This window comes from Nelumbo lutea, chromosome 1 (assembly GCF_056320005.1).
Source record: "Nelumbo lutea isolate HS-2025 chromosome 1, American lotus-T2T, whole genome shotgun sequence".
NCBI classification, from domain to species: domain Eukaryota; kingdom Viridiplantae; phylum Streptophyta; class Magnoliopsida; order Proteales; family Nelumbonaceae; genus Nelumbo; species Nelumbo lutea.
The window spans coordinates 128,146,654-128,207,601 of NC_142684.1; the positions used below are offsets into that span (position 1 = coordinate 128,146,654).

A 60,948-nucleotide genomic window follows, 5' to 3' on the forward strand; every position below is an offset into this window, starting at 1 on the left:
TTATTTTGAGAATTTTTTTTGAGGCCTCAATAGTTTTAATGCAATGCAACACCTCCACACATTTTTTCTATTTTAGACTTCTCTTCTGATATTGCAGATCTGCAACGTTCAGATCCGAGTTCATCATAACTCAAACCTGAACTTATGCAATCATGAGGTGAATTGGGAGCCATCATCACCCCAACTCACCCTATTATCCATCTGCACACCCCAAAATAATTGGATAGTAAAGAAGGGCATTTAAGACCATAACTCAAATCTATATAGCAATGGAACTCAGATCTGAGTTCAGTTATCACTTCGGTTGTTACAGATCTACAACAGTTCAGATCTGAGGATGAACTCAGACCTGAACTGATGCAATTTTGAGGGGAATTGAGTATCATCACCACCCTAATTCACCCTAGGGGACTTATGGTGTTCTCCCAAAAGCACTTTGGTAGCAGCATCTGAAGAAATTTAGATCTGAACTAATTCAAATCCGAATTGCAATTGAGGACTGAACCAAAACTTTGAATTTTTCATGAACTGTTTTCTCTGCTCTATGCACTTATAACCAAGCTCGTGTATCTGAGGAGATGCATGCTTGAATTAAAAATTTGTGATACCTCAGATATCTAATGAAAAGCAGAGCTTCTTAAGTGTTGTTTCTAGTAAGTTCAGACCTAGCAGGGCTGCTACCTGCTACAGCAAGGCTGAATCAGGGCAGGTTTGAGAACAAGTTTGTATTACAGTTAACATTACTAAATTGGCATTGTGAATGGTCCTAGGCTGATTTTTGAAAATTTTTGAGTTAGATAGCTCTGATTTCAGCTGTGCATGAATAGAAAGTCTAGCAGAACTGAATGGGTGTGTGCAGCCGTGTGTACTACATTCCAATAAGTGTATACTTCATCAAGGTCTACATTGATGGAGCCATGTTTCTTCTCTTGATACTTGATTGCTCCATCCTTAGTTTCGGTTTTAATGTAGCTTATGTAAATCAAATTTCTCTTCTTGTTTTGGTTCTAAAAAAAAATTATAATTCTCAAAATGAGTTCAGGTCTGAATTGCATTCATCAAATCAGACCTGCACTCATCCAAAAAGATTTTGGTTACATTGCTGTACTTTGTTTTAGTATTCTTCCTTTTTAAAAAGAAAAAAATAGAAAAAGAAAAGAAAAAGAAAACAATGAAAGAATAGCATGTGAGCTTTCAAATCTGTAACTCAGATTTGAAGTTCAGATTTGAGTTCAGCCAGTTGCAGTTCTGCATTCTGCTAGGTTCAGATCTGAGTTCAGATGAACTCATACCTGAACCTACTCAATTTTGATGTGAATTCGGGTAGTGACAGCACCCAATTCACAATTTAATGCATCAGGCTTGCCTCATTGATGAAAATTTAATCCATGAATGGTAAAATCATATCTGAAGTGCATGAGAATCTAAGGCAGTATAAGTACATGATATTTTTGTGAACTTGATGTTTTGTTATCTTTTAAATCACTTGCATCCAATCTGAATTGGCTGTGGATTGATGTTTGGATTGGATTAGGACTGATGTTTGTGAGGCCTGAAAGGTCCAAAAAGAGCTTCATATTTTTGATGTACTGGCATTCAGATTTGAATCAAGGTTGCTTACAGTATAAAGTTGCAGATCTGATTTCAGGTTTCTACAATTACTTAATATGAGCCACACAGGCTTGGATGTCCATTTCTAAATTTAAAGTTTTTATTGGCCAGCTCTGATTTCTAATAAAGTTGTAAACCTGAAATGCAGGTAGTCTGATATGAGTTCTGATATGAAATATCTACGAACTGAGTTTTGTTCTATCTGGATTACAATAGTTAACAATGCCAAACATTGCAAACCTGATTTCGGGTCTTAGCAATTATTTGATATGCATGAGTTATACAAGTTTGGTCTTCAATTGTAGGGCTTAAAATCCTTAAACCAAGTCTAACTTAGGACTTGTTTCAGTTTATTTCAGGTCCTCTTAATATATTTTTCAGATCAGATCTGATATCAACCCTAATTCAAATTAGATCTAATCCCAAACCTAATTGATGTATCCTTGAGTGCAACATTTTTTTTTCAGATCCACTGTCCTAGCATCAAGTAGTTGCTGTATATGATTGAATAAATAGCTGTGTATTTGATTTCAGCTGTTATAAAAATTTACAATGACCATTGATTTCAGTATCAGTGGCTACTGTAATTTCAGATCTAAACTCAGATCCAAAAGTGGTTGTTCTTAGTAGGTAAGTTTGCAGATCTGATTTCAGGTCTCTACAATCAATTGAGGCATACAAGACATTTAAGTTGGGACTTGAAAGAGAAGTCTTAAGCTCTTGGGATTAGACTTATTTTAGACCTAACTGCAATAGATTTTTAGACCTACTTATTGATATTAGGTTTGAAATTTTTGTAAGTGACTGTTCTCAAAAGTTAAGTTTTCAGATCTGATTTTTTTTTTTATGGTTAGAACCTGAAGAGCAACCTAAAGATCATAAATTCAGCAATGATTGTAGATCTATTTACAGTAGATTTTAGATTTGTTTACTTATGTTCATTTAAGTTTAGAATAGTGTGTAATAAACTCCATTGCTGATTTAGCTAGCTCTCTTTTCCATTGAACATCTACTTCACACTAATGTTGGTTTAGTTTCAGTAATGGAGCTATGTCTTTCTAGTTTGCAAATTTATTAGTGTGGATCAGATCTGCATACATTCACTTACATTGTTGAAATTCTAATGCAGATCTGAGCACACAACAACAAAAAAAAAAAAAAATCAAATAACTTTGGTAGTGTGCTTATTTCAAGAACTCTTAGACTTCTAGGCTAGTTTCAATCTTGTAAATCACTTGTTTATTACTTGCATATCGGACTCCAAGAGATATTTATATTGGCTTTTGATCTTGTTTTTGATTTTTTTTGTTAGATAGATTTCAAACTTCTTGGCCTTGTAAGTTTCTGTTGTGTATTACAGATTGGCTAAATTATTTACATTGTTTGGAATTGTGTATAGTAGTCTTTTTATTGTTTGGCTTAGATTATTAGTTAGAATAAAGCTTCTGATCTCTCCTTCTAGTTTGAAGTGATTTCTAGGAGAAGAGGCCTCCCACCAAAAGAACCATTGCAAAATTTGAAAACAATCTTCAGGGAGTCCTCTATACACCATTCTCTTTCCTTGGTATTACTCTTGTTGGTTTTATTGTGACTCCCTAACACTAGGAACATTGAGGACAATGTTCATCTTAAGTGCGGGGGAGTGAGCCTGAGGCTAGGGTATGGGGGATGAAATCATGCGCCTCATTCACCCCAACACACATATGCAGGCAATGACATAACAAAAAAAAAGACTGGAACCCCTCAAGTTCATTATTATTTATTTGATGATTTTTAAGAAGGAATTCAATGAGTTGAGGGAGACTGATGTACTTGTTAAGTTTTTATTCTTGTGAATGACCCAATTTGATATATGCATGAGAAAAGGGGAGTTGAATATGCTTTTCAGCATGACTAGCCCTAACTATCTTCATGTGTATGGAAGTGATGAACCTACAATTTATCTATATTTTATGAGGTTTTTGCATGAAATTTTATGATGGTTTAATTAAATTTTGCCCTATTTTAGCTTGATTGCAAGAAAGATTTCAGGGGGAGCCAAATCAATAAAAAGAAGGCAAAAGCAAGAAAAGAAAACCCAAAATTTACCAATTTCAGTCCGGCCCAACCATGAGAGCAAGAGAATTTCATTCGGCCCAAGAAGAGCAAGTGAAACTCTTTGGAAAATCTAAGGGAAGAAGCCTAGCAAGAAGGAAATTTCGGCCCAGCCCATTTTTAGCCCAAATAACAGCCTAGAGTGTAGCCCACATGAGCTCAAAAGCAAGCTAAGTTGTAGCCCAAATAGCAGCCCAAAGGGAGCTAGGGGCGGCAACTTCTAGGAGTTTCTTGAAGAGAAGGAGGGAGCACTCTAGAAGGTTCATGAGGGGTGTAATACACCCCATTCTAGAGGCTTCAAGAAGGGGCAAGAGCCCCCTTGAAAAACTATATAAGGAGGCCTCTAGGAGGGGAGAAAGTTGTTCAATTGCTTGAGAGGAAGGCTCTCCCACTCTTAGAGGTTCGGCCACCTTGAGAGAAGAGAAGAGAAGAAGGCTAGGCGCAAGGAAGAAGAAGAAGAAGGGTTGAAGGAAGTTCAAGACAAGCAAGCTAGAAGAAGAAGGTGAGTTCGAATTGAGGGTTTGTGATTCAAAGATCTTTTGTAATAAATCATTTGTAGTTTCATTCTCTTTTGATTTGAATTCAGTTTCTTAGTTATATGTTTTTTCTTCTTTCTCCTTGTTTCCATTCTTCCTTGATGTATTTCAGTTTGTAAAATTTCAGTTCAGCAATCTAATTCTTTTTGATTCATTCAAATGGTCATGCATTGTACTTGAAGTTTCTTGAATAAGGGTGTGATTGTAGAGTAATTCGGCCAACTAACCTTCAAAACTCAGATCTGAATTCTCAGATCTGAGATTGCAAGATCTGAATTGCTTGAAAGAGAATTCAGATCTGCAATTTTCAGATTGGGCGAATTAATCTACAGCTTGGAATTCCTAGAGTGCTTGAGAGAGACTCTAGGAATTCAGATCTACTATTCAAGAACTGAATTGAGTGCAAGGTTAGAGATAACTTGCACAATTCAGTTGGTGATCAATTCAGATTTGAATTGATGCCTTAGAAGTGTTTGAAGAAATGCATGCATGGGGATTAGATTCTTGCTAGAGATAGAAGAACCGTCACTCATGCATAGGATGAACATGCGCTTGAGAGAGGCTGTTCATGACCTTGGGGTTTCACCAAACCAAGGCTCAATCATGATTCATTCGAATGATCCAAATTGATAGATTGCTAAATTCTGAGATTGACATTTACTGCTTATTCTTCTAACCTGACTTGAAGGCAATTGGACCAATGATTTAGATAGATTTTAATTTAGGATTTCTTAGCTTTCATTAGAGTTTTGATTTATTTGTTGATCAGATAAGAAGTGCTCAATTTAGTATTGGTAATTGTTTCCTAAATCCTCGTGGGAACGATACTTCACTCTCTACTTTATTACTTGAACGGCTAGTGCACTTGCTAGTGTCACAATGAGCAACACATCAGGAAGCCCTTGATTTCATGGTTAATGGTTAAGAGAGCTAGTGCACATCTGAAGTGCTGATTCTTGAGGTTCAATAATTGCAAAGAAGGACAAAAGCCCAAATTGACTCCGCTATTTTGAGCTGAATAGTAAAACTAGTAGCTCAGAACATGAGTCCTATTTACCAACCTCAAGTAAGTGACCAGTGTGAGATGGAGCATAAGATGCACTCACACAAAAAGAGAGAGAGAGAGAGAGAGAGAGAGAGAGAGAGAGAAGTGTGTGAGATGGAGCATAAAATGCACTCACACCAGAAAAAAGAAGAAGAAAAGGGTGAGATGGAGCATAAGATGCACTCACCCTTAGAAATAGGTAATTGTGGTGACAACTGAGGTTCAAAGGGGAACTCTAAAGTTGAACTCTCATTAAGATTTAGTTATAGATGTGAAACTTAGTGAAATTTGATTATTAACTTTGACATTTAAGGAGCTGATTTATATATAAATTAGGAGTGAAGGCTAGACTATGATGAAATTCATATTCTCCTTTCCTTGGATCTTATACATATGTTAAATGGTAATTTACAAGAATAAGAGCTGAGCACTTACAAAAGTTCCCCGACTACTCAATGCATTTCTATCTTAAAAAGTTTACCAAGTAAATGGTGAAAACAAAAGGGGGGAATGTTCAGTTTATGGCTGATGTCTTTGCTTGAGGACAAGCAAAAGCTTAAGTGTGGGGGTATTTGATGAACCTATAATTTATCTATAATTTTTGAGGACTTTAGCATGGATTTTTATGTCAGTTTTATTAATTTTTGCCTTAATTTAGCTTAATGCTAAGAATAAGTTTCAGGGATAATTAATCCAAGAAAATGAAGAAAAAAGGCAAGAAAAGAATGTTCAAAAAGACCAATTTCAGCCCAGCCCGACTGTGAAAGCAAGAGAGAGCAGTTCGGCCCAAGAAGAGCAAGTGGATTCCTTGAGAAAACCTAAGAAAAGAAAGCCTAGCTAAGAGTAGAATTCAGCCCAGCAAAGAAAGCCCATTCTCAGCCCAAAAGAGCAGCTCAAAGTATAGCTATCATGTGCTAAGAGATAGCCTAAGTGCAGCCCAAATAGTAGACCTTAGGAGGCTTTCAAGAGAGCTCTAGAAAGTTTAAGAAAGGGGTGTAATACGCCCCATTCTAGAGGCTTCAAGAAAGGGCAAGAGCCCCCTTGAAAAACTATATAAGGAGGCCTCTAGGAGGGGGGAGAGGTGCTTAATTGCTTGAGAGGAAGGCTCTCCCACTCTTAGAGGTTCGGAAACCTTGAGAGAAGAGAAGAGAAGAGAAGAAGGCTAGGCACAAGGAAGAAGAAGAAGAAGGGCTGAAGGACCTTCAAGTCAAGCAAGTAAGAAGAAGAAGGTGAGTTCAAAATTGGGGGTTTGTGATTCAGAGATCTTTTGTAATAACTCAATTGTAATTTCATTCTCCTTTAATTTGAATTTAGTTTCTTTGTTATATTTTCTTTCCTCTTTCTCCTTCTTCCATTCTTTCTTGATGTATTTCAACTTGTAAAATTTCAGTTCAGCAATCAAATTCTTTTTGATTCATTCGAATGGTTGTGAATTGTAGTTGAAGTTTCTTGAATAGGGGTTAAATTGTAGATTAATTCGGCCAATTAACCTTCAAAACTCAAATATGAATTCTCAGATCTAAGATTGCAAGATCTGAATTGCTTGAAAGAGAATTCAGATCTGCAAATTTCAGATTGGCCGAATGGATTTAAAGCTTGGAATTCCTAGAGTTCTTGAGAGAGACTTTAGGAATTCAGATCTACTATTCAAGAACTGAATTGAGTGCAAGGTTAGAGATAACTTGTATAATTCAGATTTGAATTGATGCCTTAGAAGTGTTTGAAGAAATTCATGCATGGGGATTAGATTCTTGCTAGAGATAGAAGACCGTCACTCATGCATAGGATGAACATGCGCTTGAGAGATGTTCATGACCTTGGGGTTTCACCAAACCAATGCTCAATTATGATTTATTCAAATGAACCAATTTGATAGATTGCTAAATTTTGAGATTGACACTTACTGCTTACTCTTCTAACCTGATTTGAAGGTAATTGGGCCAATGATTTAGATAGATTTTAGTTTAGGATTTTTAGCTTTCATTAAAGTTTTGATTTATTTGTTAATCAGATAATTAGTACTCAATTCAGTATTGATACTTGTTACCTAAATCCTCGTGGGAACGATACTCTATTCACTACTTTACTACTTGAACGGCTAGTGCACTTGCTAGTGTCACAATGAGCCACACCAAATTTTACCATGACATCCAATTTTTCTTACAAGAAAACTACTAGACAAACTCGAAAGAGATCTTTCTTTCAAAAGGTAAAGTAATAAATTTATTGAATCAGAAAGAACTCAGTACAATAGAAAAGCAAGCCATAGGCAACTGCTCAGATTACAGGACATGCTACAAATCCCAAATGGATATCGATCTAAATAATTTAGGAACATTCAACTCTTTAAAATCAGGTGTAATAGACACTCACGAAATCAGCTTGCTGACCGCCTGCTACACTATCTCCTCAGTGCTCTTAGCTTTGTTGCTGAAGATTCATCTATTCCTTTCAGACCAAATTACCCACATCACTGCCGCAACAATAGTTCTCCAAATTAAACCTCCTTTTTTCTTCAAACCTTGGAGATTCTAGCAAAGCATCAGGTCTTTCACCAAATTTGGCATGATGAAGACCAGCTGCACCTAAGAAATGGTACCCGACTCTCGAAGAAATAGGACAATGTAAGCACAGATAGTTTGTGGACTCAGGCAATAAGCCACACAACCCACACATTAGAGAAGGGAGCTGAATACCCTTCTGTCCAGGTTGAGTCTTGAGAGACATTTTTTCAGCACCATAGTCCAAACAAGGATTATAGACTTCGTGGGAGCACAAGAATTCCATACTTGCTGGTAGGGGAGCTCAGTAACCCCCGTACTGCTAAGCTTCAAAGTAAGGGATTTGACTGAGAAACAACCATCCTTACTCCAGGACCAACTCCATTCATCTTCACCTGCAATGTCTATCGTCTGCTCCTGTACAATCTGCAGAAGCTGCATCACACCTTCTATTTCCCAATCAAATAACTCTCTTATGAATTGAGGACTCCAGATCACTGAATTGTTAGAAATCACATAAGCCTCTGCCACTGATATTTCTTGATTAATTGTACATTGGAACAGAAGGGGAAATGCCTCAGCTAAAGGTCTATCCATGCACCAGGGATCTTTCCAGAATTTCAGCCTATTCCCTCGTACATCACAGGAAGAGATTTTAGAATCCCTTTCCAAACCAAACAACCCCATGTTGGGTATGGATCCAGAGACTTCCAATTTCCCCAATCCACACCTAATTTTGTTGCAATTAGGGACCTCCACCAAGAAGATCTTTTTGTAGCAAATCTCCAACACCATTTACTCAATAAAGCCAAATTAACCACCTTTAATCTTCTAAGACCTAAACCACCAACAGCCTTAGGAAGACAAACTTGATCCCAATTCACAAGGTGCACCTTCTTCTCTTCTTCCCACCCTCTCCAGAGAAAATCTCTTTGTATCTTCTCAAGTTTCTTTACAATTTTAGATGGCATAGGAAACATGGATATGAAGTAGGTAGGGAGGTTGGCAAGGGTACTCTTGATAAAGGTCACTCTCCCTCCTATAGACAGATATTTTGCCTTCCAGGAGGCCAATTTTTTCCCAACTCTTTCAATTACTGGATCCCAAATAGTAGAAGAATAACATTTTCCACCTAGTGGGAGGCCAAGGTACTTATCCGAAAGATAATCCACCTGGCAGGCCATCAACCTAGCAAAAGAATCCAGATTAGGAATGGGGCCCACTGAGGTTATCTTATTTTTATGAAGTTTAACTTTTAAGGCTTGATACTACTTTGAACCAGCAAAGAATACCAAGTAGAACATCCACTTGGTCAGAAGAGGCATCAAGGAAACAAAGAGTATCGTCAACAAACTGCAATAGATTGATTTTTTCCGCTTCTGGAGCAATTGCAAAACCATCCAACAAACCATTAGCTGTTGTCTTTAAGGAGAATTGGGTCAAGAGTTCTGGTATATAGATAAAGAGCAGAGGAGAGAGTGGGTGCCCCTGTCTAAGACCCCTCGAACTATCAAAAAACCCCACTGACTGGCCATTGATCAACATAGAGAATTTAAGAGAAGAAACACATACTTTTATCCAATTTCTCCATTTTTGTCCAAAGTTCATTTTCTCCAGCACCTGATCCAGACACCTCCAGTTTACATGGTCATATGCTTTTTCTATATCCAGCTTTACAACCAGACCTGGAGATCATTTGTGGAAAAATCTTATGTGATAAAAAATTTAACATTTATTATCTTCAAGGATGATATTCTTTCCTAAAGCAATGATCAATTTTGGTTTTGACTAACATGAAGGTAAGGAATATGGAGCATATGAGAAGATAATGGTGATTTAATGCAAAGTTAGAAAATCCATGGAGTGATGGAGATGGATAGCTATAACCACAATACCACGTATGGATGTAAGGGGGTGTGATGGTAATAAGGCCTCAACCATCTACATTTCTACCAAAACAGGGTCAAATGTGGCCTGAGGAATCCCTAAATTCTGGAAGATTTTAATGGATTGATATGGGGTTTTAGTGAGATGTTAGGAGAACATATGGTATGGAGATAACATTCAGATCCATAGTGTCAAAGCCACGTTTTGTATTATGATTTTTTTTTTGAAAAGAGGTAAGGTAATTTTATTAAAGATGAGGTAATACAAGAGGATCCCCCAAAAAACCAAATTTTATTAAAGATGAGGTAATAACCACATACTGTATTACAGGGGCGCTACTCTCAGTCTCTCAAAGAATTAATCAAACTAAGACCAAGGGTTCTATGGAATTTGTAATGTTCTTCTGAATAGATAACATAAAATGTTCAGATTATTTTTAGTTTAATTTATTCATGTTATATAACATCTGAATTCAGTAAGAGTTCAATATGAATCTAATGGATAGTAAGCAGCCCACCCCTAGACAACTTCTTTGGCTTTCTAAAGAACATATACTAAAATAAAATTCATAACAACTCATTCTTTGTGGAAATCTAAGACTTATAGTCCAAGAATTAAAAAAAAAAGACTTTGTTTCTAGGTTGACAATAGTAACTTTGCTAGCCCAAAAAGAGTAGCAAAGTGCAACATCAAGCCTACCTAAGAGGTAGAACTAGGCCACCAAGAAGAACAGACCACATACAAAGATGACAATATATATATTGGAAGAATAAGTACCAAGAGAATCCAAGACAACATCAGGGGCTCCCTTGCACAATTACAAAAAACAAAAAGTTATTCTAACATGTTAGACACCACCAAGAAAATCCCCCTTCCCATAACCAAATAAAGCACCCTTCTCACCACCAACCCATCATCACCCCCGGGTGATAATGAAAGAAATGGTAGGATCCATCGTATGGACGTCAAAAAGGTTGCGGAATGGGTGGGAAAATTTAAAAAATTTCCTGTCTTTTCTTCCAATTGGGAATCACATTCCCTTATTTTAGAATAAAAATTCAATGATCCTACTTGAACCAAACCAAATCAGATTTGAACCAAAAGACAAGGGAAGGATTATACATGATCCAGAGAAACAGTATCTCCCAAAGTTGGTGTTCACGCCCAAAGAAGATCCCAAGATCAGCTCCCACTGAAGATGACACAGTGATGTTGGAGCTGAACCAGCAGTGTTCGTCCCAAGAACCAGGCTCTTTTGAAGAACTTGACGGAAGACTGTGAGCACTACAAGAACAATCAAGAACCTTTCTTGATCTTCTCGAATTGGCAGAAAAGGGTGGCGACTGCTGGAGGAGAATGCTAGAGAAGAAGGTGGCGAACTGCTATTTTCTTCTCTAGGGTTACCAGAGATTCTCTCTCAAGAATGCAGAGTTGTCTCTTGAAAACTCCTAGGGTTCAAATTCAAGTAATTTGAATTAGGGTTTTCCTCCTCTTTCTTAATGATTAAGAAAACCTCCTAAGCATATAAGGAGTTGCTCTTATTCAAATCTGTATTTGGATTAGGACTCTTCTTAATCTTATCTGCAGATTAGATAAGCTTTTGGGCTTAACCTAATCTCAGATCCACCCCCTTAAGTGACTAATCAAATCAGCCCAGATCGAAATGGGCTTTAGGCCCATTATGTAATAAGTGCTCAATAGTCTTCCAAACTGCTGCCTAGTTGGGCTTCTTTGTGTGGCATGGGACCCAAGCATTGATCTACACACCAGCCACATGGGTTCGGCCCAACCTTTGTTACAAGACCTAGCCGAATTCCTTGGGCCAAACCATCTTATAAAAACCCAGGGACTGTGGGCAGATGCAAGATTAGCCCATCAAGTGTTATCCTAAATGGCCTTACACTCAACCTCTCAACCCATAATGATCATGCCCTATCCGACAAGAGATGACCTCTCCCTCGACTGCAAGGAACAGTGCTACACTCTCTATTCACATGGATCTCGGGAATTAAAACCATTTGCAAACAATTTGAAAACATACATATCTATATATCATATATATATAAATTTTGCAAAACAAAATTCCAATGATTGAAATCAACTGCCGGCAGTTTGGTTTCCATCAGAGAGAGTGCATCCCCAATCATTACCTTTGTCCGACAAAGGGGTCGATCCGTCACTATGATCACCCACTCAGATGAATTCTCAGACTGTCCCAACATACCTAGGTTTTGACCCCCACTAAGGGTCTCATTGATTGGCATATCAAAGACAACCCAATCCGATACCTAGTGCAGTACCATAATTGGTTCTAGGGGTCAGGTGTAACTTTTCAGTCTTTCCCATCAATCTCCAAGGTCTAGGGCAATACTGGAAATCTGGTCCGGTTCAAGGGTTCAAGTAATCCTACACTACATGTGCCTTGGGTCTCACCCTGGCGGCTGAGACAAGCCACCCCAACAGTTGGTAGCACACCAGTGTCAGCTTTGGCAGGATAAATCTCCCCAGACTCATCCAACAGCTGTGAACATTTAAAACTAACACAAGTCTCATTAAGTGTCCAGTTTTAGGGTCTTACACAGAAGTATACCACACAACATGAATCAAACATGTACTTTATTTATTTACATTAAATATCAAAAGTACATCAAAACATATTGAAGCTAAGGGCATACAACAACTCCCATTTGCACTTAGGTCCAATCTGGTACAAGTTGGAGTCCCATACTTTCCATGTGTTTCTCAAACACCTTCTGTGTGAGTGGCTTAGTTAATGGGTCTGCCACATTATCCGTTGATGCTTCCTTTTAAATCAGGACGTCCCCTCTACCAACGATCTTCCGTAGTACATGGTATTTCCTCTCGATGTGCTTTGATTTTGAGTGGGCCCGAGGCTCCTTAGCCTAGGCGATCACTCCATTGTTATCACACAACAACGGAATGGGTGATGTGTTGGATGAAACCACTCCTAATTCGTGAATGAACTTCTTCATCCACACAACTTCCTTGGTAGCTTCACATGCGGCAATGTACTCGGCTTCGGTTGTGGAGTCTGCCGTGGACCTCTGTTTGCTGCTTTTCCTGCAAACATCACACGATCCTATTGTGAAAACATATCTAGATGTAGACTTTCTATCATCTGGATTCGACTGGAAATCGGTATCAGTATACCCCAGAACTTGTAGTGAACTACCATCGAATACCAGACAAAACTCTTTTGTCCTTCGAAGGTATTTGAGTATGCTCTTCACAGCAGTCCAATGCTCCTGCCCTGGGATGGCCTAGAACTTGCTTACGACACTCACCGCCTGAGCAATGTCAGGGCGAGTGCACAACATGACATACATGATGCTCCCTATGGCTGAGGCACAGGGAACATCTTTCATGCCCTCACTCGCCTCAGAAGTCTTGGGAGACATCTTCTTGGAGAGAGTGATTCTGTGCCTGAAAGGAACGTTTCCTTTCTTTGAGTTCTCCATGCTGTACCTTTTGACAATTTTGTCAATGTAAGCAGCCTGGGATAATCCAATTATCCACTTCGACCTATCTCTATAGAGTCGAAGACCTACTATATAGGAAGCTTCTCCAAGATCTTTCATGGAGAATTGTTGCGAAAGCCATATCTTGACCGAAGTCAACAATCCTACATCATTCCCAATGAGTAGGATATCGTCCACATATAACACCAAGAAGGTGACCTTATCCCCATTGGACTTCCTGTAAACACAGAGCTCATCCAGATTCTACTAAAAGTCAAACGATTTGACGGTAGAGTCAAAATGGATGTTCCAATTCTTAGAAGCTTGCTTAAGTTCATATATGGATCTATTAAGTTTATATACCATGTGTTCTTGGTCAGCAGCAATGAAACCTTGCGGCTGTTGCACGTAAATATCTTCATTAAGATCTCCATTCAGGAACACGGTTTTGACATCAATTTTCCAAATCTCGTAGTCATGGTATGCTGCTACAGCTAGCAGGATCCTAATGGATTTAAGCATGGCCATAGGAGAAAAGGTTTCCTCATAATCGATGCCTTCTTTTTGAGTATACCCTTTCGCCTCCAAACGAGCTTTGTATGTCTCAATCTTGCCATCGGGGCCCTTCTTCCTCTTATAGATCCATTTGCAACCAATTGCTTTTACCCTAGAGGGCGGATCTATTAGAGTCCAAACTCAATTGGCCTCCATCGAGTCCATCTTAGCTTTCATGGCCTCCACCCACTTCTAAGAATCTATGTCCAACATAGCTTCCTCGTAAGTCACGGGATCCTCCTCACTAGTCAAGGCTTTCACCAGGTAACTATCTTGGTCATAACCATAACGAACTAGTGGCTTGGATACTTGGGTGGATCTTCTAGGTTGGTCACTACCTAGAACTTGTGGAACATCTCCTACTACTCCTGAGCTCACCTCATCAAGAACTATTTCCTGATGATGGGTGTCCAAGATGTAATCAGTTTCTAAGAACTGGGAATTTCAAATGCAAAACACTTTTTGCTCACTTGGGTGATAGAAAAGATATCCCATTGAATCCTTTGGGTAGCCTACAAATAAGCAACGACTGGTCTTGAATTCCAACTTGTCCGCACTCGTTCTCTAAATGTGCACAGCACAACTACAAATCATCAAGTGTCTGACACTTGGTTTCTTTCCGGTCCATAGTTCGTATGGAGTTTTTAGAACCGATTTGGTTGGAACACGATTCAATACGTAAATTGCGGTCTCTAACACATATCCCCAAAATGATGCGGGTAATTCCAAATGTGTGAGAAGTGATCGGACCATGTCTAACAATGTCCTATTCCTCATCTCTGAAACACCGTTAAGTTGGGGTCTCAATCTTGCCATCGGGGCCCTTCTTCCTCTTATAGATCCATTTGCAACCAATTGCTTTTACCCCAGAGGGCGGATCTATTAGAGTTCAAACTCAATTGGCCTCCATCGAGTCCATCTCAGCTCTCATGGCCTCCACCCACTTCTAGGAATCTATGTCCAACATAGCTTCCTCGTAAGTCACGGGATCCTCCTCACTAGTCAAGGCTTTCACCAGGTAACTATCTTGGTCATAACCATAACGAACTAGTGGCTTGGATACCTGGGTGGATCTTCTAGGTTGGTCACTACCTAGAACTTGTGGAACATCTCCTACTACTCCTGAGCTCTCCTCATCAAGAATTATTTCCTGACAATGGGTGTCCAAGATGTAATCAGTTTCTAAGAACTGAGAATTCCGACTGCAAAACACTTTTTGCTCACTTGGGTGATAGAAAAGATAACCCATTGAATCCTTTGGGTAGGCTACAAATAAGCAACGACTGGTCTTGAATTCCAACTTGTCCGCACTCGTTATCTAAATGTGCACAGGACAACCCCAAATCTTCAAGTGTCTGGCGCTTGGTTTCTTTCCGGTCCATAGTTCGTATGGAGTTTTCAGAACCGATTTGGTTGGAACACGATTCAGTACGTAAATTGTGGTCTCTAACACATATCCCCAAAATGATGCGGGTAATTCCAAACGTGTGAGAAGTGACCGGACCATGTCTAACAATGTCCTATTCCTCCTCTCTGAAACACCGTTAAGTTGGGGTCTCAATCTTGCCATCGGGGCCCTTCTTCCTCTTATAGATCCATTTGCAACCAATTGCTTTTACCCTAGAGGGCAGATTTATTAGAGTCCAGACTCAATTGGCCTCCATTGAGTCCATCTCAGCTCTCATGGCCTCCACCCACTTCTAGGAATCTATGTCCAACATAGCTTCCTCATAAGTCACAGGATCCTCCTCACTAGTCAAGGCTTCCACCAGGTAACTATCTTGGTCATAACCATAACGAACTAGTGGCTTGGATACCTGGGTGGATCTTCTAGGTTGGTCACTACCTAGAACTTGTGGAACATCTCCTACTACTCCTGAGCTCTCCTCATCAAGAACTATTTCCTGACGATGGGTGTTCAGGATGTAATCAGTTTCTAAGAACTGGGAATTTCGATTGCAAAACACTATCTGCTCACTTGGGTGATAGAAAAGATAACCCACTGAATTCTTTGGGTAGCCCACAAATAAGCAACAATTGGTCTTGAGTTCCAACTTGTCCGCACTCGTTATCTAAATGTGCAGAGGACAACCCCAAATCTTTAAGTGTCTGACACTTGGTTTCTTTCCGGTCTATAGTTCGTATGGAGTTTTCAGAACCGATTTGGTTGGAACACGATTCAGTACGTAAATTGCGGTCTCTAACACATATCCCCAAAATGATGCGGGTGATTCCAAACGTGTGAGAAGTGACCGGACCATGTCTAACAATGTCCTATTCCTCCTCTCTGAAACACCGTTAAGTTGGGGTCTCAATCTTGCCATCGGGGCCCTTCTTCCTCTTATAGATCCATTTGCAACCAATTGCTTTTACCCCGGAGGGCGGATCTATTAGAGTCCAGACTCAATTGGCCTCCATCGAGTCCATCTCAGCTCTCATGGCCTCCACCCACTTCTAAGAATCTATGTCCAACATAGCTTCCTCGTAAGTCACGGGATCCTCCTCACTAGTCAAGGCTTGCACCAGGTAACTATCTTGGTCATAACCATAACGAACTAGTGGCTTGGATACCTGAATGGATCTTCTACGTTGGTCACTACCTAGAACTTGTGGAACATCTCCTACTACTCCTGAGCTCTCCTCATCAAGAACTATTTCCTGACGATGGGTGTCCAGGATGTAAACAGTTTCTAAGAACTGAGAATTTCGACTGCAAAACACTTTCTGCTCACTTGGGTGATAGAAAAGATAACCCACTGAATCCTTTGGGTAGCCTACAAATAAGCAACAACTGGTCTTGAATTCCAATTTGTCCGCACTCGTTCTCTAAATGTGCACAGGACAACCCCAAATCTTCAAGTGTCTGACACTTGGTTTCTTTCCGGTCCATAGTTCGTATGGAGTTTTCATAACCGATTTGGTTGGAACATGATTCAGTACGTAAATTGCGGTCTCTAACACATATCCCCAAAATGATGCGGGTGATTCCAAACGTGTGAGAAGTGACCGGACCATGTCTAACAATGTCCTATTCCTCCTCTCTGAAACACCGTTAAGTTGGGGTCTCAATCTTGCCATCGGGGCCCTTCTTCCTCTTATAGATCCATTTGCAACCAATTGCTTTTACCCCGGAGGGCGGATCTATTAGAGTCCAGACTCAATTGGCCTCCATCGAGTCCATCTCAGCTCTCATGGCCTCCACCCACTTCTAAGAATCTATGTCCAACATAGCTTCCTCGTAAGTCACGGGATCCTCCTCACTAGTCAAGGCTTGCACCAGGTAACTATCTTGGTCATAACCATAACGAACTAGTGGCTTGGATACCTGGGTGGATCTTCTAGGTTGGTCACTACCTAGAACTTGTGGAACATCTCCTACTACTCCTGAGCTCTCCTCATCAAGAACTATTTCCTAACGATGGGTGTTCAGGATGTAATCAGTTTCTAAGAACTGGGAATTTCGACTGCAAAACACTTTCTGCTCACTTGGGTGATAGAAAAGATAACCCACTGAATCCTTTGGGTAGGCTACAAATAAGCAACGACTGGTCTTGAATTCCAACTTGTCCGCACTCGTTATCTAAATGTGCACAGGACAACCCCAAATCTTCAAGTGTCTGGCGCTTGGTTTCTTTCCGGTCCATAGTTCGTATGGAGTTTTCAGAACCGATTTGGTTGGAACACGATTCAGTACGTAAATTGCGGTCTCTAACATATATCCCCAAAATGATGCGGGTAATTCCAAACGTGTGAGAAGTGATCGGACCATGTCTAACAATGTCCTATTCCTCTCTAAAACACCGTTAAGTTGGGGTGTTGTAGGAGGTGCTAACTATGAGATAATCCCATTGGCCTTCAAATAGTCCCTGAATTCATCAGAGAGATACTCGCCACATCGATCTGATTGAAGGGCCTGAATTTCTCTCCCTAACTGTTTCTCGACTTATTGTCTAATCTCCTTGAACTTTTCAAAGGATTCGGACTTTTGTCTCATCAGGTACACGTAACCATATCGTGAAAAATCATCGGTGGAAGTGATGAATTACACGTGTTGGTTATGAGTCTTGACACTCAGGGGACCACATACATCAGTATGTATAAGGTCAAGTGGGCCTGTACATCTTTCAGGCTGATCGTTAAATGACCGGTTTGTCATCTTACCTCTAAGGTAAGGCTCACAAGTGGGCAGGTTTTCTACGGTTAGAAAACCCAAAGGACCATCCTTTACCAGTCTTGTGATTCGGTCAATACCGATATGGCCAAGTCAGTAATGCCACAGGCATGTGAGACTAACTATGTCACGAGTCTTTTTCTTGGGGATTTTGACCTACGTAGTTTCGGTTAAGTTAATTTCTAAAGAAAGATGTAGAACATAGAGACCGTTCTCCAGTTCCCCACATGCGATGAATTTGTTGTTCCTTTTGATAGTAATCACATTATTTTAAGAGACAATATATCCATCCACACACAGTTTAGAAACAGAAATCAAATTTCTTCTTAGATTTTGTACATAAAAACAGTCTTTCAGTACAAGAATCTCTTCTCTAAAACTTAATTCTATGGTTCCTATCGCCGTAGCTGCAACACTTGCAGAATTCCCCAAGTAATGTGTCACCTCTCCTTCACTCAGCCTTCTGCTTACTCTGAACCCTTGCAGTGAGTTACACGCATGAGTTGAAGCCCCTGATTCAACACACCAGGACACAAAAGTCACTAATAAATTATTTTCCATGACACAAGTTTCGAAAGTACCTTTAGTTTCCAGGTAGGCAGGACAATTCCTCTTCCAGTGGCCGGCTTGTTTACAGAAGTGACAGGCATTGAATGCCTTGTCTTTCTTTTGTTTCTTAGATTTGGTGGCCTTTTTTTTGGGCTTTCTCTTTGCCTTCCTCTTCTTGCCAGATTTGTTAGCTTCAACAAGCATGGCTATCGACAAATCCTTCCTTATTAATTCCTCAGCTCTTTGCAACATATTGTTGAACTCTTGGATGCTGACATTCAACTTTTTCATATTATAATTCATAATGAACGAATTGAAGGATGGAGGTAGAGAGTTGAGAATAGCATCGATCTGTGTGACCAGATCTAGCCCGGAACCAAGGGCCTCCAGCTCGTTTATGTAGCCCATCATCCAAAGACAATGGTCATGCACTTACTGCTCCTTAGTCATTTGCAGGGTCATGAATTGTTTCAGGACCTTCTGTCGAGTAGAACGATTATGCTCTTCGTACATAGTTTTCAAACTATCCAATATGTCTTTAGCGAGTTCGATCTGATCGAACTGCCTCTGTATCGGACTATCTAAAGAGACCATGATATAGCAATGGGCTAGGGAGTTTTTATCCTCCCATTCTTGGTATTCTCTCCTTTGGGCCTCAGAAGCCCTGTCCCCCGGATGATCCAGAGTGGGATTTTTAGCCACCTTATCTAGTTTTTTCTGAAGCCAGGACCAACATATGGTTTCTATACCAGTCGGCATAATTGGGTCCCTTAAGCTTGTTGTCGTTAAACAATTTAGTAAATTGTCCGTTTGCCATTTTCTGGTAAAACAACAAAACGTTAGTCCACAACCTTAGTTTGATTCATGTTACCTACATAGGTATGGCTTTTAATCTATGTTTTATTTCCATTTGTCCATCTCTGAGATTTCCCTCCTTACTCAGTGATGGAGATGACGAAATGTCTCTGGAAATGTGGGAAATCACATAGGGTGCATAGAGCTAATTGTTTCGGCTGCATAACCCCACTACCTTTTTGTGATGGATCACATCCACTCATCATATGAATTTCCCTTTGGCCTCTGTCAGACAAGGTTCAGAGCCGTTTTCAAGTAAACCTTTCTGTCCAATGAGTGCTCACCCATCATATTCAGGTTATGCCAAGGTACCGTGAGAGAGTTCCCATTTTCTAGTGAAGCCCCTCCCACATCGGTCTATGATGCCCCTATCATCTTATGAAACACTCTGACAGACCTAACAACAAATGGATAGCCCAATTTTATGGTGTGTTTCCTCATTACTGAATGACCCATCATCGTGCTAATGATGGAAGGCCTTTAGAAGTCCATCATATGGATCTCCCTATCACATGCACTCATATTACCGGAGTGAACAAAATTACGCCCTATTTCTAATTTAGGTCAAACCAAAGCGTCTCCCACTGACTTTCATAAAGTCAGATTTATGGTGATCCAAATTGTTTAGGGTTTTCGCACGCATCCCTTTTCAAGGTTGTGGGGCCCACCATGAAAGGAAGGGGTCATCCAATGACCTTAGAGGACACCATGGCAATGATATGCATTCAGCCATGGTGTGCGCAAGAGCCACTAACGAATCATTGTGGGCCAAGTGCTTATGGCCCACGGTTGCAGCACATCAAACATCCACACATCACATGATATAGAAGAATTGATCAAATCAATCACTAGCTGTAAAGCCCATTAACCAGCCCAACAAAACCACAATATTAACAATTAATATCATCTAGGTATATGGGCTGAATAGCAGTTAGTAGTTCGGCCCATATAGCTTTCCTCACAAAAGTGGGCTTTTGTAGTTTTAACTCTTTAAAACTAGGCTTTACAGGTTGGGCTGAATTAATCCCTGCAATTGAACATCAAATTTGGGCCTGAAAGTGTGAGAAATCTGGATTGGAAACAGTTCCCTTTCGAACTCTAGATTTGGTCCAAACTGATTTGGTCCAATCTGGTCCGAGATGGTCCAAAATTGATTTTCAATTCAAGAATTAATTCAGGAAAGATCTGAAATTGATATATTTCTGATTTTAGACAATCATAAATTAGACATGGACTGTTCGCACCACCTACAAAATAGAGGTTAGTCACTAGGGTTGCAGTTTCATAAGCTGCAAAACGCAGAATGCGATCCCTCTATCTGCAAATCTCCAGTGTTGTCGCCTTCTTCAATCAAGAAAATAAAATAAAAAAACAAAAATCCTATTTCTATTAATTAATTACATCCTTGATTGAATCCTAAACATCCACTCTAGAAAAATAAAAAAGAATATTTTACAGACCGAATTGAATAGAAACTACAAAGAAAGAATGCACAAACAATTTGTGCCAATTCTGCACTTCGATCTCTAGATACGAACAGTCCATTAAATCAAAATAAATACAGAATAATTCTAAATAAATTTCAGATTTAACAAAATTAATTTCAGATCAATCGCCCTCGACAAGAAACAATTTCTTGGAATAAAACAACAATTTGCGCAATACCCGAACAGAACAGATTCTGCCGAATTGCGCAGGTTCAGAGATGATTTCTTGGTTCAAGATTCGAACCTGTGGCTCTGATTCCACTGAAAGAAATGGTAGGACCCATCGTATGGATGCCAAAAAGGTTGCAGAATGGGTGGGCAAATTTAAAAAATTTCCTGCATTTTCTTCCAACTGGGAATCACATTCCCTTATTTTAGAATCAAAATTCAAGGATCCTATTTGAACCAAACCAAATCAGATTTGAACCAAAAGACAAGGGAAGGATTATTCCTGATCTAGAGAAGAAGTATCTCCCAAAGTTGGTGTTCATGCTATAGAAGATCCCAATATCAGCTCCCACTGAAGATGACATAGTGATGATGGAGCTGAACCAACAATATTCGTCCCACGAACTAGGCTCTTCTGAAGAACTTGATGGAAGACTGTGAGCACCACACGAACAATCAAGAACCTTTTTTTATCTTCTCGAACTGGCAAAAAAGGGTGGCGACTGCTAGAGGAGAATGCTAGAGAAGAAGGTGGCGAACTGCTATTTTCTTCTCTAGGGTTACAAACTCCACCTGCAACACCTTGTACATCCATGCTCTTGCTATCAAGATACAATAGGGTTCTTTTTATTAGTAACATAAGTTTTCATAGAAGCATTGATTGAATTGCACCCTCCTCTATAAAAGTTTTAAGTTAATTACCATTAACTCTAGATTCATGTATGCACTTATATTTAACAGGTACTACATTACCAATTTTCTTAAGAAAAGGAAAAGATACTACATTGGCCATTGCCCATGCACCAAGAGTTGAGCACTTCAATAGGTTAAACCTAAATGATTTTCTCATAATGTGGCTTGGATACGGTGCACAAACAACCTTCCTGAAGACATTTCCAGACAATGCTAACAGTGGCAGCCATACTTTGGTATACCTTATGTATAAAACAATGAAATCTTATGCAAGCTGGATATTCCTTTGAAAAGCTTTCAAGGTAAGCTTGAATCTTGACTTTACCTCAACCCTATCCAGGCATATATTTTCCCCTCACAATTTCGCAATTTCTGTATGCTCGAAGTATCACTTTGGTAACACATTAACTCCTTTCCGTGCATGCTCATTCTCCAAAAGCAAGTTCAACATATAAAATTCTACCAAGAAAACTAATACATTTCGCTGCTGCAGGTTTTTCAATAAATTGGAATTTTTGTGCGTTAATCGATTCATATCCCCACGAAATATATTAGAAACAAGGTCATGAATAACAATAATGTTCCGGAAAATTTTGAGATGTGTAGCTTCATGATACAAAACCTATGGTGAATAACACTGATGGCCTCAGCTCGAAATCTATCTCACCGTTAACATACTAACAGCTTATCCACCCACATTCACGAAGTTGGGATTCATATAGGTAAAAAGGATTGTAAGTAAATTAATATTCTCACAACTACCTATTTAAAACTAAGGAGTAAGACTAAAAAATATAAAAAAAAAAAAACTTTGAAAAGTTAAGAAAAAAGAAGTGAAAGGAATCAAAACCCATTAGAAGAAAAAGCTAAAAAAAACATTTCTCTCATGGATGTGAATCGGTGTTGCAAATTTGAGAAATTTACCCTTATCTCAATGTTTACAAAGATGGTAAGAACTCGCGAGAAAACTGACCCATGGTCATCCCTGTGCCTGTCATCAACTCAGAAAGCATCAATGAGGGAACCTTTCTCTCATGGATAAGAGGGAGGATTCGCTGAGATTCAAAGTTCTGATAGAGAAATCAAGCTTCAACAAGAGAAACCCAGAAACCAATTCCTGGCTGCATCTTCTTCTATGGTAAAACGATAGGTGAAGGTTCTACAGAGAGCTGCGAACAACAGCGAGCAAGTGAGGCTCTAGACCCCAATGTATAACCACAAAAGCAAGCGAGAGAGACAAGCGTCAATTGCTACACCAACAACAGAGTGTTTCGGGGTTGGTGAACTGTGAGCGACGGCCAGAAAGCGAAAGCAAGGGTTTGGCTGTGCTAAAGACTAGAGAGATGATTTAGAAGAATATTAAAGGAAAAAATAGGGAAGTTCAGATCAGCCCCCGCAGGAGATGTGATGTGAATTCAAAATAGGGATGTCCAGCGTGGACTAAAGTATCCACGTGGCAAATTGACTAGATTATGATATTGTCTAATTGGAAGCAGCGAGTCTATTGATATTCTACCAATTAGAACTCTATATTGCTCCGTAACCTTCCGATTAGGATCCAAGGCTTGAAATGCGGGGACCGGGGAATAAGAAAGGAAGGAGATGCTAATTGAAAATTTTGGGGCCCCTGGTCAACAGGGGAGGAACAAAATTTAGCCCGTCCTGGGACATCGGATGTGGGTCCCATCAGCACCACAAGAAAACGCGGGAAAGGATATGACGCCGGCGGTGACAGTTAACGGTCTGAACTACGGCTGTCAAACGTGGGTCTCCAAAAAGTTCAAATCTAAAAAAAAAGAAAAAGAAAAAAATAAAAAAAGTAAAAGAAAGTGGGGCCGAAGAGAAAAAGAAAAAATAGGAAAAAGAACAAACAGTTGGGGGTGGTGGTGGCTGGTGGGGTTGGAGGAGAAAGGAAACAGAGGAAGGAAGCGAGGAAACAAAAAAAGAGAGAGAGAGAGAGGAGCCGGCGCCTCCCTTGACGGAAGAAAGAAAAAACATGGAAGAAGAGAGGTGTTGAGAAAAGTCGGAAAAGGACAGTAAGAAAAAAAAATTAATTAAATTTTATTAATTTTTTTCTTCGCTGCCTCGTTCTTGATCTCTCCTCCCGCCCTTTCACCGTTTCACCCCAAGATTCAATCTCAACTCTGTTTCAGACAAAACCAGCAGCGACAAGAACAAATTCATTCCTTGTTCTGTTCTCTTTCTTCCCCTTTGTTTCGGTAAGATTTACCCCATCTCTGTCTTTGTCAATCTCCTTCTCCTTTTCAGCTCACGTTTCATTTTATTTGGATTGCTTGCGAATGTGGGTGCCTGCAACCTCCTTTTCATGCAAGGATTCCTTATTTTGGTAGTTTTTAGCTGGTGGATATATTGAAGATTCATTCAGATTTTACTTTTTCCAGCTTTTATCGCTTGTTGAGATTCTGTCGAGCCGATCTCCGCAACCATTAACGAAATAAGGCTTGTAACGTGAATTAAATCGTAAAAAACAATGGGGAACTCAGATTGGAAGGTTGACCCATCAAGTACCTTGGATTCGACAATAGCTTAATTTCCTTTTTTTATTTATTTTCTTACACGGGTCGGTTGAGGACCAGAGGGTAATCTGTATAGAAGAAAATAGAAAAGAAAAATAAAGAAACCTGGCGATTTCGCGTAGCTTAGGCACTAATTGGTACTAACACCACCGACACAGCATTCGGGCAATCAATCAATGGATGCTAGATGGAATCCTTTTGGATTCCAGCTCCACATGGTGAATTGCTTCTTCTTCATGATGCTGCTTCTGGAAATTCAGCAGTGTTGGACGCTTAGCGTTGAAGGTAGTTATTGGTAAACTTTGCTGAATTCTTATGGTTTGGTTAAGATTGAATAATTCGATAGGTAATTTTCTGGAAATGCAGGATTGGCTTTGTTGGAGTTTCGGGCAAGAATCGACTCTGATCCTTACGGTGTTCTTTCAAATTGGAACCCCAATGACAGAAACCCCTGTACATGGTCTGGCGTTCATTGTGTAGACGGTAAAGTGCAAATGCTGTAAGTTCCGATTGGGCTTTTTCCGAATTTGTCCAGGCTGATGAATTTCTTCAATTTTGTTCAGAAATTTATAGAACTTCTCTGAAATTTGGAAAACTTATTTCAAAATTTTCTTTGTCTCTGAAGTTCTTCACTGCACAATCTATGTAGGGATCTGCAAGGGCTTTCTTTGGGAGGGATACTGGCACCTGATCTTGGGAACCTTATCAACTTAAAATCTCTGTAAGTAAGAGAATGTTAGATGTAGTTTTGCTTTTCAAATGTAAAAATGTAAAATCAATTATATTATAGGAGCTGTTTGGTAGAGTGGTATTGCGTTGCCATTGCATTTGGGTTGATCAATGCACATTTGTGAGAAATATGTGGATTTGACTAAACTTGGTCCAATTGAGCTCCGAGTTCAATTGGATTTTATGATATACATATTACATAATTATGTGTGTACATATTTATAAAATTTTTAATTAATAAATTTTGAATTTTGAATTTTGAATTCTTTCTTTTTTCCCCATAGGATTTAATCCAATCTGAAACCCTTAGATCAGATTGGATCTATATCTGGTTGAATCCAATCCAAATCCTATCTTGATTACAGCCCTAATCCCACCCACTTAGTTAGATATGGTTAGGGGTGGCAATAAGCCGAGCTTTTCACAAGTTATTCAAGCTCGGCTCAGCTTGGTTTCAGTCGAGCTCGAGCTCGAGCCCAATTCAATGGCTCGATTATTAAACAAGCCAAGCTCGAGCCTACTAGAGCTCGGCTCATGAGGCTCGCGAGCCGACTCGAATATATATAATAAAACTATAGAAAATAATAAATATATATATATAATAAAAATATTATAATTATTAATTATTATACTTCTTATTTTTTTAAATATAAAATAAAAATTATTTTATATATGATTTTTATTTTTATAAAATATTTTTTAAACATTTTTATAATAAAATATTTATAAAATATAAAATGAGTCGAGCTGAGCCGAGCTCGAGCCTTATAGAATAGTCTCAAGCTAAACTCAAGCCTGGTACTATTCGGCTTGGCTTGGCTCGAATCCACCCATAGATATGATATTTTTTTATAAGAAAAAAAACAATTTACAAATGCAAAATATCTCTAGTAATGAAAGTAATATACAAAACAATTTAAAACTAAAATGCTAATTTATACTAGTAATATAAGATTGACACTAAAATTTGAAATCTAAGGTGTCCTTATACTAGTTTGAAGTCGATGTTTAAAAAGAAAAAATGCTCTGGAAAATAGTATTTTAAAGATTGGTAGTTTTTTTATATTTATTTGATATCTCTAAATGCAAAACCTCATCATCATTATCGTCATCACTATCCATGCCTTATCCCAACTAGGAGGTCGAGCCAAGTATATTGCTGCCCCCCCGGGCCCCCACCCACCATTTATATAGTTAGTAGTATGTGTAAGCAAAGTTAAAAAGATAGTAAAGTGGGTTCTTGGCCTCCCCAAAACTTGAAATAAGATGTTAAGGACCGTTCTTTAATGCTCATCAAACTCCCAAAATTAAAAACAAAGATTGTTTATTTTTTCTTTAAAAAATTATTTAATAGACCCAAACCTTCCTATTCGGTTTCTCTCAAAACCCTACTTCTACTCTATATTTCATTTTCTTGTTTAACTTGACCCCCTCCCCCCCCCCCCTCCCCCCCCAAAAAAAAAAAAAGAAAAAAGAAAATTCTTAACTCCACCACTGATCTCAACTGTAGTAGATTGGCTACATGAATCATGTTTTAACAACCAGTTCTATTTAAAACTATATCCACTTTTAAATTATTAGTGCTTAAATCATTTTTACTACTTGTATCTATGTCCTTTTTGGTATACACCTAGCTCTTCTAGCCCATTCCACTTGTAACAACTCATTTATTCTAGATGTAGTTGTTGGTGGTCTTCTAAGCATGTGACCAACACCGTTTTAGCATTCCCTCTCTCTCTCTCCCTATCACTTATTGGAGTTATTCCTAGGTTTCTACGGATGACTTTATTCTTAATATATATATATATATTAATTTTCCAGTCATCCATCTTAGCATTCACATTTCTGCCATACTCATTTTTTAAACATGTTTCTTGACTACTTAACACTTTGCTCCATACAACATATCTAGCCTTACAATTATTAATAGAATTTTCCTTTAAATCTAAGTGATATTTTCCTATCACACAAAGTCTAGATGCATCCCTCCATTTTTCCTAACTTGCTCTAATTTTCTAGGTGATATCCTCCATTCCTCCTCAATCACTCATTTGTTATGAATTATTGAACCAAGGTACCAAAAATGGTCACATTGAGTCATCTCTTGGTTTCCAATCCTAAGTGTATCCTAATCTATACTCCTACTATTACTAAATTTATATGTCATATATTCTATTTTAGTCATACTTATTTTAGAGCCTCTTGTTTTTAAAGCATTTGTCTATAAGCTTAATTCGAATTTAATCCTTCATTAGTTTTGTCAATTAATAATTAAAACAATGCCACTTGCAAGCAACATGCACCGTGGAACTTCTTGAATATGTTTAGTCAATTCAGTTATGATCAATGCAAAAAGATAATGGCTAAATGCTAAACCTAGGGGAAGACCTACCATAATTATAAAATCTAAATTCTCTCCCATTGGTATTCTAACATTGGTTATTGTTCCCCTTATACATATCCTTAATTAGATTCACGTACCTATTTTGAACCCTTTTCTTTTCCAAGACCCACCATATGATCTCTCTAAGAACTTTATCATAGGCCTTTCTTAGATCAATGAATACTATATGATGGCTTTTCTTCTTCTTTTTGAATTTTTTTATCATTCGTCTCAAAAGAAATATAGCTTCCATGGTTGATCTCCCAAAGTTTCATAGTATGGCTCATGAGTTTAATTTTTTAATAGTTATTACAATTTTGTATATCACCTTTGTTCATAAATATGGACACTTTTATACTATTTCTCTAATCATCAAACATATTCTTTTTCTTTTACTATCATATTAAATAGATTATTTAATCATAATAAGCAGACTTCTCCCCAGCCTTTCCACACTTCTATTGGAATCTCATCGGGTTCTAATGTCTTTTCCTTCCTCGTCTTACTTAATGCCTTTTTTACTTCCATAGGCCTAACTCTATCAAAGTATGCATTATTTTTAACATTATTAGTATTATTAGCTTCTCCTTCATTAGCACCATATTCGTATTGTTCATTTAATAATTTTCAAAAATACCTTTTTCATCTTTCTTTGATTTTCTCATATTTTACCAAAACTCTTTGATCTTCATATTTAATGCAACAAAGCTCATCATAATCCCTACATTTAGCTTCATTCACTTTATTTTTTATTTCTTTTTTTTTTACGATTTTATACTTTTTTTTTCAATTTTTTGTACTTTAAGCTTTATGTCATTCTTTGTGACATAATTGTTTTAATCTAATTATATTTTGAACCTCTTCATTCCACCTTTAAGTTTCTTTAATACTTTTCCATTTCCTTTTAAGTTCTCTTAAAACCTCATTTGATGCTTTTTTATATTATTTGGCATTTCAAGAAAAATATCATTAATCTTTCTACTTAAATTTTAATTCCCTTTTATTATCAACCTATTTCTAATTGAACTACAATCCTTTTAGGTTTTCCCACCTAATTCTTGGACACCTATTTCCTTTCCTACTTTCTCTTCTATTTCCTAATCTGCACATCTACTGCAACTAATTAATGTTGTGTTGTTAAGCTTCCCCTGAAATAACTTTGCAATTTTTACACATCATTCGTTCTTTTCTCCAAGTAGGAAAAAAATCTATTTGAATTATGTTTTATATGCTTTTAAATGTTGTTGAGTATTCGTCGTCTTTTGAAAAAAAAAAGTATTTGAAATAACCATCATAAGTTATTGCAAAACCTAATATTGTACCTCTTGATTCATTCCTCTCCTCAATTATAAATCCTCCACATACCATATCATATTCTACACTTTTCCCTACATGTCCATTCAAGTTTGCTCCTATAAAATTCTCTCTTCATTCTAAATTTCTTGGATTAGTCTTTCTAAGTTTTCTTAAACTTACCTTTTAATGTTTTCTCCTAAACCTAATTGAGGTGCAAAAGCATTAATTATGCTATTGATTTCCTTACCTAAAATAAGTCTAATTAAAACTAATCTATCCCCAATTCTTTTAGCATTTATAATTCAAATTTTCAAATCCTTATATACTATTATCACTACACGATTTCTATTATTCACATCTCCTGTCTATCATAATTTGTAGCCATTAACTTCGTTAGTTTTTTTTTTCTTTTAATTTAGTTTACTGTAAGCGTGCAATAATAACCTTTCTTCCCTTCATAATGTCTACAAATTCCATAATTTTTTTATTAATGTTCTTATATTCCAAGTGATTAAACAAAATCGTGTTTATTGGACTGGCTTTTTTATCTACGATCGTCTAGAATGATGGTGTAACCCTTACCTTGACACCACTGTAGGGTGTTTCCATGGTGGGTCACTTATAGAGACAATCCTACCAAACTCTGGCCCACTTAAGTGGTAGAGTTATCTAACTCAACACTCTTCTTTTATTCGGGCTTGGGACTAGAAGTGTATGGCAATCTCACATTGGCGGAGTTATCTGAATGCAAAAAATGTTAAGTTGAAATTTGAATGTTAAATGCTAAATATAGCTACTTTACAATTTTCCCCCATAGTTTCTTATGATAGGAGAAATTTAAGTTAATTATAATCAACACTAATAAATTGATAACAGTCATTATTTTAAAATAAAATTAATATTAATAAAATGGAAATAATGATAATAAAATAATAAAAATAATTAAATAATAGTAAATTATTATTTTACTAGTAAATACTATTATTATCATAAATAATAATTATTGTTTTAATTAATATTTTAGTATCACCATTTATTAAGTTTAATATAGTAAGATTATGTTACTAATAATAAATAATGAATAAAATACATGAAGGGTATTTTGGGAACAAATAATAAAAATGTTGTTAGGTTTGATGTCTAAAATCTAAAAAATAAGATTTATTAAAGTAATAGAAGGATGTTTAAAAAATTTTGCTTTCATAATAGTTGCTTTGAAATAAAAGCCTACATTACAATTGATTCTTTGTCATTTAGATAACTTTAAAACAAACCTACATTTTAAGATTTTTTTTCCACATATGGTGCAACTTTGGCTCCCCGTAAGGGGCAAGTTGCTATATGCAAGACTTAGTGGGTTATAGGGTTAGTGCTATACCCTCCCTTTGTGGAGGTGTGGGTTAAACCCTTGTAAGGGCTTTGGAATTGAAATCATGTTGTATTTGTTTTATTTTGATTGATTCAAATTAAAATAATATTCCAAGATCTCAATAAAATTTTTTATTTCTTGCATTTGATAGTGTTCTTTATAAAAACCACTTCACTGGTGTGATTCCCAAAGAGATTGGAAGTCTTAGAAGGCTGGAGCTATTGGATTTAAGGGATAACAGTTTGAATGGAACAATTCCAGCAGAAATTGGAATGATTTTGTCATTGAAACGTTTGTGAGTTTTTTTATCAAAAAATTATACATGTGTTTTACATCCTAGGATCTATCTACACTGACATGAATTGACTTTTTCTAATTCTTTATGTTTCAGGTTGCTTTGCAACAATAATTTTCAAGGCAGAATTCCAATTGAGTTTGAAAATCTCAATATGCTATCTGAACTACAATTTGATCAAAACCTTAAATCTGATGTGCTAAATGGAATTAGTTGTCTAAATAGAAAAATTGGATACTGGTAAGAGAATTTATGCATTGCTTTTAACTTCTTCCAATACTATAAGAATTTTTTATGCATGCCTATTTATGATGATATGGTTGCTTCACAAAAGGGGTATTAACCTTATATCTTAACTAGTTCATAAGATATTTTATGCAAGACTTAAATGACTTAAGATGAACTTATTTTCATTTAATTATATTTGAGCTTTCTTATTAAGAGGACAATTCATTTAATACTCTTTTTATATGACTAATATTTAGATGAGACATTTTTTTGCAGCATTTGGGAGAGTAGTTTAAAACATCTTAATAAAGCTAATTCTTTATTATTCAGAATTAAAGGGAGGCTTCTACTTTTCTATGACATGTTTACACGGTATGTATTATATTTATATCATATCTCTTTCTCTTCTCAATAGCAATTACATAATAATAATAATAATAATAATAATAATAATAATAATAATAGTAATAATAATAATAATAATAATAATATGATGATGATGATGATGATGATGATGATGATGATGACGACAATGTATTTTGACTAATGAAATTCTTATTTTATTGTTAAGTTTTAAGTTTGCAAAAGACTCTTTGCCTATCTATGGGGAGAAATGTTGTAATGATATATCGGGTGAGTACAAGCTCTCTATGATAGTTATACCTTTAAGCACCAATTATTTCATGCTTTAGAGCAATAAAATGATCAATGTTTTTGTCACCATCAGGTTCAAAGAAACCATATATATCACAAAATGTACAAGAAATAGTAAACTTTGTACGTCGTAGACTACTACAAGAATCTAGTAACCTCCCTGCAATGCCTGCAAGCGGCAATGCAATTTCTGAAGATGTTCCTACTATTCCAATTACAAGAAGTAGTGGGGCTTTCCCTGCAGTACCAAATGCAAAGAAACAACAATACCCTCCACCTTCATCGTTGTCCTCTCCTTCAAATCCTCCTCTACACCAATCAGCTAATTCTCCAGTTAAAGCCCCTCATAACCAACAACCATTAGATGATGGTTCATTTGGAGAACTGTGGAAGTATGCTATTGTGGCTTTGATGACAATATTTCTTATTATTTTTGCAACCATGCTCTATAAATGTCGAAGCCAAGGAGTAACAACCATAACTCCTTGGAAGACTGGATTGAGTGGTCAGTTGCAAAAAGCATTCATCACAGGTAAGTTTGTTGTTCACAATCCATTATATATATATATATATATATATATATATATATATATAGATATATATATATGTATGAAAAGAATGAAATACATTGACTTAAATACAGGGGCGCCAAAGTTGAATCGTCCAGAGCTTGAAACAGCTTGTGAAGATTTTAGTAATATTATTGAGACCTTTGAAGAATATACAATATTCAAGGGAACTCTATCTAATGGTGTTGAGATTGCGGTTTTATCAACTGCAATTGTATCCTCTAAAGATTGGGCAAAGTGCATGGAAAAGACTTACAGAAAAAAGGTCAATAAATTTTTTTATACAATTGATGATTTATCTTGTTTATACATTAGACACTAGAATTTTAATACTTTTTTATTTTCTATTTTCTATGACCTCACATTAGATTGACACTCTTTCACGAGTGAACCATAAGAACTTTGTCAATCTTTTGGGATACTGCGAAGAAGAAGAGCCTTTCACAAGAATGATGGTATTTGAATATGCTCCTAATGGAACTCTATTTGAACATTTGCATGGTAATTTCCCAAATTATTTGAATAATTTGTTTATATATTATTGAGGAATACAAAAGACAAAAATAAATAAGATTTATTCATAAATATAAAAGATAAAAATTTTAATTTATGTTTGCAAATAAATATTTTTGTTTATTTTTACAGTTAAAGAATTTGAGCATCTCGATTGGAATGCTAGGATGAGAATTATTATGGGAATATCTTATTGTCTTCAATACATGCATCACGACTTGAATCCACCTATAGCACATTCCAATTTGCAGTCTTCTTCTATCTATTTGACAGATGATCATGCTGTTAAGGTAAAAAGTTTCAACAATACTCATTTCTAACTATAATTTTTGTTGTTGTTTAAAGGTTCAAATATTTTTATTCTATTATTGACAGGTTGGAGAGGTATGCCTCACAATAGATGCTCGATTCAAGTCAAAGACATCTGTTGAAGATGAATCAGAGCATTCCGAACTTCCTCCACTTGTTGATCCCGGAACAAATATCTATAGCTTTGGAATGCTACTAATAGAAATTATTTCAGGAAAGCTTCAATGTTCTGAGGAAGGGCCCCTTTTGAACTGGGTAAACAAACTAGTTTGTTAATATTTAATTAGTTATTTAGCAGAGTCTTAGTTTAACTAAATTTCTTGTTATTGCTTTTGATTATGTATTTTGATAAAATTAATGACATTTCTAGGCTTTTGAATACTTGGACGATAAGTGTAATATCAGCAAGATGGTTGATCCCACACTCGAATCTTTCAAAAATGATGAACTTGACATCATTTGTGAGGTAATTCAAGAGTGCATCAACCAGGATCCAAGGAAAAGACCCACAATGAGGGAGGTCACCTCAAAACTAAGGGAAGTGATTGCTATCTCCCCAGAAGCAGCAACTCCAAGGCTTTCTCCACTTTGGTGGGCAGAACTTGAGATATTGTCTGTGGAAGGTACTTGAGGCCTAATTGAATTTTCTTTCTTCGTAAGTTTCATCTCTCTTCTCTCCTATCTCTCTCTCTCTCTCTCTCTCGCCCTACCTCTAGTTGGTATATTCATAAAGATAGTTATGAAAATCCTTTTTCCAACATAATCATATCTTATTAATTATTAATTCTATATTGACATTTTTTCTCTTTTCCTGACTATTTCTCTACCACATTGTAATAATTATTTTTAAGGTAAATTGTTGAAAACTCTCCTAAAGTTTCTGATTGTCGTTGAAATTTTCCTTGAAGCTTGGTAATTTTAATAACCTCTCCTAAACTTTGTAACATAGTTGTTGCAAGTAGACCCCCTCTATTAGAATCTTTTAACAAGAGGTACAAAATGTCCAAAATACACTTGTAATTACCATTTAGGCTGGTTTTTACAGAAAAAAAGAATACAAACCTTTTGAACAACTAAAAAAAAAGAAAATTTGAAGTTGTAGCTTTACCTTTGAGTGATTGATATGAAGGGAAAATTTGAAAAATAAATCAATTTCAGATAAAGAGATTGGAAGGGTTTGGGGTAGCTATTCATATGAAGAGAAAATGTGGAAAATAAACATTTGGTCTATGGATATTTTGGACTTTTTATGCATCTTTTTAGAAGATTCTAAAGGAGGGGGGCGGGTCTATTTGCAACTATGTCAAAAAGTTCAGGGGAGGTAATTGTACTTACCGAACTTCAAGGGAGGTTTCAGCAAGAACCTGAGACTTTAGGGGAGGTTTACACAATTTACCCTTATTTTTATTTGATTCCTTTCTATTTTTCCCGTAGCCAATGCATTGAAGGTTTCACACGAGGGTATCTCCTCTTGATCTGTACTTAACTTTGAGACGAGAGACTCTGATGTTAAAAATGATAACAAAGTATTGAAATCTCAGCCTTTCATCGGTTGTCACTTCAACTTGTAAAATGTTTCTTATAAATAAAATTGTTGGGGATCGTAAGTTATTTAAAATCTTGCAAAAACTTTGCAAAATTCAATCTAATTTTTTTCATGATTTTCTCCGAATAAATTGTACTTGTTCTTTCTAATACCTAGAGACCTTTAAATATGAGAGGGCCGCCATGCTAAAGCCTAAGGTGCTTAAGTATTTATCATGAACATTAGTGCATTAACCTATCTTACATGTGCAGGCTATTGGCTGATACCGAGAAGCCCGTGTATTTGTAGACGTTTTGGTATCTATATGCTGACGCTGGACATGATGCCCAAGTCATTTCTGTAGCATATAGTGAAAGAAACCTGTAATTGCTTAACAATGTGAATTTCTTTCTCTTCACGTGGTTTTTGATCTCCTAAACAATTCGGATTCAAATGTTTTCGGTGTGCAAAGAAATATAATGAACAAAACCCTTTTTTTTTATCTTTTTTTAGAGAAAATAACGGAGTTTTCATTAAAGGACAGAGGCACATGAGATCATGGAATTGTTATAAATTCTTCAACCCTTTTGGAAACCATCTTAGCTTGCAATTTCCCGCAAATAAACACAATATTCTTCTGAAAAATTTCAATTGTATTTCGTCGCCAAGCCATCTTGAACTGGAATACATTGTACGTAAAAAGGTGGAAATGTAATTAAAAGATTATATATAGCAGAACAGAACAGAACAGGACAAAGAGAAGAAAGAAAGTTATTACCAGATTGCCTTAATGAGATCAGATTCGAATTAGAATTAGTGGGTACCCATTTGTAGCCCTATCCGGCCTTCCCTGTTTGAATGATATCGGATGTATCTATTTCTTGGAATTGAAAGGAACATCTGAATTCTGAAACAATCCACTGAATGTCTGAAACTATGGTACCTGAAAGGCTGAAGGAGATCTAATAAATATCCAATTGGGTCGACTAGGGCCAATTCAAAGGCCATAACATCCATACGAGCAGATCGTCATTTAGGTTGAATTAACCAATAGTAGATTACCTAATCCTAATTGCTAAATGAAATTTAGAGAGAATTTTGCCATATTAGTACATTGCTCAAAACTCAGGAACTGGGATATTATCATCATCAAATGGCGGGGTTAAAACCCACTCCCCATTTTCATCAAGCTCCATGCCTTTGTTCTTCTCGACCCACCATGACGGAGGAACCAACAACTCTTCTTTTAGATAATCACCGGACTTATTAACTAGAGCAATACTCCTCTTCACCTTCAACTCAAAGTCTCTGTCCGTTCCATTCCACCCTACGACCACATGTAGCATTCCTTGAAGGTTATGCCAGTCACTGGGATTCTTCGAGTCTCTCAAGCTCGATGATTTCCGATTGTCGATCACGAGCTCAGTACCTGTATACTGGTAGCCCAGTATCTGGGTTGGGTACTGTGGAATCAGATCTATTTCATTCCTCACGTGCAGCACTCAGAGGTTTGGAAATGCCTTGAGCCTATCATTGAATGCCTTGTTTCCCACCTGTGGGCTACCGAACATAATAGCAGCCATAGGGATCATCGACAGCCCATTTTCAACCACATCGAAAGCACTCAAGATGGCCAGACAAGCGCCGAGGCTGTGGCCTATTATTGTTAGACTTGGCTCCTCACCTTTGTATTACTTCACTAGCTCTTTGATCTTGGTTAGAAATTGAGTTCTGGCACCTAGTTTGGTGAAGGGGGATCTTGGGTCGTCAGAAGTGTAGATGGTGAACCAACCTTTCATGACCATGGGCGCATTTTCGACGTCATCTTCACTGTTGCTGCTGCCATTGCCATTGGCTTTGTTGTGAATTTTGCTGAGGAGACTGATGGAGGATGATTTAACTCAATCTATGAAATGATGACATGTGGACCTGACTCAGCATGGGCAATAGCTCTGCATCGTAGCCTGACCGTAGCTAAGTAACTAGCCCATAAAGTAGCTCACTATATCATAGTTCGCTGTAGAAGTTCGCGACAACACAAGCTCCGAGTTCCCCGAGCTACCCAGAAGGGGATACTCTAAAGACTGATTTAGCTCACGTACTAGGAAAACCAGCTCGCTCCAGTCCCCGAACGAATAAGTCACCCCAGAGAACAACCTTAGTAAGGGCAACCCCGAAGTATTCCCAAGCTTGCTACAAAGTAGCTTGCGAGTAAGCGGCACGGATGTTTCTTAGGAAGCTTCTACCTGACAAACCGTACCGATTAGTCTGTGCCACGTCTCTTAACTGACGGCGTAGTCCCCTGTCCTTTCGACAGTCTGCACACACGTCTCTCAGTAGGCAGAAGCACGCATGCCTTTTTAAGACATGTCACTCATCCAAGCGAGAGGTACGTTGCAACGATCACCTGCGCAGCCTTGGCAGGTAATGGCTGCGGCAGGGACCCAATGGCGGTTACACTCTATTTGGCAGTAATTCCCCTTTAAAAGCCCTTGAGGCAAAAGAGAAAGGCTCTCAGACTTTTGAATACTTCCACACTCATATACTCAACCTGAGTCTTTGTTTGCTTGCGAGCTAATCTCTCAAGCACATTGATAAAGCGTGACCTACACTCTTAGCTTTTGCACTCTCTTTCTTCTCCTTCCCCAACGTTCTGACTTAAACTTCGGAGTATTCCCATCGGGTAAATCCCTGGGAATCCTTCTTTCCATCTTCTCAGGTGCCGTCCGTTGCCAACAAGGAGCCAGTTAGCAGCCAGCTAGGAGTGCCCGGATCGTGCCACATCATTTGGTGCCGTCTGTGGGAACCACTTCTAAAAGCCTTCCTCCAAGCTTTTACAACACTTCTCTTCCAAAAAACTTAGCATTCTTCATGGCTTCTTCCAACAATGCCAGACGTGGCGCCAGGCAGAACGTCGCCGGGGAACAACCCTAGTTTCCTACTGTCTATATCGGGCAGTTTACCATCCCCCTCTCAGCGGACGGAGTCCCCAGCCTGAATGTGCCTCTTATAGTGACACCTGCCATTGCTCCGCTCCCTTCTACTGTAGAAGCAACCCCTACTGAACCCTTGGTTGTGCCCCCGGCGGCCAACCCGAACCAACTGGAGGACTTGGTGTAGTGCATGCGGGCCATGCAGGCTCAAATGCAACAGTTCCAACTGTTCCCACTTTACCAGTAGCAAGTGCTGCACTAGGTCTCCTAGTACCAGTACCAACAGCAATTTCCCTTGCTACCTCAGGCCCAACAGCCACTTCCTCCCTGACACCCAGCCGCAAAGTAGGCCAAGCCATCCCACCGAGGTGAGCGATATCGCTGGGGAGAGGTGTCCCAGGTTCAAGATCCTGCTAGGAGCCAAGCCTCTTCCCGTAGCAAGAAGGAAAGCCCGACAACCCCCACCTCCCGGCCTATGGGAAGGACCGGGGCCTCCCAGCCAACTAGGCCCGCGTCGCCACAACCCTCACAATTCGAGCTCCCGCTCACAGAAAATCCGTTTGAAGTCTTGGCCACGGATCCCAGACGGGGCCCTTCAGTCCAAAGTCACCGCCGACAGTCCGAGCCCATCGAGCTCAGAGACATTGAAGCATCAAGCGCCAATGCCGAACCGGCAAAGCAGCAGCAGTGAAGACGCCGGTGAGCCTGCCGCATCACATCCAGAGCCTCTCCCGAGCTCAGAAGGAAAGAGGAGGTACGCTTTGGCGAAGTAAGAGCTGCCCCCTCCTATCAATTTCTTCCCCACTATCTTTCGAACTCCTTGCTGTCCCCATGCCAAGGGACTTCAAGCTCCCTCCTCTAGATAAGGATGATGGGTCTTTCGATCCAAGCGACCATGTGGACGCTTTCCAGTTCCAGATGCATCTGGCCAGAGCCAGCAAGTCCTACATGTGTGTGGCCTTCTCCACCACCTTCAAGGGAGTCGCCTGCACCTGGTACTAGAACCTCACGCCAGGGTCGATAAGAAGCTGGGCACAGTTCATGCAGGTCTTCGTCTCTCACTTCGTCACTAGCAAGAGGTGCCCATGAACCCAAGAGAGCCTCCTCAGCATAGTGCAGAAAGAAAGGGAATCCATCCGGAGCTACATCAAGCGGTTCAATGACACTTGTTTGTAGATACCCGACCTGGACCCTGTAATTCGCCTCACGGCAGCCAAGCAAGGTATCACCCATAAGGAGTTCAAATGGCACGTAATGTGTGGTTCATTGTGACACTAGCAAGTGCACTAGCTGCTCAAGTAATAGAGTAGTGAGTAGAGTATCGTTCCCACGAGGACTTATGTAGCAACTACTAGTAATAAATCAGTCTACTGTTATCTGATCAGCCAAAATGTAAAACTAATGAAAAATTAAGATTAAAACTAAAAAGGTATTTCTAACACATTGGACCAAACACCTTGTATGCAAGTGAGGAGACAGGCTAAAGATGCATAGAAAAATAAATTCAGCAACTAGTTTTCTAAGCAATTCAAGTAGAACAGGATTCAGCCTTGGTTTGGTGAAATCCCAAAGCAATGAACAACCTCTCTCGAGCACATGTTCAATCTATGCATGAGTGACGGTTCTTCTATCTCTAGCAAGAATCTAATCCCCATGCATGCATTCAGATCTAGCAATTCTAAGGCTTCATTTCAGCTGGATGATCATCAACTCAGTTAAATGAACACCAACCGAATTATGCAAGTTATCTCTAACCTTGCACTCAATTCGGCTCTTGATTGGCAGATCTGAATTCTTAGAGTCTTTCTTAAGCACTCTAGGAATTCCAAGAAAGAAGAACAATTCGGCCAAACTGAATTAAAGCTACCAGAATTCTTTCTCAAGTAATTCAGGTATTACAAGTTCATGATTTGAAATCACAGATCTGATTTTAAAGAATAGCAGTTCAGATCTCACTATTTCATGATCTGAATTTACAGATCTGAGATTGGAAAATAGCAATTCAGACCTTGTAAATTCATGATCTGAAATTTCAGATCTAAGATTTCAGACTAGTAGTTCGGCCAACAATCCACAATTAAAATTCCAAACAAGAAACTTCAAGATTGAATCTACTTTACTCGAATGAACTTAGAAAACAAATTACAGAATTGAATTTACATAAAACAAGCTTTGATTACAGCAAGAAAGGAAAATTTGATGGAGAAATTACATAAGTCTTAACTGAATTCGATTACCAAATGGTACAGAAATCAAGTGAGGATGAAACCCTTGATCTCCAATTGCTTTCTCTCCCTTTGAATTTAGCTTCTTCTTCTCTTGAAGTTGCTTGTTCCTCCTCTCTTCTCCTCTCTTGCGCCTATCTCTCTCTTTTTCTCTCTTAGAACAAAAGCTCAAGGAGAGTTTGAAATCAGATGTTGGACCCCTTTTCCCTTGGCTCTTTTCTCCTTTTATAGCCTTCTCCTTAGCCCCTTTCCTCTAGAAAGTTCTCTCATCTAGAAAGTTCTACAATGCGGTTCCAGATAATTCAGGCTTGATTTTGACCCCGATTGAGTCCGTGTCTATCAAAACTCAAAACATGAAAGTTCTAGGAACCTTTCTTTATCTTTCCAACTCATCTTGAATCATCTCAATCGGAGTACGGATGAGAGAGTTATGCCCAAATTACTATTCAATGCTGAAATTGTCCAGAATTACCCAATTAACCTTGTTTTTCACTTAACGCCTCCTTTCTCTCTTCTAGAAAGTTTCCCGCCTTTAGGCTCCTTGGGCTGCACTTTGGGTTGCTCTTGAAAGTTCTCTCATCTAGAAAGTTCTACAATGTGGTTCCAGATAATTCAGGCTCGATTTTGACCCCGATTGAGTTCGTGTCTATCAAAACTCAAAACATGAAAGTTCTAGGAACCTTTCTTTATCTTTCCAACTCATCTTGAATCATCTCAATCGGAGTACGGATGAGAGAGTTATGCCTAAATTACTATTCAATGCTGAAATTGTCCAGAATTACCCAATTAACCTTGTTTTTCACTTAACGCCTCATTTCTCTCTTCTAGAAAGTTTCCCGCCTTTAGGCTCCTTGGGCTGCACTTTGGGTTGCTCTTGAAAGTTCTCTCATCTAGAAAGTTCTACAATGCGGTTTCAGATAATTCAGGCTCGATTTTGACCCCGATTGAGTCCGTGTCTATCAAAACTCAAAACATGAAAGTTCTAGGAACCTTTCTTTATCTTTCCAACTCATCTTGAATCATCTCAATCGGAGTACGGATGAGAGAGTTATGCCCAAATTACTATTCAATGCTGAAATTGTCTAGAATTACCCAATTAACCTTGTTTTTCACTTAACGCCTCCTTTCTCTCTTCTAGAAAGTTTCTCGCCTTTAGGCTCCTTGGGCTTCACTTTGGGCTGCTCTTGAGCTGCTCTTGATCTGCAAATGGGCCTCCTTATTACTAGGCCGAATAGGCTCCATTGGAGAGCTTTGGTTGTGCTCACTCTTTGGGCTTTCCCAAAGAGTGCAGCATGGGCCGAATGGCCCTCCTTTGACATCTCGGTTGGGCCTTGCTCCCAGCTGGGTTGTATCACCTTATATTTGGCATCCTTTAGCATGATTTTATGCTCTTTTTCCCTAGAATTGTCCCTTTGACAATTTCCTGAAATCAAGCTAAATTGGGGTAAGAATTCACACAAATCAACATCAAAACCATGCATAAACACCAGAATTTATATGTAAATTGTGGACACATCAGCACGTGGTTGTCAACCAACCCAAAACCGTGACTGAGTTCCTTAAACTCACGGACCGGTTCATTGGGACAGAGGAAGAGATCAACCAGAGGGGCGAGCAGGCCCCAGAAAAAAGAAAGAGGGAGTTAGAGCCCCCAAAGCGACAAGAAGAAGAAGAAGGATGTAGCTCGGGGGGCAAGGTTGGTTCAGCCTACCTAGGTCCCGGCAACAGAAAGGGACTACACACCCCTCAACACCAAATGGGCTGAGATCCTCATGGCGATCAAGGATGCCCCGTTTGTGAAGTCGCCACCACGGTTGAAGGCAGACCCTAGCACCCGGAATAAGAATTTGTATTGTAGTTTTCATAAAGATCACGGTCATAGTACCGAGAGTTGTAAAAACCTCTGCAATGAGATAGAAGAGTTCATCTGTCATGGATATTTATGAAATTTTGTACAAAATAATAATTGTAGTAATAATAATAAAGCAGTTCGATAGGGGGAGCAAGGCAGAGACACCCCCGAATCCAGCCGACAAGCGAAGCAACCGCAGAAGCAGCCCCCCGAAGAGAGACCAGTTTGGGTGATCATCCACGTCATGGTCGGAGGATCGATTGTCGCGGGTTGCAATTCTACAGCAGCTCAGAATCCAGTAGGGAAGAGCAGAGCCCTCCAAAATGACCAAGGACAGAATACCCCATCTTCTTCACAGAGGACGATGCACGTGGGGTCCACTACCCTCATGGCGACGCACTCGTCATAAAGATGAGGGTCAATGATTTCAAAGTCAAGTGAGTCCTTGTTGATTGATGGGATGTTGAAGCCCTCAAAATTAATACTAGTCCCATAATAAAATATTTGCAGTAAAAGTGGTTCTAGGTCGAATCCCACAGGGAGCAAATCAATAATCTCTTAGATGAATGGGTAATGTAATTGAGTGAGAGAATTTAAATACTGAAATTAAAAGAAAATAAAATAAATAGCAACTTAAACAAGAGAAAATCAGTCTTACTGAATTCTGGTTCAAGGGTTCGGGTTGAATTGATTGGCCATCGATCCTAGGTACATTTCAACATTCTTGCAATTCAAGCATTTAACCTTAGATTTATTAGGATAGCCATAATAAACCTTGTGTTTTCCTAATTCAGTTGACCAAACCCAGCATTCGATCAACACTTATCACCACTCAACTGGTTACGATAGCGTTCCATGTTAAATAGTGATAGCATTAAGATTTGTGAAAACAGTTAAACCAAAACAACAATAATTGAGATAACTGCAATTATTGAATCTTGTTCCATCGATTCCTTTAGGTTAAACCATGTCAATACATTGGTCAAAGGCTGTCATGAACAATTGACCCAGAAAGATATTAACCTAATTGCTACTTGTACCACTATTCATGACAATTACGGATCACTGAAATCATGGATAACAGTAGGAAAATCAACATTCAGTTTGTCAGACTAATTAACATTAACATCCAATAAAAAATATTCTCAAGAATCAATGAATACTTGAATTAGAAAGCAAGAAAATAAATTAACTACAGAACCTCACAATGACACAACCAAATCTCCCCCCTTGAACCAGAAAAAGAAGCTTAGCTGCTCATGATCTACACAATCTCCATGCCTTGCCTCTCCATAACCGAACTGCTTTCTTGAGCTTCTTGGTCTTCTTGATGATCACTTGGATCTTGGAATGAGTGATGCTAGAGCTGGTTTACCCCCCTCTTTATATAGTTGAAGGAGAGGGCTGTTTTCCAACTCCTTCTAGGAGATCATCTTATCTTTAGGGAGTCTTGATCTTCTTTGAACTAATCCTATCCTATCTCTTATTGAATGATCTAATCTCAATATTCTTATCTCTCTAGGATTACATTCAAGACTTTAGATCTAATAAGACTCTCTCTTTGGAGATTACATTCAAGATTTGGACTCTTGACTCTTGAATTCGAGTTGGGCTGCTTTAAAACTTGGGCTGCTTCAAGGTACTTCTACGAGTTGGACTTAAGTTGTGAAATGGGCCTGGCTGCGAACTTGCTCTAAATTCGGGCTTGTTTTCGTACTCGATGCGTGCCGAATCTTTCAAAACCCAAAACATAAAAGTTGTGGGCCTTTCTTTCATCTTTCTAATGTTTCTTGAATTGTCCAATTCGGAGTCCGGAGAGTTAGGCCCATATTACTGATTGTCGCCGAAACTGTGCAAAATCATCCGATTTGCCCTGTTTTCTTCCGATTGCCTTCTTTATTGCCTTGAATCGAAATACAAGAGTAATGAGTTCATTTAAGTGCTAAAGTAATATAAAAAGATGAAAATTAGAGGACAAAAATAGGGTTCTTTTCAGTCTCATCATTGATTCAGGCAGTTCGGCGGATATCCTCTTCAAGGCAGCCTTCGACAAACTCCAGCTTTAGGAGAGCGACCTAAAGCCCACAAACATTCCCCTGGTTGGCTTCAGCGGAGAGGAAGTTCAGCCCCTAGGAAGAGTGACAGTACCTGTGGAAGCCGGCACCTAGCCTAGTGTTGTAAGGCTCAACCACAACTTCTTGGTGGTCATGACCCCCTCCCCATACAACACCATAGTAGGTCGGCCGATTACCCATGCCTTACGAGCTGTGGTGTCCACCTACTACTTGGCCATGATGTTCCCTACGGACTTCAGTATCGGGGTAGCGAGGGGTGACCGGCTTGAGTCCCGCAAGTGCTATGTTGTCGCCCTTAAGGGAAAAGCTAAGGTGGCTGACGGCCTTGAGCTCGAGCGACCTGTGGAGTAGAGCAAGGAACGAGTTGCGCCCATGGAGGAGACTGTCTCTATTTCGACCTCAACAGAGGACCCTCCCCGAATGCTTTAGATCAGTGCTTCCGTCGAGGAGCCCCTGTGGTCCGAACTGGTACATTTTTTACTTAAGAATTTAGATGTTTTCGCTTGGTCCTCGGCAAAAATGCCCAGTTTAGACCCTGACATTATAACTCATAAGCTCAATACTGATCCTATAGTTAGGCCCGTTAAGCAAAAGAAACGCAACCTAGCCCTAGAGCGGTGGAGGGCAGTTGATGAGGAGGTCGGGAAGCTCCTCACAACCGATTTCATCAGGGAAGTCCATTACCTGAGCTGGGTGGCCAACCCCGTTCTGGTGAAAAAGGCTAACGGTAAATGGTGCATGTGCATCGACTACACCGACCTGAACCGAGATTGCCCAAAGGACTGCTTTCCACTCCACAGGATTGACCACCTAGTGGATGCGACCTCGGGGCATGAGTTGTTGAGCTTTCTAGATGCCTACTTAGGCTACAATCAGATTAGGATGGACCCAGCAGACGAGGAGAAAACTACTTTCATAACTGAGCTCGGTCTGTACTGTTATAAGGTCATGCCCTTCGGGTTAAAAAATGCCAGGGCGACCTTCCAAATACTTGTAAATAAACTGTTCGTGCCATTAATTGGCCAAAAGGTGGAATGTTATGTAGACGACATGGTTGTCAAAACCCAACTTTCTTGTGATTTAATACAAGACTAGAATTTAGTTTTTGAGATTCTGCGTAAATTTAATATGAAGTTGAACCCGAACAAGTGTCTTTGGAGTCACCTTAGGCAAATTCTTAGGGTATATTATGAACCGGCACGACATCAAGGCCAATCCGGAAAAGATAAAGGTCATCTTGGACATGAGACCACCTCGAAAAGTGAAGGAGGTTTAGAGGTTGAATGGCGGGATAGCCGCTCTGGGCCGTTTCATGTCCAAAACGACAGACCACTACCTGCCTTTCTTTAAGGCAATGAAAAGCAAAGGGTTCGAATGGACCCAAGACTACCAGCTCGCGCTTGACGAGATCAAAAGGTACCTCGCCAGTATTATGGTTTTAACCCGGCCCGAAGAGGGTGATGTTTTAGAGCTGTACCTTTCGGCCAGCGATGAAGTGGTCAGCTCGATACTAATAAAGGAAGTAGACCGGGCCCAACGACCTATCTACTACGTTAGTAAAGTGTTGTAGGGAGCACAGACAAGATATCTAGAGACAGAAAAACTAGCCTATGCACTAGTTATCACAGCCCGAAAGCTTCGCTTGTACTTCCAAGCTCATACTGTTATTGTCCTCACCAACAAACCTCTGAGGCTGGTATTGCTCAATTCTAAGGTCTCCGGTCGACTGGCGAAGAGGTCCGTTGAACTCAGCGAGTATGATCTCCGATATAAGCTGCAAACTGCTATAAAGGACCAAGCCTTAGCGGATTTCGTTGCGGAGTGCACTTTCAACTCAGAAGTCCCTAGGCCGGTTGAGCACGAGGCCCCCAGTTCGGGCGAGCTCGAAGCTCCCAGGCCGGTTGAGTCCGAGCGCCGTGAGGTAGCAGCCAGTGTAGCATCTCTCCCAATGAGGCCAAGCGCAAATTGGGATGAGGAGCCTTGGATCCTTCACGTAGATGGATCCTCCAACCAGCAGGGCAGTGGAGCCAGGATAATTTTGCATGGCCCAAGTGGCACAAAGTTGGAGTACGCACTATGCTTTGAATTCGCGGCATCCAACAATGAAGTGGAGTACGAAGCGCTGATAGCCGGGCTAGCCCTAGCCAAAGAAGTGGAAGCTAAACACATCATCATCTGCAGCGACTCCCAGCTTGTAGTCAACCAAGTCACAGTCGAATATGAAGCCCGCGAACCGACTATGATCGCTTACCTAGCCAAAGTATAGGAGGCTCTGCTCAACTTCCAGTCATACTTCATCAGGCAAATCCCATGGTCGGAGAATGCAGAGGCCGACGCTCTGTCCTGGTTGGCCAACACCAGTGATAACACCATAAGGATTGTGTACATAGAGGACCTGCCTCAGCCTAGCATTCTCGAGTGGGCAGAAGAGGTTGCTCCCATTGTTCAAGCAGAGCCGAGCTGGATCGACCTGCTCACGAGCTTCCTGCTACACGGGACCCTCCCTGCGGATTGCAATGCCACCAGAAGGGTAGAGCGTCAGGCGGCCAAATATGACATAATAGATGAATGGCTGTACCGAAAATCCTACACGCTTCCCTATCTACACTGCCTGTGACCTTCCAAAGCCAAGCTTGTACTCCGCGACACTCATGAAGGTTTATGCAGTAGACACTTGGGGGGTAGGGCCCTCACCAAAAAGCACTACGACAATGGTACTACTGGCCGATAATGAAAGCAGACGCCACCGAACTCGTCAAAAAAAGTGACAAGTGTCAGAAGCACACCAATATCCACCATCAGCTCGCTGTCGACCTCAAATACGTCACCAGCCCATGGCCTTTTGCACAATGGGGTATTGACATACTTGGGCCGTTCCCACCAGCGACAGGCCAGAGGAAGCTGAACCTCTTATAACAATCACGGCCCGAAACATCTAGAACTTCTTTTGGAAGAACATAGTGTGTCGCTTTGGTTTACCTCGAGTTCTAATCTCTGGCAACGACAAGCAGTTCAAGGACAAAAAATTCCAGAACTGGTGCCAAGACATGGGGATACGACAAAACTTCAGTTCGGTCGCACACCCTTAAGTGAATGGTCAAGTAGAGGTTATGAACAGAGCTATTCTTCGCGGACTGAAAGTGCCTAGATCAAGCTAAAGGACTGTGGGCAGACGAACTACCCAACATTTTATGGGCTTACCGAACTACAGAAAAGACTGCCATAGGAGAAACTCCCTTCAACCTCACCTATGGCACCAAAGCAGTCATCCCAGTTGAGATTAAGATTCCCTCGTTACGATTGGAAGCATACGACGACAAGGCAAATGGAGATCAGCTACGTACCAACCTCGACCTACTTGACGAAGTAAGGGACCTCGCATATATCAGGACTGCAGCCTACCAACAAAGAGTAGCCCGGTACTATAACGCCAGGGTCAAGAAGCGGAACCTCCATGTTGGTGACCTGGTCCTTCGGAAAGTTATGGTACTTGAACCTGGCGTTGGCAAGCTCGGACCGCATTGGGAAGGACCCTACCGAGTGAAACAAGTTCTCGGGGATGGAACATACGAGCTCGAGACCCTTGAAAGGAAACAAGTACCTCGGGCCTAGAATATTGTCAACTTAAGACAATATTACCTGTAACAACTGAGTAGACCACGAGTCACTCCTAGAGCCTAAGGGCCAAAATGCCGAGCTAACATGATCTCGGCGCAGTAAGACCCAGTCACCTCTATTGCATGGGTGAACTACTGAGTAGACCACGAGTCACTCCCAAAGCCTAAGGGCCAAAATTCCGAGCTAACATGATCTAGGCGCAGTAAGACCCAGTCGCCTCCGCGACATGGGTAAACTTCAATGACAGACTGCAAGCCACCCCCTCATCCTAAGGGCTAAGGCGCCGAGCTAACCAAAAACTCGGCATTAAGAAAGACTTGGCCGCTCCGGTGGTGCAAGCAAAGCATGAAATGGTAGAGGCGTAAGCAGCTCGGGTTCAAATCCTATGAAGCATGACTCATCTCAGTGCGTTGGATGAATTAAGGAACAACCGAAAAACACATAGCTCGGGTATGCGTGGCACCATGGGGATGCCTTAAAATGTCAAAAGACGTCTCGGGATAACAATGACTGAAGGGTCCTACTTCGAGTAAGTAGCTTTAAGTAACTTGAAACGATGAGATCATTTTGGCAAAAAGGAAAATTCATTACTGGTTCAAAAAAAAGAAAAAAAAAGAAGAAAGAAAAAAAGTAAATGACAAAGTAATAACCGAGCTAAATAGCTCAGGAAAGTCTGATAGAAGGTGAGAGGGCACAATCGCCCAACAAAAGATCTTTTCAAGACCGGGTTTATGGCACCCAGGAGCCACCAGAAGTCTAGACAAATGCCGTCGAAGCCTCAGGAATCCGCCTCCTCATCCTCATCCTCCGGAGAGTCAAGCTCCTCTTCCTTCGCCTAGTCCACCGTCTCGGGAGACAGACCCTTCATAGTGATGCCGTCGAGGTTGAGCCCAGAGAATTTCTTCTGGGCCAACCACCGACAGAGGTTGAACCCGGAGCGGTACGAACTTGAGCCATACTCTACCTAGAGGTCATGATATTCCTGGGAGTCTTTGAAGTCCCAGATCGCCTTCTCTTGCTCGGCCTCCACCATGTTGTCGATATTCCTGGGAGTCTTTGAAGTCCCGAACCTATTGCCGAAGGAGCTCCCTCTCCACTGCCACCCTTAACAACTCCTCACTATAGCGCGTGCTCTCTTCAGAAAGCCTGGCAATCTGGACCTCTTGGTCTCGGATGAGCAACTCCTGGGACTCACTCCCCTTGCGAGTGTGAAGGAGCTCACCCTGAGTCCGGTCGAGCTCGCTCTGAAGCTTCTAAATGTTGACCTTCTAGTTATGAGCATCGCAGGAGTGGACATGCATCTGGAGGGCCATGGCATGTATGGCGGTGTTTACCTGCCAACAAGAGATGGGAGTCAAAAGACAGCAAAAAAGGAAAGAAGGACAAAGGAAGATAGAATGACCACTTACCACCATACAGTGAGAGGTGGCAAGCGCGACAAGATCCCCAGGCTCCATCACTCCCCACTTAGTGACCTCCTCGTTGCAGATCACTCTTCGGCTCCTCCTACGAGCCACGATGAAATCGTTTACGCCCTCCCAGTTCCCCACTAGGACCCGCGGATAGGGAAACGACCAAGAAGGACCTGGGGGACTACCTCTTGCTGTAGGAGCTCACCCTCATCGAGGCTGGCCCTACTAGCACCCCCTTCAAATGGAGGCAGCGGAACTTCGGGTAGTGGAGAGGTGAAGCCCGACTCAACAGACCCGTACTTGGTACCCCTAGAGGGGGGAGTCAAATTTCAAAAGAATTTCAATTGTAATTTCAAAAGAATCTGGCTCAGAAGTCAAATTTTGCAATTCTGATTTCAGTACAAACTTCTGCTCTGCTTGTTGCAATTGATTAGGACTATTCTTAAGTGCAACTTTTAGCGTGTCTTCTAATTTAGATGTGTCTACTTCGGCTGCACCAACATCAATGCTATCGATTGCATAAATTTCATGTTCAATTGCGTTGGGATGTTCCATGGTTTTAATTACATTTAACACCACTTCTTCACCATTGATTCTAAGGGTAAGTAGACCTTTTTGAAGGGATGAGAGATCTATCATATGGACGCCCAAATCTTGCAGAATAAGGTGGGCGAATTTTAAAAAATTTCTCTCCCTTTCAACTGGGAATCGAATTCCCTATTTAGAAAATCATATTTTCAAGGATCAATCTTGAATCATAAACTGAACCAGATCTGAACCAAAAAGAGTAGGAGATGATTATACCTGATACGGAAAAATAATATCTCCCAACGAAGGTGTTCACGCCCAAGGAAGGATCTAAAGACTGCTCCCACTGAAGATGGCGCAGTGTCGGATGGATCAGAATCAGCAGTGTTCCTCTCCAAGAACTCTATCCTTCGCAAGAAACAACAGGATCGCACGTGAGCACAACTTACAATCAATTCTTTCACAAAGAACTGATGTCAAGATCGAATCTTGACTTCTCCTACAGAGTTGGAGATCGAACTGGATGTGTGGCGGTTGCAGGAAGGAGGCGGCAAGAAAGATTTTCGTAGGGATTGCAGAAATCTTTCTCCTGTGATTTCAGCTTTTAAGAGGATGTGAGTATGTCTTCTCTAAAGGCTGCCGCCCCCTCCTTCTTTGTAACCCCAAAGGATCAGCTCCTAATCCAATTAGGAGTTGTTGATCCAAATCTCATTTGGATCAAAACATCTCTTTAGGTGATAAGGATAAAACCTTATCTTATCTGCAGATTGGATCAACCTTCTCCTAATATTATTAGGAGGTTTCTAGATCCAAATCACATTTAGATCTGGACTCTCTGAGTGGATAGGGTTAATGCCCTATCCTATCTGCTGATCCATCTCAGAATTCACCCATATTTAACTTATTAAATAAGTCTAGTTCAAAATGGGCTTTAGGCCCATTAAGCTTATGTGCTCACTTAGCCTTCCTAACTGCTGCCCAATTGGGCTTCTTTGTATGGTGTGGGACCCAAGCATTGATCTACACATCAGCCACATGGGTTCGGCCCAGCCTTTGTTACAAGGCCTAGCCGAAAACACTGCTATGGACAGTGCACCCCCTGAAACCCATCAAATGGGCTCTATGGGCCCAACACTTACCCTTAGTGGTCTCTGGGCCAAGCCACCTTATAACACCCTGGGACTATGGGCAGATGCAAAATTAGCCCATCAGGTATTACCCTCAATGGTCTTACACTTAACCTCTCAGCCCATAATGATCAAACACTGCCCGACAAGAGAGGACCTCTCCCTCGGCTGCAAGGAACAATGTTGCACTCTCTGCTTATATGGATCCTGGGAATTAAAACCTTTTGCAAACATTTTAGAAACCATAACATATATACTTTTATATCCCATATAAAATATACTTTGCAAAACAAATCTCAACGATTGAAATCGGCTACTAGCAGTCTTGGTTTCCATTAGAGAGAATGCATCCCCGATCATTACCTTTGTCCGACAAAGGGGTTGATCCTGTCACTATGATCACCCACTCAGATGAATTCTCAGACTATCCCAACATACTCAGGTTTTGACCCCCCGCTAAGGATCTCATTGATTGGTACATCAAAGACAGCCCAATCTGACACCTAGTGCAGTATCATAATCAAGTCTAGGGGTCGGGTGCAACTTTCTAGTTTTTCTCGTTAATCTCCAAGGTCTAGGGCAATACTGGAAATCTGGTCCAGTTCAAAGATTCAATTAATCCTACATTGTATGTGCCTAGGGTCTCACCCTGGTAGCTTAGACAGGCCACCTCAACTGACTTGGTGGCACAATAGCGTCAGCCTTAACAGAATAGGTCTCCCCAGACTGACCTATTGGCTGTGAACATTCTAAACTAACACAAGTCTCATTAAGTGTCCAGTTTAAGGGTATTACATAGAAACATACCAAAGGAACATGAATCAAATGTATACTTTTATTCATTTACAATAAATTCATAATGTACATCATTTTGATTGAAGCTAAGGGCATACAAAACTGTCTAACACTTTTTGCACATCAATTAAAGCATCACTAGTAGCAAGAAAAGGTCTCCCTAGAATCAATGGCATTGTTTTATCTTCCTCCATATCCAACACAATGAAATCAACAAGAATGATGAAATTGCCCACTTTGACTAAAACATCTTCTACTATTCCCCTAGGATATTTTATGCTTCGATCAGCTAATTGCAGGATAACAGCTATAGATGTTAGTTCATGCAGTCCAAGTTTTTCAAAAATAGAATAAGGCATTAAATTTATACTAGCACCTAAATCACATAAAGCTTTTTCAAATTCAGTATTCCCTATGGTGCAAGGTATAGAAAAACTTCCTGGATCCTTAAGCTTTGGGGGCAATTTCTTTTGAAGAATGGGTGAACATTCTTTGTTTAGTTTTACCATCTCACCATCCTCCCACTTTCTTTTGTTGGACATTACCTCTTTTAGGAATTTGGCATACTTCGGCATCTGTGACAAAACATCAAGAAGAGGAAGGTTAATATGAATCTTTTTAAAAACTTCTAAAAATTTGTCAAATTGTCTATCTAATTTAGCCTTCAAGACTCTTCCACGGTAGGGGATAAGAAGTTTAATTTCATGTAAATTCAGTTTAGGGGTGCTTCCTTCATTCTCCTTCTGTAAATCGGCCATTTCAGCTTTCTTGTCATCTTCTAGGGCTTCGCCGACTGTCTTCCCACTTCTTAAGGCTATGGCGTTCACATGCTCTTTGGGATTCTTTTCTATGTTGCTGGGTAGCCTTCCCTCTTTCCTTTCTGACAACATGCTTACAATCTGCCCCACTTGAACCTCTAAGTTTTTATTCAATGTTTCTTGACTTCGGAACCTTGCTTTAGTGGCACTAATGAATTTAGAGATCATTTCCTCTAAATTGTTCTTTTTTTCTTGTGGAGGCGGCTGTGGTTGGAAACCCATGGGTGCCTTTTGCTGATTGTTACTCCATGAGAAGTTTGGATGATTCCTCCACCCTGGGTTGTATGTATTGGAGTATGGGTTGAAGTTTGACCTGCCAGCATGAGAGATAAAATTAACATTCTCATGAGGAATAAAAGGACTATTTAATTGACAGTCAGAATTAGTATGTCCTATTTGACCACATAAATCGCATGAGATGCTAGATGGTGTATTAATGGCTGCAATATTAAAAGCATCAAACTTCTTATTCAGACTAGCAAGTTGCGCAGATATGGCTGCAAGGGAATCGATATGGTGTACTCCCCTCTGATTGGTTCGATCATTGCTCCACTGGTAGCTGTTTGACACCATCTCCTCTATTAGTCATAAGCTTCCTCTGGTGTTTTCCTCATGATCGTACCACCTGCGGCTGCATCAATAATGGTTCGGTTAGAGGGGGTAATACCATTATAAAAGGTCTGAATTTGATGCCAAGTTGGTATCCCATGGTGAGGACACTTTCTAAGCATCTCCTTGAATCGTTCCCATGCTTCATACAAGGATTCCCTCTCAAATTGAGCAAAAGTAGTAACATCATTAATTAACATTGTTGTTTGGAGGGTGGGAAATATTTAGCCAAAACTTTTTGGGTTAGATCATTCCAAGTAGTGATACTTCCTGTAGGGAGTGAGTTAAGCCAATCTTTAGCTCTATTAAGCAATGAAAAAGTAAATAATCTAAGCTTAATAGCATCATCACTAACTCCATTATGTTTAAACGTGTCACATATTTTTAAGAAGTTAACAATGTGTGCATTAGGGTCATCACTTGTTAACCCACTAAACTGAATGCTTGTCTGGATCATTTGAATTATTGCAGGCTTGATTTCAAAATTGTTGGCATGAATGGTGGGCTTGCAAATGCTGGATGTCGCTCCATCAATGTTTGGACAAGCATAGTCCAAGAGGGTGCGATTTCCTTCTGCCATCTCTCCTTCAATCTCTATTGCTGGTTCACAAATAACAACCTCCTCTCTTGCTTTTCCTTTGTTGGCCCTTTGCAACAAGCGAAGGGTCCTCTCAATTTCTGGATCAAATTCAACTAATCCTTCATGTCTAGTGCGTGTCATGCACTAGTAAATCTGAACCAACAAGAATTTGAATAAATAAACAACAATAAAAATAACAAAAATAAAAAGAAAATAAAAATAGAAATAAAAGGTCCAAATTAATCAAGGTTGACAAATTCTAATATTATTTTAGGATTAAATCCCCGGCAACGGCGCCAAAAACTTGATAGCTATAAATATATAACCCTAGTAAGTGCACTAGTATAGACTATATGAAAATCACAATCTTGGATAAATCATAAAGATAAAAATATATTCATTAACATAATTAGGCGTTCCTCAACCCTAGCAAGAAACAAATCAGTTCATGAAATAATAATTAAAGCAAACAAAGGGAAAGAAAGAACTCTTAGAATCGCCCATGATGCTGAGATCTCCTCCTCTTGCCGCCACCTTTTTCTTGAATTCTCTCTCCTTTATTGACTGATTTCTCCTTTCTTCTTGATTCAATCCCCAAGATTGAGTGATTGTGTGATGCCTAAAGCTTGTCCGCCCCCTCCTTTATATAGCTTAAAGGAGAGAGGGTGGTCTCCTATTTCCTCTTGAAGTTAATCTTTACAAGAATAGAAAGTCCTATCCTAATTCTAATCTTATCATTTTATCTAATGAACTCAATCCTCTTATCTCTCTAAGATTACATCAATAATTTAGATCTGGAAGGACTCTTCTCAGTTTTTTGTTCTTGGATTCGTATTAGACCTCCTTTGTGAATTGAGCTTCGGCCAGGCTTTTCTGCAAGTTGGGCTTCAGCTGCGGATTGGGCCTTCCTATGAATTTGCCGCGACTTCGGGCCCAGATTTGGCTTCGATTCAGGCCGAATCTGCGAAAGTCCAAAACATAAAAGTTGTGGATTTTTCTCTTATCTTTCTAGTGAATCTTGAATCAACCCATTGGGAGTTCGGATATGCGAGTTAGGCCCAGATTACTGAATGATATCGAAATTGTGAAAAATCATTCGATTTGTCTTTCTTTGCTTCTGATGCCTTCTTTCATGCCCTGAATAGAAATATGAGTCCAATTAGATGCTAATTTGGTATAAAAGACATAATAATTAGGGATAAAAATATGATAAATTCTACTATAATCAGGGGGAGTCTGGTCAGGGCGCGACATCTTTACTTTGCGCCTCTGGTTGCTCGACAGAAGACGGCGCGAATCAACACCAAACATGATGGCTGCCAAGAAGAAACCATAAGGAATTAGTTCGGTAAGAACAAAGTATATGTATATATGCAACAGTGACAAGGTACTACGTGACCTAAAGAGGCAACCTACCCGGGCTTAGACCAACCTACACGAGCTTCTCCTCGATCAAGTAATCCAAACAGAGGAAGCCAACTGATGCACAAGACAACATCATTTTTTGAGTATCAGGGTCCAATTCGACCCTAGAGTCCTGAATGGCGCCTCTCCAAGAAGTAGGGAAGGGCCACCCCTTTGGGTTGTAGACAAAAAAATTATCCCACTTCTAGGCGGGAATTTTATTTGGAAGCTCATATAAGAGCTTGTAGCCACGACGGGGAGAGAAGTAGTAGAGACACCTCTCCAATGTAGCCCCGGGAGTGGCATTTTTTATACAGAGGATAGCAGAGAAAATGTCAAGGTACAAAGAAAGACAGTATTCACAACACAAGGATATAGTCCCAACCATGTTCCGAATGGCATTGAGATGAAGTTGATCGATCGATAGTGACGTTGAAGTGGTTTAGCACTTCCACTATCAAAGGGTGCAAGGGAAGACGTAGGCCAGCTTTGAGCTGCTCCTGATAGATAACTATCTCATTGGGACCATTCTCCCATGAAAAGTTACTGGTGGGAAGACAGTAAACAAGGTCCTTGGGGAGGTGGAAATAACTGATTAAAGACCTAAGCCTCCCCTCTGTCATAGAGGAAGGGCCAAAAGTATCAGGCTCCCTTCCTTGGGAAGTGCAGGCTCCATTGTCAGAGGTCTCCTAGGCCCTGTTCCCAAGCTCCCCTCGAACTCGAGGGAGCATCGTCACCCAGGCCACCGCCCCGATGGCGACTATGATACAGGTACCCTAACATGACCGATAGTGATCGAGATTCATCAAAAAGGACGGGATGAAGTAAAGTGAGGAACTCGAGTAGACTTGATTGGTGCATGACCTCAGAATCCGAAGACAGCAAGGTGGCATGAGAGAGAGACCCAAAGGGCCCTCCTATTTTTAGGCTCCACACCTCTGAATCAACAGCCCGGATTAAGGTTGATTGGACGGTTTGCAGGTGTGCTGACCGCACGCCTTCTGAAACAGAAAAGCAATTGGCTGAACGTCTCCCATGATTGAGGTAACGACGGTTGCATGACATCCGGAGTTAAAAGCCACCCCAGCATGTTTTCGGAATACGAAAGGTCAAAAAATCTCCCGATTCCCGCGAACGCATTTAATGTGAGTAGTCAATCAAGTTTGAATCTTGATCAAATCAGTCCATCATACTTCATGAACTCCTTGTGCTAAGGCAACACTCTAAGCTCGAGGAGTGGGGGGCAATTGATGGAGGATGATTTGACCCGACCTATGAAATGATGACACGTGGACCTGACTCAGCATGGGCAACAACTCAGCATCGTAGCTTGACCACAGCTAAGTAACAAGCCCATAAAGCAGCTCACTATATCATAGTTCGCTGTAGAAGTTTGTGACAATACGAGCTCTGGGTTCGCCGAGCTACCCAGAAGGGGATACTCCAAGACTGCTTTAGCTCACATACTAGGAAACCAGCTCACTCCAGTCCCCGAGTGAATAAGTTACCCCAGAGAATAACCTTAGTAAGGGCAACCCTGAAGTATTCCCAAGCTCGCTACAAAGTAGCTCACGAGTAAGCGGCGCGAATGTTTCTCAGGAAGCTTCTACCTGACAAACCGTACCAATCAATCTGCGCCACATCACTTAACTGACGGTGTAGTCCCCTACCCTTTCGATAGTCTGCACCCACGTCTCTCAGTAGGCAGAAACGTGCCTGCCTCTTTAACATGTGTCACTCATCCGAGCGAGAGGTACGTTGCAATGATCACCTGCGCAGCCCTGACAGGTAACGGCTGCGGCAGGGGCCCAATGGCGGTTACACTAGATTTGATAGTAATTCCCCTATAAAATCCAATCTCTCGAGCACATTGATAAAGTGCGACCTACACTCTTAGCTTTTGCACTCTCTTTCTTCTCCTTCCCAAATGTTCTGACTTAAGCTTTGGAGTATTCCCACTGGGTAAATCCCCGGGAATCCTTCTTTCCATCTTCTCAGGTACCATCCATTGCCAACAAGAAGCCAGTCAGCAGCCAGCTAGGAGTGCTTGAATCATGCCGCATCAGAGACCATCGAGCCAATTGTAGTGTTGCTCTTGGTCCTAGTTTTGATTTTCTGGTTTCAACAGAGCCTTGATGGACTGAAGTTGTGCATCTATGACATTAATCCATTCATAATTTTGAATGGCTCCCCGCCATGCCACATATATCTCGCGTCCACCTAGAGATTTACTAGTTTGGTTGGTGATGAACCTATAATTTATCTATAATTTTTGAGGACTTTAGCATGAATTTTTATGTTAGTTTTATTAAATTTTGCCTTAATTTAGCTTAATGCTAAGAATAAGTTTCAGGGGTAATTAATCTAAGAAAAGGAAGGAAAAAGGCAAGGAAAGAAGGTTCAAAAAGACCAAATTCAGCCAAGCCCGGTTGTGGAAGCAAAAAAGAGCACTTCGGCCCAAGAAGAAAAAGTGGATTCTATTAGACAGTTTTGTATGCCCTTAGCTTCAATCAGAATGATGTACTTTGTGAGTTTATCATAAATGAATAAAAGTGCATATTTGATTCATGTTCCCTTGGTATGTTTCTGTGTAATACACTTAAACTGGACACTTAATGAGACTCGTGTTAGTTTAGAATATTCACAGCCAGTGGGTCGGTCTAGGGAGACCTATCCTGACAAGGCTGACACTGTGGTGCCACCAAGTTGGTTGGGGTGGCCTGTCTCATCTGCCAAGGTGAGACCCTAGGCACATACAGTGTAGGATTAATTGAATCTATGAACTGGACCAGATTTCCAGTATTGCCTTGGACCTTGGAGATTGATGGGCAAAACTGGAAAGTTACACCCGACCCCTAGACTTGATTATGATACTGCACTAGGTGTCGGATTAGGCTATCTTTGATATACCAATCAGTGAGATCCTTAGCGGGGGTCAAAACCCGGGTATGTTGGAACAGTTTGAGAATTCATCTGAGTGGGTGATCATAGTGACAGGATCAGTCCCTTTGTCGGACAAAGGTAATGATCGGGGATGCACTCTTACTGATGGAAACCAAGATTGCCGGCAACCGATTTCAATCGTTGAGATTTGTTTTGCAAAATATATTTTTTATAAAAGTATATATATTATGGTTTCTAAAATGTTTGCAAAAGGTTTTAATTCTTGGGATCCATAAAAGCAGAGAGTGCAACACTGTTCCTTGCAGCTGAGGGAGAGGTCCTCTCTTGTTGGGCAGTATATGATCATTATGGGCTGGGAGGTTAAGTGTAAGACCATTGAGAATAATACCTGATGGGCTAATCTTGCATCTACCCAAAGTCCCTAGGTGTTACAAGGTGGCTTGGCCCAGAGACCACTTAGGGTAAGTGTTGGGCCCATAGAGCCCATAAGATGGGTTTCAGGGGGTGCACTATCAATAACAGTGTATTCGGCCAGGCCTTGTAACAAAGGCTAGGCCGAACCCATGTGGCTGATGTGTAGATCAATGTTTGGATCCCACGCCATACAAGGAAGCCCAGCTGGGCAGCAGTTTGGAAGGCTAAGTGATTACATAACCTTAAATGGGCCTTAAGCCCATTTCGAACTGGGCTGATTTGATTAGTCATTTAAAGGGGTGAATTCTGAGATGGATCAGCTAATAGGATTGGGCCCAGACCCTATCCACTTAGAGAGTCCAAGATATAAATAAGATTTAGATCTAGAAGCCTCCTAATTAGATTAGGAGATGGCTGATCTAATCTGCAGATAAGATAGGGGTTATCCCTTATCACTTAAAGGGACTTCTAATCCAAGTTTGATTTTGATCAGCAACTCTTAATGGGATTAGCAGCTGATCCCTTTAAGTCTATAAAAGGAGGAGGGGGCGGCAGCCTTTAGACATGCAATGTACAACTCCTGTCTTTAGAGCTGAAATCACAAGAAGAGAGAATTCTGCTCCCTACGAATACTCTCTTGCCGCTTCCTTCTTGTAGCTGCCGCCTGCAGTAGTTCGATCTCCTCCTCTCTACAGGAGTAATCAAGATTCGATCTTGATACCAATCTTTTGGAGCTATATTCACAAGCCATCCAGTTGATTCTTGTGAAAGGTCAAGTTCTTTTGGAAGAATACTGATGATTCTTCTCCACCCTACACTGTGCCATCTTTAGTGGGAACAGATTTTGGATCCTTCCTTGGGCGTGAACACCTCCATTGGGAGATATTGTTTCTCCGTATCAGGTATAATCCCTCCCTACTCCTTTTGGTTCAGATCTGGTTCAGTTTATGGTTCAAGAATGAACCTTGAAAATATGATTTTCTAAATAGGGAATTCGATTCCCAGTTGAAGGGAGAGAAAAATTTTTGAAATTCGCCCCCTTATTCCGCAATCTTTGGGCATCCATGTGATGGATATCCTATCCTTTCAGATTCCTTGAGAAAACCCAAGAAAAGAAAGCCTAACTAAGAGTAGAATTCGGCCCAGAAAAGAAGGCCCATTCTCAACCCAAAAGAGCAGCTCAAAGTATAGCTATCATGTTCTAAGAGAGAGCCTAAGTGCAGCCCAAATAGCAGCCCTTAGGAGGCTTTCAAGAGAGCTCTAGAAAGTTCAAGAAAGGGGTGTAATACACCCCATTCTAGAGGCTTCAAGAAGGGGTAAGAGCCCCCTTGAAAAACTATATAAGGAGGACTTTAGGAGGGGGGAGAGGTGTTCAATTGCTTGAGAGGAAGGCTCTCCCACTCTTAGAGGTTCGGCCACCTTGAGAGAAGAGAAGAGAAGAAGGCTAGGCGCAAGGAAGAAGAAAAAGAAGGGCTGAAGGAGTTCAAGTCAGGCAAGCAAGAAGAGAAGGTGAGTTCAAAATTGAGGGTTTGTGATTCAGAGATCTTTTGTAATAAATCAATTGTAGTTTCATTCTCCTTTGGTTTGAATTCAATTTCTTTGTTATATTTTCTTTCTTCTTTTTCCTTCTTCCATTTTTCCTTGATGTATTTCAGTTTGTAAAATTTCAGTTCGTTAATCTAATTCTTTTTGATTCATTCGAATGGTTATGAATTGTACTTGAAGTTTCTTGAATAAGGGTGTTATTGTAGATTAATTCAGCCAATTAACCTTCAAAACTCAGATCTGAAATTGCAAGATCCGAATTGCTTGAAAGAGAATTCAAATCTGTAAATTTCAGATTGGCCGAATGGATCTAAAGCTTAGAATTCCTAGAGTGCTTGAGAGAGACTCTAGGAATTCAGATCTACTATTCAAGAACTGAATTGGATGCAAGGTTAGAAATAACTTGCACAATTCAATTGGTGATCAATTCAGATTTGAATTGATACTTTAGAAGTGTTTGTAGAAATGCATGCACGGGGATTAGATCCTTGATAGAGATATGGGGATCATCACTCATGCATAGATTGAACATGCGCTCGAGAGAGTTGTTCATGACCTTGGGGTTTCACCAAACCAAGGTTCAATCATGATTTATTCGAATGATCCAAATTGATAGATTGTTGAATTTTGATATTGACATTTACTGCTTACTCTTCTAACCTGATTTGAAGGCAATTGGGCCAACGATTTAGATAGATTTTAGTTTAGGATTTTTAACTTTCATTAAAGTTTTGATTTATTTGTTAATCAGATAAGAAGTACTCAATTTAGTATTGATACTTGTTTCCTAAATCCTCGTGGGAACGATACTTCATTCACTACTTTATTACTTGAATGGCTAGTGCACTTTCTAGTGTCACAATGAGCCACATCAGTCGGAGGTGACGACGATGTATCCAATCCAATTGGACTTGCGGCCCCAGGCTTCTCTGGAGAGGGAGTGGAGGAGGAAGGCTTGTAGGGCGTCGATGTGGGAGGTGGCATAGAGGAAAGCAGCAACTTCTAATCCGTTGTTAGGAGGGAAAAATTTTACCTTGTCAAAGAAGGTACGCTTACCGTAGTGGCTGCTGCCACAGTACTTGGAGCGTGGGTCACTGTTGAATGCGTCGTAGGTGCACTAGCAGAGATCCCCACATTGGAGGATGAGTTGCTGGAGGCTTAGGTCCAGTGGGTCGAGCAGACCTTCCCAGTGTTTGCTCCCAAGAAATTCCGCCCATGTTGGTTGTGGCTTGCCCGTCTCCATGACAGATTTGGCTAGAGGTAGTCGAGGAGAGGGAGAGAGAGAGAAGCTTGGTATGAGTGAATGCGAACAAAACTCGATGGGAAATAATGGAGGAAGGATCATATAAAATGAATTAGTCTGGGCTTTAGGTAGCTATTGGGGATAAAATATGATTAGTGAGGAATTAGCCAAGGACAAGGATAGAGTGACAACAAGTTGTTTTAAAACTAAAATTTGAAGAATTATTTTTCTGAAAACACCAACATATGTTAAAAAGAAGTTCAACTCAACTCTCTGTTATATTGTATAGAAGAATTTGAACTCTCTGATCTTTTTTCTTTTTTTTTTTTGGGGGGGGGGGGGGGGGCATGATTAGTGTGACTGAATAGAGGTGGCGTACCGTGGGACCATGGTTGGAGGCCAATATGTGGTGGCTGGTGTGGTCGCATTTCACTTGACTGAATTCGACCTCAACGGGATTTTAATGGCAGCATACCAACATTTAATAACTGATGTGATGTTGCAAATGCTGACGTGTTTGGATTTGCCGATTGCCCATGACATGACATATTATGATTGGCCCATGACATATTTGGATATTTTTAGAATGAAAGGGGCTTTATACATTAACATTGTCAATGAAGTTGTTAGTTTCCTCTTAACTCTTATCTTTTTATCTTGCAAATTTAAGAAGAAAATAGTTGTTGGTTTATTCTTTATCTCATTATCTCTTAAAATGGAATTTTATATATTTTTTTCTAATAATACCCCAGAACACAAAATACTTCTCCTTCCTCATAACTCAAGGGCCTCATATGCATTAATAATAATAATAATAATAATAATAAT

At 40.0% G+C, this 60,948-nt stretch overlaps 1 protein-coding gene, 1 non-coding gene and 1 pseudogene across 10 annotated transcripts; 2 read left to right on the forward strand and 1 right to left on the reverse strand.

Annotated features, from left to right (window-relative positions):
- Positions 1–23,376: 23,376 nt before the first annotated feature.
- Positions 23,377–34,537, forward strand: LOC148877469 (protein MALE DISCOVERER 1-like). Of its 9 annotated transcripts, XM_088941710.1 has the most exons (15): positions 23,453–23,850; positions 24,034–24,453; positions 24,535–24,667; positions 24,818–24,889; positions 30,097–30,240; positions 30,337–30,480; positions 30,745–30,840; positions 31,040–31,101; positions 31,196–31,654; positions 31,766–31,956; positions 32,060–32,192; positions 32,337–32,494; positions 32,580–32,768; positions 32,884–33,168; positions 34,311–34,537. In XM_088941710.1, the coding sequence occupies exons 2-14, from the start codon at positions 24,345–24,347 to the stop codon at positions 33,142–33,144; spliced, it is 2,151 nt and encodes a 716-aa protein (XP_088797836.1). In that variant the 5' UTR covers positions 23,453–23,850; positions 24,034–24,344; the 3' UTR covers positions 33,145–33,168; positions 34,311–34,537. The 9 variants fall into 9 exon arrangements, with proteins under 9 accessions (XP_088797846.1, XP_088797836.1, XP_088797854.1 ...); XM_088941720.1 differs by lacking the exon at positions 34,311–34,537 and having other exon boundaries at positions 23,377–23,850; positions 32,884–33,302; XM_088941728.1 differs by lacking the exon at positions 30,745–30,840 and having other exon boundaries at positions 23,470–23,850.
- A 619-nt stretch (positions 34,538–35,156) lies between these two features.
- On the reverse strand, positions 35,157–60,120 carry LOC148877470 (phospholipase A1-IIdelta-like; annotated as a pseudogene).
- Positions 52,124–52,230, forward strand: LOC148877471 (small nucleolar RNA R71). The gene has a single exon (XR_016106100.1). It is a non-coding gene; the product is annotated as a small nucleolar RNA R71 (small nucleolar RNA).
- Positions 60,121–60,948: the final 828 nt, after the last annotated feature.

Excerpts from the sequence above, each read along its gene's own strand:
- LOC148877469 (XM_088941720.1), top strand. The coding sequence starts at position 24,345 with ATGGATGCTAGATGGAATCCTTTTGGATTCCAGCTCCACATGGTGAAT. Across the intron at positions 30,481-30,744 it reads AATAGAAAAATTGGATACTG|CATTTGGGAGAGTAGTTTAA; the intron begins GTAAGAGAATTT and ends ATTTTTTTGCAG. Across the intron at positions 32,769-32,883 it reads AAGGGCCCCTTTTGAACTGG|GCTTTTGAATACTTGGACGA; the intron begins GTAAACAAACTA and ends TGACATTTCTAG.